At 45.0% G+C, this 72,089-nt stretch overlaps 1 protein-coding gene across 1 annotated transcript; it reads left to right on the top strand.

Annotated features, from left to right (window-relative positions):
- Positions 1–30,372: 30,372 nt before the first annotated feature.
- Positions 30,373–60,871, top strand: slc5a5 (solute carrier family 5 member 5; the record flags this gene model as incomplete). The annotated part of the gene is made up of 23 exons (XM_084436140.1): positions 30,373–30,738; positions 32,990–33,055; positions 34,426–34,477; positions 34,680–34,747; positions 35,032–35,186; positions 38,232–38,372; positions 42,724–42,853; positions 43,262–43,350; positions 43,486–43,598; positions 43,747–43,817; positions 44,141–44,227; positions 44,569–44,771; positions 44,978–45,075; positions 45,246–45,334; positions 57,783–57,866; positions 58,256–58,339; positions 59,385–59,644; positions 59,784–59,856; positions 59,955–60,041; positions 60,147–60,245; positions 60,346–60,432; positions 60,526–60,630; positions 60,734–60,871. 23 exons carry the CDS (start codon positions 30,373–30,375, stop codon positions 60,869–60,871), a joined length of 2,745 nt encoding a protein of 914 aa, XP_084292266.1.
- Positions 60,872–72,089: the final 11,218 nt, after the last annotated feature.

Raw genomic sequence — 72,089 nt, 5'->3', positions numbered from 1 at the left:
TTGACATCTGGTCTGGTTGTGTTTCAGGGCGAGCAGGGCATGCCTGGGCCCAAGGGATATAGAGGAGCTCTTGTAAGATTCAAGATTTGTTTGTTCATTCATTCATCCATCCCACACGTTTGTTTGTTTGCCCATTCATTCATTATTCATTTCTTCATGTTGTTGTGCCTCTCCAGGGCCTGCAGGGTAACATTGGACCATGGGGGGAGACAGGGCTCCAAGGCCCTCTGGGAGACCAGGGGCCCCCCGGACCTGTTGGCCCCAAAGGGGTGATAGGCTACCCAGTAAGTCACCCTGATGTCCACCCACACTATGTACTCCTTTAGACACTAAAAGCAAATGTACCTTAAGTGTTTGAATGTTTCGAAGAGGTATTTCAACTCAGTTTGTGAGCTGTCTAGATGAACTCTGGGACTAACTGACTGATTGACTGATTGACTGACTTGTTGGCTGACTGACTGACTGACTGACTGACTAGTTGTTGATGTCCTCCTTTTCTTCAGGGTAAAGATGGCCCCCTGGGACTAACTGGGACACTGGGAGACAAAGGAGACAAGGTACAACTTCTCTCCGTTACGTCTAGTTTGTCTGTACTGAATGTAATTGTTTGTATTTGTGTAAGGCCTTTTGATAAGATGTCTCGTGTTTGTGTCCCATTCCGCAGGGATTCCAGGGAGCTGAGGGCCAGAAGGGAGTTGCTGGTGTCGATGGTGAGGAGGTAGATTGATTAGACTGTATTGATTATAGATAGATTTAACCACATTGATTACCTAGACATTTTACTGGTCAGAAATGTAATAAGTTCATATTATTGACAAAAGATTAGTTCCAAAGTGCATCGATGATCTCAGAATAAAGAGGTATTGATAACAAGATATTAATAAAGAACTACTGCTATGTTGTGATAATGTATAAGAAGGGACAAGTGTTTCTGTGCTTTAGGGACCTATGGGGCTGAGCGGCCCAGCGGGGCCTGCTGGGATAAAAGGACTGCCTGTGAGTACCCAGATCAGGATCTGCTACTTCATTTGTTAACTTGTCCTTTATTCATTGGACAAGATCGTAAAGCCTCACTATAGCCTTGATGACAATGTCAACTGAAAAAGAAGACTAGTCAGAGAATAATAACCATATTTGTTAGATTGTGGTATAAAAAGATTTTGGTGTAAATATGTAAATGATATATATTGATCATTTCAGGGTGATAAGGGTAATGCGGGACCTGACGGGGAGAGGGGTGAAAAGGGTCCCCAGGGAGACACAGGGAACCAGGGGTTGCAAGGATCCAGGGGACCGCCTGGGAGGCAGGTGGGTGGCTCCCCCAAAATAACCATGTACAGTACATGCCTAGGAATGTCCGAGGGAAGGGAGAAGGCGAGGATAGGCTAACGCTGGTTTCTCCTTCCTCCCGTGTGTCTCTCTTCCTGCTCAACCAGGGGTACGGGGGCTCGCCAGGGGACAGAGGGCAGCAGGGCAGCACAGGACTGAAGGTGAGTCATTCACACACACAAACCAAGACAGAGGATGCCTTTTTCATCAGATCAGGATGAAGGAAATACGCTCTTAGCCCCTGCATAGACACCAGCCTGGTCCCAGATAGTTCTGTACATGCTCCTGCCTACCTCTGTGATCAGTGCCATCATGCCGTCATCTCATGCGTTGACAGGGCCAGCCTGGCGCCAGGGGTTCCTCTGGCCTAGCAGGACGCTACGGACCAGGGGGAAACACAGGACCAGGGGGGGGCAAGGGAGAGAAGGGGCTCCAGGGACACCTTGTGAGTGGCTTTCACTGGATGGGATGCAATAAAAATGGAGTGTATGGAATGGAATGATGTTTCACTGCTGTTTTCTGTGACGTTCCAGGGGCCTCCAGGAAGTCTAGGGCCCCCAGGCTCAGTGGGACCTCAAGGGCCACTAGTAAGGATTCGTCTCACAGTCTGACCAATGCTGTCATGTAAACTTAAGTAGGCCCCACCATACACTGTATATACAAGAGCAACCTTGAGTATATATACTCAAGTTGATGTTTGCAGTCTAGTTGATGTTACATGTTTATCCAGAAAGATGTGTAAGCAGAGAACTACCTCTCGTCATCTCTTCTCAGGGTTTGCCAGGAAAGAGAGGACCTGATGGTAAAGATGGATTCCCTGGACCAAAGGTGTGTTGTAGTCTGATACCGATGAGTGATACATATCAAGCATACCTCTTCAGCTGTAGTTGCAGAGAAGACAGGTGTGTGTGTGATGCTTTCTGTGTTGTCTGACTGCAGGGGGATCCTGGGGAGAGTGGCAGGCTTGGTAGCAGTGGTGCCAGAGGAGCCATGGTGAGTTCATCTGCAGAGTTGCTAACATATACTGTTTGGGTGCGCTTGACTTCTGTTCCCTGAAGAAAAAAGAACCAATAAATGATCTGAAATGCGGGCTGTCCCCCAATCTTTTTTAGGGATCACAAGGACTGAGGGGGGCGAATGGAGGGTCTGGGAAGAGAGGCAAGATGGTCAGAAATTATGTTTTGTTCTTCAAACTGAGCATCACAAAAAAAAAGTCATTCGTTATGAATCACGTCCCTTACAACTGTTCAGGTCTGTCTACATGTGTTTTGTCTGTCCGACCACAGGGGGCCGCAGGGAAGAGGGGGTCCCCTGGGACACCAGGGGCTAAAGGCCGACAAGGACCTTCTGGTCCCCCAGGAGAGGAAGGAGATATAGGACCAGACGGGCCAAGGGTGAGAGGTCATGAACGCAGCCCCTCGTTGGACGAGAGGTACAGTCATCACAGTCCATTTGAAGCCGTCGTTTCTAACTTTTTTTTTCTGATTCTCTCTCTCTCTGGAGGGCTTGGAAACAAGCCCGGGGAAAAAAGGAAGCAAAGGACATCCAGGCAAACCAGTACGTTCTTATTAAGATTCTCTCTCTTCTTTCTCTCTCTCCCTCTTTATCTCCCTACTCTCCCTTCAATCTCACTTTACCAAAGCGGTTCTCTTGATTTGTAGGGGCTCCATGGACCCGTGGGAAAGCCTGGCCCTGCAGGGAGACTTGGAAAGCCAGCAAGTATCCCTCCCAGGCACACCGACCATAGATACAGTACACATTCACATAGACTAGATTGGAAAGCTTCACTGCAGCCCTGACTATAATGTATAGTACAGCCTGATGATGATGATAATGATGATGATGATGGTGGTCTCATTGGTTTGTTTCGTGTGACCTCAGGGTGGAGCCGGTCTGGATGGCTTACTGGGGGTCCAGGGAAACCCGGGAGACCCAGTAAGGATAACCTGCCGTCCAATAATAATCTCACAGTACGTGGTGTTACAGTAATCCCAGAAATACATGGCCTGACATCTCCCTGACTCTATCCTCACCAGGGTGATATTGGCTACAGAGGATCTCCTGGAAGGCCTGGCCTGTATGGCAAGATGGTGAGAGACATACAGACTGCTACAACATGCAGGAGTTACTGCACAATCAGCTACTGGAGACCAGGATGTTGGAAATAATGAAGGAAAGACTGGTGATCTATTAGCTCCTCAGACCTCATGCTGCACACTGACACATGAGGTGTCCCTGTTAACTGTTGCAGGGCCTTCCTGGACAGCCTGGATTGTGGGGTAACCATGGATTAAAAGGGTTCAAGGTAGGGATGACTTTGAAATCCTTATGTGCACCATAATATTCAAAAAAGACCCATGCTTTGGGGGGTACTGTAGGTAGCCCAGTTGGTAGAGTATCAGATCAGTGGTCGTAAGGTCATAAAGTCGTAAAGACGTAAAGTCCCAAGCTGCTAGCAATACTAGCTCATAACGTCCAGGTGCACTGCTCATGTTAGCTGAACCTGTGCTCGAGCCATGGGGGACACCGTAGGGGGATGGTTGACGTGGAAGAGCAGAAGACAATTTTTGGTTATTCACGTGATATATAAAAAAAATTAAAGTCTCCATGCATCATAACCAGGGTTGAAAATAAACACCTGCCACCAGCCAAATGCAGGTGAAATTTCCAATTGGCGACTAGATTTCGGAAGGCTATCTGAAAAATATATATACTGTACTTGGCCGGTAGATTTTTTCATCTTCAGTCCCCTTGGCAGGTGACTCACCGTGAGCCAAAAAGTTAATTTTCACCCCTGATCATAACCCTCTACTGCTCTCCAGGGTAGTCTGGGACTGAAAGGCCAACGAGGACCTGCAGGGCCTGTAGGACCAAAGGTATGTTCAACCTTCACACTGCAAACACGTCAAGGCACAATCTCAAATGTCTCCTCAAATGGGTGATTTAGCTACTTTAGCAACTTCTCCTTCCCCTGTCAGGGTCTTCCTGGGCTGGCAGGAGATCGGGGGGATGTCGGCGTCCTTGGAGCTATGGTACAGACTATATTTATGAGCCGTTTCTTTCTAAGAGTGAGTAAGCATTTATTGCCCATCACTGACATAACTTGTCTCTCTCTACTCAGGGTCAGCCTGGAGACAGAGGACTGCCAGGACTAAGTGGACCTAAGGGAGTCAAAGTAGGTCAAATAGAATGTAGCTGGGAATCATGGACAACAACAGGACAGTGTCAAGTTCATCTTACTTTTACAGATTACTGCTGTTCCTCTTTATTGTATTTTGTGTTGATTGAATGATTGTTTTGATAATTGATTGTATGATGACTCACTGAGCCCCTCCCAACCACACCCTTTAAAATGGCTCTCTGTACCATTGTTCTAGGCTGAGTTTCCCAGAGGCATCGTAGCGCTACGTTCATCGTAAGCTACGGCGGTAAGCTAAGGCTAACGACGGCTACGATGAACGTAGCGCTACGATGCCTCTGGGAAACTCAGCCCTGGTTTGTAACACTGATGAAGGTCATAGTACTGAAACGTCTATTGTGAATAAACCTTATTGCAAGTAGAGGCAGTGTGCGGGAAACTTTTCCTTATTAGTTGATCCACCTCGGTGGATTTTTTTCTCCTACGCACCTGTCCCAGCATTAGATGTGCGAAGTGTTCAAGTTTGTTTTAGCAGGGAGCCATGTTGTCATATGCTCCAACAGAAAGGTGTTGCAATCAAGACATTTTCTATTTTTTTCTCAGGGGAATCATGGATTTTTGGGACCTAAAGGAAGGATGGGTCCTAAAGGCTTAAAGGTTAGTTAGCAGTATCTGTTTCCTGTTACAATGTAAAGGAATCCCATACCTATAGGTGTTGGACAATATGTGTTGCTTTCCAGGGAAACCTCGGTCCTCGTGGTCCACATGGACGGAAAGGTTCCCCTGGACTACCCGTAAGAGAATTCTTCAATTATTAGAAGGCAACTTTTGAAAGCTTGTTTTCAAATATAAAAAACTTGGAGTGTCCCTTTTAATATGTCTGCCAAAGCATTAGATGATGTGTTTGGTAAATCCAGTTCAATCTTCTTTACAGGGTCTTTTTGGAAAGAAGGTGAGTTAATAGCCATTCCAGGTTCTCATGCGTACCGTTGGATGTATTTCTGGAGTTGTCTGGCTCATTCATTCATTCATTCATTCATTCATTCATTCATTCATTCATTCATTCATTCATTCATTCATTCATTCATTCATTCATTCGGTAGTCTGACTGTGTTCTGGTGTGTGCAGGGGATGAAGGGTGTGCCGGGGATGCCTGGCGCCAAAGGAGTGAAAGGCCAAAGGGGACAACCAGTAAGGATGACTTGTGACTTACAATACAACACATCTTCAAAGCCCAAAGTACTGTAGTCAACAGGCTTGAATGATAAGTGGAGAGTAATTGCACACAAGGCATACATTTGGATTAGTGATGGGCAGTCTGACTCTTTTCAAAGATTCGGTTCCTTCGAGTTGATACATCTAATTGTACCGAACCTTTGGAGTTTAGATTTTTTTCCCCCCCGCCAGCACAGTGCACGCACATTTGACAACTGACCCCACAAAACTTCTCTCTGGTGCAAAGAATGCATGCATTACCAGTCAACGTGTATTTACATTAATAAAGATAAAACGTTCATCACTTTACCTCTATTTGCTGTGTGTGCTATTATGTTTATAAGCTAGAAACAATCCAGTTTGACACCGGATATAGTTCAACCGTTTACTCAAACTCTGCCACACTGACAATGCATACACACGCACCACACACTACACAGCAGCTGATCCCAGAGTCTACACTTGTTTGTGTCAATTCTGTCATAGTGCAGCTGGTGTGCACATAGCCTGTATGTCTCAATTGTCAATGGAGGGAGGAAGGGGGTGGGCAGTAGTACTCGTACATTCAACAGAGTGTTCGGTACGCATTGGACACTAAAAAGAATCGTTCAAAAAGATTTGTTCGTTCATTTTCTCCCATCACTAATTTGGACATGGAAACAACATTCATTTTGCAGGGACAACCAGGAGTACCAGGTCCAATAAGATCAGGATTAAGGTCTAAACCACAACCCAAGCTCAAACTCAGGACAAGACCTGGACCTAGACTGGGACCTGGACCTAGACCTGTGCCAAGACCAGGGCCAAAACCAGGGCTCAAACCAGGAATAAGACGAAGGCTAAGACCTGGACCTAGACCTGGGCTAAGACCCAGGACAAGACTCGGACCAAAGTCTAGTCCCCTGGGCCAAAAAAGCGGACGACAAAAAGTTGGTACACGATTCAACATCCTCCTCCTGATCCTAATCTACTCTTTGATAATAACATGACAGACTGATATATTTGGGGGCATAATATTCTGTGTGTGTATGTATGGGTATTTGTGTGTGTGTGTGTGTGTGTGTGTGTGTCTGCGTCTGTGTCTACAGTATGTATGTGTGTATACTGTATGTGTCTGTCCCTTCCTGACTCCCTGGCTGTCCCCCATCTGTATACAGTATGCATGTGTGTGTGTGTGTGTGTGTGTGTGTGTGTGTGTGTGTGTGTGTGGTGGTGTGTGTGTGGTGGTGGTGGTGGTGGTGGTGGTGTGTATGCATGCTTGCCAGTGTGCATGTATGTGCGTGTTCGTGTATTTGAGAGAGAGAGAGAGAGAGAGAGAGTGTGTGTGTGTGTAAGTGTCTGTCCCTTACTGACTCCCTGGCTGTCCTCCATCTGTATACAGTATGCATGCGTGTGTGTGGTGCTGTGTGTGTGTGTGTGTGTGTGTGTGTGTGTGTGTGTGTGTGTGTGTGTGCTACTGTATATGCATGTGGTTGCCTGTGTGCATGTACACGTATGTGTGTGCTTGTGTATTTGAGAGAGAGAGAGAGAGTGTGTGTGTGTGTGTGTGTGTGTGCATATGTGCCTGTCCCTCCCTGACTGTCCCCCATTTGTCCCCAGCCTCGCCCCAGGAACATGTCCAGGAGGAGGCAGAGCTCTCTGGGGGACCAGGCAGGTGACGGCTCCTTCAGCTGGCCCCACGGCACCAAGGACAACCCTGCCACCACCTGCCACGAGCTGGGCCTCAGGCACCCACACTTCCGGGACGGTGAGCAGCCCCTGGCCTTGGCTTCTGAAAATAATTGAATGAATGACAAGCAGATGTCATGCACAAAGCATTATGGGTACTGTAGTCAGTGCTGCAGTCGGAGCCCTAACAGGTGGATCCATAAATATCGCTCCACAGCAGCTATAGCACCCTCTCATTCTCACTCACCAAATCAGTCAGGTCAGTCCCTGTTTGAGCGTTTGTCCTGACCTGGTTCTCAAGAACCCCCGCTCCATTTTGGAATTTCCGAGAGAGATCAACAGGGTTAATGTTCCAAATCAGGGCTCCCTTATGCAAAGAAAATATATTCCCCTATATATATATAATATATTATAGAAGGTAAAATATATGGAGGAAATATACAGAATAATATATGATACATACATAATACAATACATTTACTTATGTATTGAATAATACATAAGGAATTGCTGCTTTTCATATATTGCAGTATATTGGAAAATATAACCACAAGTTACCTACATATGGAAATGTATTGTAATGTTTGATATTATACATTATATTTTCCAATATATTTTGTTTCATAAGGGTTTGGGACTGCTCTTGATTTCTTGTGGATTTACCATAGTAATGTTACCCAGCTCTCTCTCTCTCTCCCCAGGACTGTTCTACATGGATCCTAACCAGGGCTGCCCCTACGACGCCCTGCAGGTCTTCTGTAACTTCACAGCCGGGGGCACTACCTGTGTCCAGCCAGTCAGCGCTCAGGTACACTCATACATACCAGCAGATACACTCATTAAAGGGGAAGGCTCTTTTTTGACAACCTGGACCTTATTCACGGCATATTATAAGACGTTTGACTCACCGAGATCACTTTGGTGTAATTTGGAGGCCTGTAGAAGAAATGTAAAAATCCAGCGCGAGCCAAGTATATCCATGTAATGGCGGCGGACGGGGCACAGAGAATGCAGCTTCTAAAAAAATTTTATTTTCTGCCGCGAAATGGTTGTTTGTGCTCCAGCTCCAGCACGCATGCGCAGAGCAGCACAGCGCACAGACCGGCTTGCTGGAGCAAGTGTGGAAAGAAGTTTCTAAAGATAATATTACAGAGGCAACAGACCAAGGATGTGAAAACCACAACAAGCCCTCGCTCTATGGAAGCACAACTAGCGATTCATAAAAATAGATTGATGAAAACAACCGTTTCGCGGCAGAAAATACATTTTTTACAAGCTGCATTCTCGGTGCCCCGTCCGCCGCCATTACATGGATATCCTTGGCTCGCGCTGGATTTTAAATTTCTTCTACAGGCCTCCGAATTACACCAAAGTTATCTCGGTGAGTCAAACGTCTTATAATATGCCGTAAATAAGGTCCAGGTTGTTGAAAAAGAGCCTTCCCCTTTAACACCTGCCACCTGTCAAATACAGTGATCAGATCCACCAACCACTTTGGCAGGTAGCTATGGGCTCTCTTTTGGGTTCCACTTTTACTTGTGATGAATATCAGCGGGTTTGATGGAGATATTTTCCCTTTAACTTTTGTCATGGAGAGATGCCGTTTATGACACCGTGCTACAGTATGCTGTCTAGTCTGGTCTCTTAGCCTAATTAGGAAATTTTAATATTGACCACATACCTCTGTACCTACCGCTTGCTGGCTATGGGTGTCACCTCACTTAGCTCCGTGGTCTGCTGCATCCTAAACGACAACATACTTTTGCAACTAATTTATCATCGGCCCAACAACTGCAAGCTCTCAAAGCTCTGTTTTTCTCAGTATGCGTGTGTCACATTTGCTTCTTTTCTTTATCAAGTAGCAGCTAATTACCAGTTCTGCCTCATGTGGCCTGTCTTATTACCACATGTGGTGAGTTCAGCCCAGACAAAGCATAGCAAAATGTTTATTGAAAAGGAAATGGTGGCGGGTCAAACATGTTGTCCACCCACTACGTTGGCTGGTACACAAAAAAGTGAATTTCAAACCCTGGAAACACTCATACCCACTCATACTGTACCTGCTCAGGTAAACTCATATAGTATCTACCTGCTTAGTGTATGGGGTACAGTATAATCTGTATCAATTAACACACTGGCTTAAATCTCTTAATTGTAGATTGCAGGAAAGTGGGGACTGGAGAAAAATCAATCGAAAAAGTCTGTTCAGTGGATCAGTCAGCTATATAGCGGCAACAAGGTACGTGTTTCTGCAGTCTACACTAATTTGATTGATGGTTGAGATCTGGTATAATCCATTCCTCTTAAGCTGACCTGAATTGATTTGTCCATCCAACCCAGTTTGAGTATGTTGGCCTAGACGTCGTCCAGCTACGGTTTCTACGGTTACACAGCCACTCTTCCTCCCAGCGTGTCATCATCGGTTGCCCGGCGGATGATGTCAGTGCAGCGGGCAGAAGGAACATGACAGGCAGAACTCTTCACTTCCTTGGAGACTCTAGTGCAGAGATTGCCTCAAAGCATAGCATCATATCAAGAAAGGGTTGTAAGGTAAGATTTAAATACATAACAGCGGAGATAATTATACATCACAATGGCTACTTTATGTAGCCTGTAGTTGTCATTAAAATCTTTTGACTGACCTCACCTCAGCATAAAGTGAATTCCATCAAAGATGTCAAATTAAATATTTATATTGAGCTCCCTGCATAATTTTGTCTGCCTTCTTGCCTGCCTGTCTGTCTGAATGTTCATCTGTCTGTCTATCTGCCTGCCTGTCTGTCTGTCTGTCTGTCTGTCTGTGTATCTGTCTGTTCAGGTGGAGGTGGAGGTGCGGGTGCGGGGGAGCACCGAGCTCCACCGAGGGGACATGGAGCTCCTGCCCGTCAGGGACCTGGGTCTGGAGGAGGGGGAGGACCAGCACGGAGACCCGGAGCTCACAGCCACCCTGGGGCCCCTCTGCTTCTTATAGCGCGCACCACAGTGGAAGACAGGGGGTCACTCTTACTGTGGACTGGCTCTCAAAAGTCTCTCATTGACCTCCATGCATGTTCTCTACTCACTCCATTCTAAAAATAACCACTGGAGGAGAACATCTCCGGGGACAAACCTTGGATATTTTCACCCCAGTACTGTACATCTTGACAAGAGGGTGAGCTGCAGAGAGGACATGAGGAAATGAGGAAAGACCTTTGAGATCCAACCAAAGAATAACTGTTTTGCAGCCTGGTCACCCTTGTATGGTCGCCTGGTCTGTTTGTGTTGTCCTGTTACTACCATGTCATCTGGTCTTGCTAGATGCTAGAGTTGCACAGACATGTATATAAAGTAAGAATCCACCCGTATTCATGTTGGTGTGACCTTAATCTTAGGGTTGTCATTTCCCATCAGGAGCGTGTGTGTGTGTGTGTGTGTGTGTGTGTGTGTGTGTGTGTGTGTGTGTGTGTGTGTGTGTGTGTGTGCGCCTGTGGGTGTGTTGGAGCTGGGCTGGAACTGGGCTGGCGGGAGGGGTCATGTGTGTATGAAATTATAATGATAACAGAAGAATTTATGTATTTTAGAGTTGTTTGATTATACTGTAAATATGTATCTTTCATAATGAAAAAGACATGAAGCTGGTGTTTGAGCTTTGTGCATGACACTGTTAATGTTTGATGGAATGATTTGATGCATTTTGTGTGTCTATATTTAAATGTTTTAGCTTTTATAAGGTCTCCTGCAGATTATAACCTGATATCTTGATATGTTCCAATGTGGACGTTAACTTTGTTGTTTGTCATTTTGTACACTGTTATATTATTGTGTCAATCATGTTCAATTCAGTTGTTTCATGTTATAATACAGCACTACTGCAATAAACAATTCAACTGAAATTTACCTAAATATGCAAGAAGCATTGCATTGCTTTCTGCCAAGGGAGACTGTCCTTTTCAAGTGGGTGGCATAAAAGCAACAATCATTGATAACGTAAAAAGTACTGTTCTAAGTTTTTTTCTCACATACAGTCAGCATAAAGTAGACAGTTTTACAGTCATAGACAGATTTAATTAATTACACTAAAGTGCAAGATGCTCTTAGAGCAGAAGAAGAATTTACATCTGGCCTCAAGACCTTTCTATTCCAAACACCTTAAACCTTTGTTCTCTCTCTCCTTTTGTAATTCACCACCTCCCTCAACCGTTCACATAGACAGGGTGGCCTCCAGGAGGTCCACACACCTAGAAATGTCTACTCCAGAATAACCATCCTTTGTCCCTTTGTCTCCAAGAAATTGCCACCTTTTCTCATGTCACATGTCTGTATTCTCGGCCACGCCTGCCATTTCATATGACGTACAATGGATTAGCCAATCACGTCCTGGAAGCGCCGTACCTGTGTTTTGCTTGAATATAAGGCAGCACAAGATCAGGAGGCTTCACTTCTTTGGATGAACCACTCTTGTTGTGTTGTCCAGGAAGTCCTTGCGCTCGTATTGTTTTCTCAATAAACCAGACTTAACCTTTTGAGCGAATCTTGGTAAATCCTTTTTGACTAGATCAGTTAAAATCCATTACAGCACACATCCACCGCAGTCCGCGGTTGGATGCTATTGGATGAGCACTTTTCACCTGTCTGATAGACTGTGTTTATGGAGCTCTCTTTAAAGACCATGTACAGTCGCTTGAGTGGTTCAATTCAGTTATTTTGGTACTTTGATGCATACCAAAAACATCACGGAAGTATGTGAGTGGAATCACAGCAATATTTTGAGAATTGTCATTCCAAGCATTTCCAACCACTTTGTAACCAAAGTGTCCTGAGTTTGGAGTGAAGCACTCGCCCTAACTCCCAAAGCCTCACCAGAGAGGAAGAGAGAGAGTGAACTACTAGCCCTAACCAGAGAGGGAGAGAGAGACTTCTAGCCCTAACCAGAGAGAGAGAGAGACAGTGAACTACTAGCCCTAACCAGAGAGGGAGAGAGAGACAGTGAACTACTAGTCCTAACCAGAGAGGGAGAGAGAGACAAAGTGAAGCATTAGCACTAACTCCCAAAGCCTAACCAGAGAGGGAGAGAGAGACAGAGGGATGGAGGGAGGGAGAGAGTGAGAAGGGTGTGATAGAGAGAGAGAGGGAAGTAGGAAGAAAGAGTGGTATAATTAGTGTGCTCATAGTCAGATGGTTTCATCGATCTGGTACAACAAACGGCAACCCTGAGGCCCGAAGAAGAAGATGGAAGATCTCGAAGAAGATCATACATCACATCTCACACACAACGCAGCCTCAGGCTTCAGAGAGGTGAGGACAGGAGAATGTATCCTACCTCCTCTTCTCCTTCTACTCTCACTGAGACACTTTTAGCTCGTAACAGTGACAAAATGCCAAATAAGGCTTGTTCACATTTGTGTAGTAGTAGAGGTTCCTGACAGCTGCTTTGATTGAATAGTTCATTCTCATTCAGAGCACTGGCAGGGTTGTTGGGACTGCCATATCCATGGCAACCAGAGATCATAATCTTTCTTGTTGAACTGCAGTGTGAATCAGTTCCGAAAGGATGGTTTAGACTAGGCCTGACCAGAGCAGAGCAGGGTGGTTTAGACTAGGCCTGACCAGAGCAGGGTGGTTTAGACTAGGCCTGACCAGAGCAGGGTGGTTTAGACTAGGCCTGACCAGAGCAGAGCAGGGTGGCTTAGAGTAGGCCTGACCAGAGCAGGGTGGTTTAGACTAGGCCTGACCAGAGCAGAGCAGGGTGGTTTAGACTAGGCCTGACCAGAGCAGGGTGGTTTAGACTAGGCCTGACCAGAGCAGAGCATGGTGGTTTAGACTAGGCCTGACCAGAGCATGGTGGTTTAGACTAGGCCTGACCAGAGCAGAGCATGGTGGTTTAGACTAGGCCTGACCAGAGCAGGGTGGTTTAGACTAGGCCTGACCAGAGCAGGGTGGTTTAGACTAGGCCTGACCAGAGCAGGGTGGTTTAGACTAGGCCTGACCAGAGCAGGGTGGTTTAGACTAGGCCTGACCAGAGCAGGGTGGTTTAGACTAGGTCTGACAAGAGCAGGGTGGTTTAGACTAGGCCTGACCAGAGCAGAGCATGGTGGTTTAGACTAGGCCTGACCAGAGCAGAGCATGGTGGTTTAGACTAGGTCTGACAAGAGCAGGGTGGTTTAGACTAGGCCTGACCAGAGCAGAGCATGGTGGTTTAGACTAGGCCTGACCAGAGCAGAGCATGGTGGTTTAGACTAGGCCTGACCAGAGCAGGGTGGTTTAGACTAGGTCTGACAAGAGCAGGGTGGTTTAGACTAGACTGTGTGTGTGTGTGCGTGCGCGCGTTTCCAGATTAATGTCTACCAGGTACTGTATGTTCAGATGAACAGATGCAGAGCAATAAAAAATGATGTCAAGGGTAAGAAAAGGCTGGCTTGCATTGCCTGGGGAAACCAGTTTGAAATGCAGTGAACATTTGATTAGCATCTGGTTATTAATTGCTTTTTTTAGTTAGCACTAGTACTCCAGCTCCTACACTTCCTACAATGCACTCAAATGAAAGGTGTTTGCATTAAGGTGTGACCAGCAACGACAAGTGCCTCAAATTCCAGCAACAGCTTCTCGACTAAGACTAGCTCATTATTACTCATATACTGCATAAACATGACGTCCTGAAGTGAAAATTGAACACAAAATGGAGGAATGGAGACAGGTTTCGGATGAAAAAATCCCTCCAGTGAGGTGCTAAAGTGGTCATAAAGGAGCTTAACACAGGAAAGACAGAGCAAAATGTGAACAGTATAAAGCCAACTAGTCCAGAAGTTCCATCAAACACTCCCAGACATGTATAAAGTCAATACATTTCAGAGAACCTCACACCTTATTAACGGTGTGTGTGTGTGTGTGTGTGTGTGTGTGTGTGTCCGTGCTTACAGCATGCTTGTGTGTGTTAACAGCACTCCTGAGTGTGATGATTTTAACCATGGTGTTTAGTAATAAACTGACATCAGTAGTAGGTCCCAACCCTAGATATTCCAGAGGGAAGCAAAAAAACAGTATCACCCAGGGGCCAGAAAAGTGAGCTGTAAAAATTATTCCTTGACCCCTCTCAACGAGGCGATCGAGCAAGCTCCTGGAGTATAAGGTATGTGGAGTATTGGTCAGACCTAGTTGTGCCTCCTACCCGCAAGTCTTGCAAGTCTCTGTCAGGATCAAAGACCAGAGCACTCAGAAGTTTGAAAGAGAAAGAGAGAGAGAGAGAGAGAGAGAGAGAGAGAGAGAGAGAGAGATAGAGATGGTGAGCCTGTCTATGCGGTACTGAGGACAAGTGAATGGAGTTTAGACTATATGCTTCATATGAGGGGCTGGCATAGCCTTGTTTTTCACACGATAAGACTATAGCTCTACCTGCAGGTATCATGATGCATTGCACCAGATAGTTGTGTTCTATGCTGATAAAACAATTCTGGATATATGACGTAGTGTATAGATGTTATTGAGATTGCTGGACCCACTTGAAGAGACAACACAGTAAGAGTTCAAACCGAGGATTTATTTGTCAAAAAATTAAAACGCATGCACATGGACCGAAACACAAGGCTCTTAAAACTAAAGAGTAAATAACCCAGACTGCTCGAGAAGCTGTGTGGCATACAGTTTTAATACCAGGTTTTACATATACTGGGAATTAGTTCTGGTCAATTGGTGCGTAACACTGATGGGTAGACAACAGCCATCCCCCCATTGCTCTCCTTAAAGTGCTCTGTGTATGAAATGCTTTATACAAATAAAGTTTGATTTGATTTGAAGGGTGCATGTGACCCACCAGTTGGTCTCAACTCAATACAGTAGGACCCCACTCATCCGAACTTCAGAGATCCGAACCTCCCGGTCTACCGGACAGGCTTAAAAAACGTTTTTTTTTTTTTTTTGCCTGCTATCTGGTTACTGGTGGGATTTTCATTACAGTACTGTACCCTACTGTGAATAAAAACAGAACTGTATGTAGACCTACATGTTGCCTGTAGGCTGTAGCCTACTGTCACGTTTCATTTCTTTGTTACTTTAATGTCGAGCGCAAAACACAAACGAGTCTGCTGCGCGAGAGCTGCATTCTTTGGTAGCCAGAAAGCGCGTCAGCAACCTGAAGCAGCATCGAGTCATTTTTCGGGTCTATAGGCTAGGCTATATGAGTTTAGTTGGCTATTTGATTGCAATTTTGATGCATTTTCACAAGTAATTAAGGGTATTTATTGGTCTATTATGAGTCTATATGAAACAACCACTTATTGAATTTGGTGCATTTTAACATAAGTTTCAGTCATCCGGACATTTCAGAGATACGAACGACCTGCGGTCCCGTTGGGTTCGGATGAGTGGGGTCCTACTGTATTTGGGAACCATTGCTGGATGGTTAACAACCTTAAATGTTACAGCAATTGAAAATAAATGTGTAAATGTGTGCAATTGTGTATTGAGACACGAGAGATGCAATTGAAATTGATTCTTGCATCACAAACAGTTATATTTGTGAAATAAACAGGAATTCATAATACTTATCTTTATTGGTCATTTTCTCAAAATTTTATTTTTTCAGTACCTGACGTCACTCGGTACCTGCTATCTCAACTTCGAGGGCAGGAGCATTCACTAAACTTTACACACTGATTCTCAGATGTATTCTGCAGATATTTACAGAAGGAATTGTGAATATCTTATTGTCCTTTCATTACAGGTTGCATTTCTTAGATGGTAGATACAGAAATATATGGACATGGAAATCATCAAGTTAATTACATTATACATTCAGAAATTAACAACTAGCTTATCAACTCATGCCAATAAGTACAGAGGGTGATGCGCCGTATCGTTATACTGTGATGATGGTGTCACGTTCCACGTTATTTTTGTAGGCCTACTTCTGTTGTGTTGTCTGTGTTTTCTGTTCTCAGTTTTTTTTGTCGTCTCCCCCAGGATTGGTTCCCTGCCCCTGTCAGTCATCGTTTGCGGTCCGGTCCATTATCCACCCACCTGGTTCCCGCGTGTTTCGTCCTCCAATGGCGTCGTCCTGCCTGCTCGTCTCTTGCCCTATCAGAGGGGCGTGCGTGTTACTTAAACCGTCCCGCTCCTCCTCTTCGTTAGGTAGCGGCATTATTTGTTAGTCAGAGCACATTCATTTTGTAATTAGGTGGGCTAGCTTGTAAAAGCTAGCCCAACTTGTGATATTCCCACTATTTCTTTCTTTATTATTCTCCCCCTTTTTTGTCTCCTTTATAACTTCTTCATACTTTGTGCTAGAAACTTCATTCAAACTTTAAAATGTTCACGATGTTTAGCTCTTTAACGGATGTATTCAGATTTTTGATATTTTTTTTATAGTTTTTTAGTAATTTAACTTTTAATAGTCATTTTTGTGCCATTGAAACTGCTGGTGGAATGTTCAGTATCATTATGTTTTTAGAGTGGTGGCAGCTGTTGCTTTGAAAATATTTACACATTTTGTAAACTGCTGGCACTCCTACAGTTTTGAAAGCTCACACACGTAGTATACATAAAAACTTTCACACAACTGTGCTGATTCTTACAATGTAAGTATCTAAGCCGTGTGACTTATAATTTTCGCTGTATGACGATTTGTTTGGCAACTGCGCTCTCCATTGAAACGTATGGGCCCACACTCTACCTTTTGAGCTGCTAATTTTGCATTTTTACCCTTTTTCTAACTCGTCGCCATGCCTACAGTTTTTAAGCTACACGGACATATAATAGCCTAAAATGTTCAGCATTTTCTCAGGATTCATACAGTGTCAAAATCTAGGCTGGCACCTTTATACTTTTTGAGAGAGAGCTGTCTGTAGCCAACATGCCTTTCCATTGAAGTGAATGAGAGGATGCTCAGTGTCAGTTGGGATTTGAATTTGGGGACAAGTGCATGCTCTCTGTACAGGCACCCTTTATTGACTACTGTGGTAGCATTCATATTCCTTCCTTCCTTCCATCCTTCCTTCCTTCCTTCCTTCATTCCATCCATCCTTCCATCCTTCTTTCCTTCCTTCCTTCCTTCCTTCATTCCTTCCTTTCCTTCCATCCTTCCATCCTTCCATCCTTCCTTCCATTCCTTCCTTCCTTCTTGCTTTTTTTCCTTCCTTCCATCCTTCCTTCCCTTCCTTCTTTCTTTCTTTCCTTCCTTCCATCCTTCCTTCCTTCCTTCCTTCCTTCCTTCCTTCCTTCCTTCCTTCCTTCCTTCCTTCCATCCTTCCTTCCTTCCATCCTTCCCTTCCTTCCATCCTTCCTTCTTTCCTTCCATCCTTCCTTCCTTCCTTCCATCCTTCCCTTCCTTCCATCCTTCCTTCCTTCTTTCCTTCCTTCCTTCCATCCATCCTTCCTTCCATCCATCCATCCATCCTTCCTTCCTTCCTTCCCTTCCTTCCTTCCATCCTTCTTTCTTTCCTTCCTTCCTTCCATCCTTCCTTCCTCCTTTCTTTCCTTCCTTCCTCCTTTCTTTCCTTCCTTCCATCCATCCTTCCTTCCTTCCCTTCTTTCTTTCTTCCTTTCCTTCGATCCTTCATTCCTTTCCTTCCTTCCTTCCATCCTTCCTTTCATCCTTCCTTCCTTCCCTTCCTTCCATCCTTCCTTCTTTCTTTCTTTCCTTCCTTCCTTCCATCCTTCCTTCCTTCCTTCCTTCTTTCCTTTCCTTCCTTCCATCCTTCCTTCCTTCCTTCCTTCCTTCCTTCCATCCTTCCTTCCTTCCTTCCATCCTTCCTTCCTTCCCTTCCTTCCTTCTTTCTTTCTTTCCTTCCTTCCTTCCTTCCATCCTTCCTTCCTTCCTTCCTTCCTTCCTTTCCTTTCCTTTCCTTTCCTTCCTTCCCTCCTTCCATCTTTCCTTCCTTTCCTTCCTTCCATCCTTCCTTTCCTTCCTTCCTTCCTTCCTTCCTTTCCTTCCTTCCTTCCTTCCATCCTTCCATCCTTCCATCCTTCCATCCTTCCTTCCTTCCATCCTTCGATCCTTCCTTCCATTCCTTCCTTCTTGCTTTCTTTCTTTCTTTACTTGCTTTCCTTCCATCCTTCCCTTCCTTCTTTCTTTCCTTCCTTCCTCCCCTTCCTTCCTTCCTTCCTTCCATCGTTCCTTCCATCCCTTCCTTCCATCCTTCTTTCCTTCCATCCTTCCTTCCATCCTTCCTTTCATCCTTCCTTCTTTCTTTCCTTCCTTCCTTCCTTCCTTCCTTCCTTCCTTCCTTCCTTCCTTCCTTCCTTCCTTCCTTCCTTCCATCCTTCCTTCCTTCCTTCCTTCCTTCCATCCTTCCTTCCATCCTTCCTTCCTTCCTTCCTTCTTTCTTTCTTTCCTTCCTTCCTTCCTTCCATCCTTCCTTCCTTCCTTCCTTTCCTTTCCTTCCTTCCTTCCATCCTTCCTTCCTTCCATCCTTCCTTCCTTCCTTCCTTCCTTCCCTTCCTTCCTTCTTTCTTTCTTTCCTTCCTTCCTTCCATCCTTCCTTCCTTTCCTTCCTTCCTTCCTTCCATCTTTCCTTCCTTTCCTTCCATCCTTCCTTTCCTTCCTTCCTTCCTTTCCTTCCTTCCTTCCTTCCTTCCTTCCTTCCATCCTTCCTTCCTTCCTTCCTTCCATCCTTCCTTCCATTCCTTCCTTCTTGCTTTCTTTCTTTCTTTACTTGCTTTCCTTCCATCCTTCCCTTCCTTCTTTCTTTCCTTCCTTCCTCCCCTTCCTTCCTTCCTTCCTTCCATCCATCCATCCTTCCTTCCTTCCCTTCCTTCCATCCTTCTTTCTTTCCTTCCTTCCTTCCATCCTTCCTTCCTCCTCTTTCCTTCCTTCCTTCCATCCTTCCTTCCTCCTTTCTTTCCTTCCTTCCATCCTTCCTTCCATCCTTCCTTCCCTTCCTTTTCTTCCTTCCTTTCATCCTTCCTTCCTTTCCTTCCTTCCATCCTTCCTTCCTTTCTTCCTTCCATCCTTCCTTTCCTTTCTTCCTTCCTTCCTTCCATCCTTCCTTTCCTTTCTTCCTTCCTTCCTTCCATCCTCCCTTCCATCCTTCCTTCCCTCCCGTCCTTCCATCCTTCCTTCTTTCTTTCCTTCCATCCTTCCTTCCTTTCCTTCCTTCCTTCCATCTTTCCTTCCTTTCCTTCCTTCCATCCTTCCTTCCATCCATCCTTCCTTCCTTCCCTTACTTCCATCCTTCCTTCTTTCTTTCTTTCCTTCCTTCCTTCCATCCTTCCTTCCTTCCTTCCTTCCTTTCCTTCCTTTCCTTCCTTTCCTTCCTTCCATCCTTCCTTCCATCCTTCCTTCCTTCCTTCCATCCTTCCTTCCCTTCCTTCCTTCCTTCTTTCTTTATTTCCTTCCTTCCTTCCTTCCTTCCATCCTTCCTTCCTTCCTTCCTTCCTTTCCTTCCTTCCTTCCTTCCATCTTTCCTTCCTTTCCTTCCTTCCATCCTTCCTTCCTTTCCTTCCTTCCTTCCTTCCTTCCTTCTTTCCTTCCTTCCTTCCTTCCTTCCTTCCTTCCTTCCATCCTTCCTTCCTTCCTTCCATCCTTCCATCCTTCCTTCCATTCCTTCCTTCCTTCTTGCTTTCTTTCTCTTTCCTTGCTTTCCTTCCTTCCATCCTTCCCTTCCTTCTTTCTTTCTTTCCTTCCTTCCTTCCCTTCCTTCCTTCCTTCCTTCCATCGTTCCTTCCTTCCATCCCTTCCTTCCATCCTTCTTTCCTTCCTTCCTTCCATCCTTCCTTCCTTCCATCCTTCCTTCCTACTTTCTTTCCTTCCTTCCATCCTTCTTTCTTTCCTTCCTTTCTTCCTTCCATCCTTCCTTCCTCCTTTCTTTCCTTCCTTCCATCCTTCCTTCCTCCTTTCTTTCCTTCCTTCCATCCTTCCTTCCTTCCTTCCATCCTTCCTTCCTTCCTTCCTTCCTTCCTTCCTTCCTTCCTTCCTTCCTTCCTTCCTTCCTTCCTTCCCTTCCTTCTTTCTTTCTTTCCTTCGATCCTTCATTCATTTCCTTTCCTTCCTTCCTTCCATCCTTCCTTCCTTCCTTCCTTCCTTCCTTCCTTCATTCCTTCCTTCCTTCCTTCCTTCCTTCCATCCTTCCTTCCTTCCATCCTTCCTTCCTACTTTCTTTCCTTCCTTCCATCCTTCTTTCTTTCCTTCCTTTCTTCCTTCCATCCTTCCTTCCTCCTTTCTTTCCTTCCTTCCATCCTTCCTTCCTCCTTTCTTTCCTTCCTTCCATCCTTCCTTCCTTCCTTCCATCCTTCCTTCCTTCCTTCCTTCCTTCCTTCCTTCCTTCCTTCCTTCCTTCCCTTCCTTCTTTCTTTCTTTCCTTCGATCCTTCATTCATTTCCTTTCCTTCCTTCCTTCCATCCTTCCTTCCTTCCTTCCTTCCTTCCTTCCTTCCTTCCTTCCTTCCTTCCTTCCTTCCTTCCTTCCTACTTTCTTTCCTTCCTTCCATCCTTCTTTCTTTCCTTCCTTTCTTCCTTCCATCCTTCCTTCCTCCTTTCTTTCCTTCCTTCCATCCTTCCTTCCTCCTTTCTTTCCTTCCTTCCATCCTTCCTTCTTTCTTTCCTTCCTTCCATCCTTCCTTCCTTCCTTCCTTCCTTCCTTCCTTCCTTCCTTCCTTCCTTCCTTCCTTCCTTCCTTTCCTTTCCTTCCTTTCCTTCCTTTCCTTCCTTTCCTTCCTTTCCTTCCTTCCATCCTTCCTTCCTTTCCTTTCTTCCTTCCATCCTTCCTTCCTTCCTTTCCTTTCTTCCTTCCTTCCATCCTCCCTTCCATCCTTCCTTCCCTCCCGTCCTTCCATCCTTCCTTCTTTCCTTCCATCCTTCCTTCCTTTCCTTCCTTCCTTCCTTCCTTCCATCTTTCCTTCCTTTCCTTCCTTCCTTCCATCCTTCCTTCCCTTCCTTCCATCCTTCCTTCTTTCTTTCCTTCCTTCCTTCCTTCCATCCTTCCCTTCTTTCTTTCTTTCTTTCTTTCTTCCTTCTATTCAAAGAAATATTCAGAATTCATCCTTCCTTCTTGCTTTCTTTCTCTTTCCTTGCTTTCCTTCCTTCCATCCTTCCCTTCCTTCTTTCTTTCTTTCCTTCCTTCCTTCCTTCCCTTCCTTCCTTCCTTCCTTCCATCGTTCCTTCCTTCCATCCCTTCCTTCCATCCTTCTTTCCTTCCTTCCTTCCATCCTTCCTTCCTTCCATCCTTCCTTCCTACTTTCTTTCCTTCCTTCCATCCTTCTTTCTTTCCTTCCTTTCTTCCTTCCATCCTTCCTTCCTCCTTTCTTTCCTTCCTTCCATCCTTCCTTCCTCCTTTCTTTCCTTCCTTCCATCCTTCCTTCCTTCCTTCCATCCTTCCTTCCTTCCTTCCTTCCTTCCTTCCTTCCTTCCTTCCTTCCTTCCTTCCTTCCTTCCCTTCCTTCTTTCTTTCTTTCCTTCGATCCTTCATTCATTTCCTTTCCTTCCTTCCTTCCATCCTTCCTTCCTTCCTTCCTTCCTTCCTTCCTTCCTTCCTTCCCTTACTTCCATCCTTCCTTCTTTCTTTCCTTCCTTCCATCCTTCCTTCCTTCCTTCCTTCCTTCCTTCCTTCCTTTCCTTTCCTTCCTTTCCTTCCTTTCCTTCCTTTCCTTCCTTTCCTTCCTTCCATCCTTCCTTCCTTTCCTTTCTTCCTTCCATCCTTCCTTCCTTCCTTTCCTTTCTTCCTTCCTTCCATCCTCCCTTCCATCCTTCCTTCCCTCCCGTCCTTCCATCCTTCCTTCTTTCCTTCCATCCTTCCTTCCTTTCCTTCCTTCCTTCCTTCCTTCCTTCCATCTTTCCTTCCTTTCCTTCCTTCCTTCCATCCTTCCTTCCCTTCCTTCCATCCTTCCTTCTTTCTTTCCTTCCTTCCTTCCTTCCATCCTTCCCTTCTTTCTTTCTTTCTTTCTTTCTTTCTTCCTTCTATTCAAAGAAATATTCAGAATTACACTCTTTTTCAGGCTGCAAACTCATATTAATATATTTTCTCCTCTTTCAGCTATTGAACTCAATAAAACTATGAGTTATGATGAGTGGTCTTATCTGTTTTTGAGTGTAGTACTAGCAGTACTTATAACAAACACCTACTGCAACACCTCCACAGCTACTGCTCCGCCCGGGGTGGGCTATAGACACATGGTCTCCAATGAGGGGTGCCTGGGGATGGCCTGGCAATCTCTGACCTGAGGGGGCGGAGTCTCGCCACCACGCCACTATCCACGCCACCGTCCCCACATCTCAGACCCTGAGTTGGCTAAAGACGCAGTTTTCACGGTTGGGTGCATGTGAATGGTCCGGGGAGCAGTACGCTGTCCTAGACCGGCTCTGACCCGAGGGGGCGGAGTCTCGTCACCACGCCACTATCTACGCCACGGGCCCCACAACTCAGCCCCTGATTGGGCTAGAGACACATGGTCTTCAGGGCGGGTAGGTGGCCCGGAGAGGGGTACACTGTCCTCAACCAGCTCTGACCTGAGGGGGCAGAGTCTCACCACCATGCCACTATCCACGCCACAGACCCCACAACTCAGCCCCTGAGTGGGGTAGAGACGCACGGTCTTCGCTGGTGGGTGCATGGAGATTGCCTGGTCCATAGTAGTTCTAGCAGTAGCTGTTACATACAGCTGCAGCAGCTATCCCACCTCACATTTTCTCCAGGAAATGTACTTTCTAGTTTGGTTTACTGTGTCCTGTTTAGCTTGATCACTAGTCCTGCTGTATCGTGTTTGTTTTCATACCTGTTCACAACTCCTAGTATGCCCCCCCCAGGGGAGGGCGAGGTATGTTAAGTCAGATGCCCGCGGGCTTACACTTACACGTAGGTATATCTTTGTCTAAATACATTAGGTTAGTTTCCCAAAGCGGGTGCCACCTTTTGTATTTTTGGGATTAGACTAGGCGGGACCGATGGTAAGCTTAGATAGTAAGGAGGTTGTTCTGATTTATAAGAGTAAGGTAGTGACAGATAAGCGAAAGGGACGTAGATCTTGGGCGGGAATTGTGTTTTGTTTATTATTTTGGTCCCGTCTGTTTTGGCGTCCTCCCCTTAGTTTTTCCGAGGTTTGTTTTGTTTGTCACTGCTCTGTATTACTGTTGTTGTTATTATTATTAGTTGGCTGCAATAAACCCGATTTTTGGTTATTGTATTTTACCACGTTGTCTGTCGTCCCTGCGTTATAGTGGTGTGGTCTGTGCCGCTGCCACCACACTGGCTCTCGGTAGCCTACACACGGGCACCGCTTGTTGCGTGGTCCCCTCCTCTCTATCCCTAGACCTACTATCTGGGAGGGGTGCGTAACAGATGGCTTTCTGTTTGAAGAAGGCTCTAGTTTTGGCTGGTCTTCTCCACTGGTCCTTGGGGTGCAGAGAGAGAGAAGTCCTCATGTCCCTGACCCTGCAGGGCGGGGAAGGCCCAGCTCCCAAACATCAGCTTCTAGCAAGTGCTCAGAAGCTAGTCAAGTCAAGAGCGAGACGGTGGGGTTTTGAGCACACCTTTATACTGTGTCCAGATCAGAGATGCGACCCTGGTTGAGGCCAGAGGTGATTGGTCAATTAGGTTTGGGGTGGGGATGGAATCTCCACCCCTTGGGGTTTTATGTGTGTGGGGGCTCTGAGTGCATGGAGGGTGGGTGTCATGAAATACAGCATTCATAGTCTGAAACCATCAAAGTTCCTATTAGATTAGATAACACATAACATAGCATTTCCTCAACATGTTTAATCAACTGATTCATGATTTTAGCTTTAGATAGATACCAGACCTTGGTTGGATACAGGCTTGTCAACAAGGAAATTAGTTAAAATAAGGTTACAAACAACCAAACACGTTCAGAGAAAATACAGATTATCACACACTTCATTACGATTGTGGTGGCCCACATATAGTTAAAGTGTAAACGTAACTTTATTCACAGAAATGTTCAACCGTGTGGATGTGTGCGTGTGTGTACCCCCCTACCGACTGGGTACCTACCTACTGATTGTTCACCTGAAAGTAAATCATTTAATATGGATTCGAGTCATTTCAATAGGTCACCATACTTACAGATGGTTCATCCTTTCAGCTACATTTTTAAAAGTGCCTGCCCTTTTCTAAACAGTTTCCAATGACGACGTCCCAGGTGGTTCTGTGTAACAAACCATCTGGCTCATCAGGTTCAAGTGGTATAACCACTCGTGGCTTATTTGTACGTCATGATTACATTTAGGTGTCAAGTATTTCATCTGAATGGGGAATGTGATTGTGCCGTGAGGCAAGGCGACGGAAGAACATTTCATCACCTTGCAACGGGGCAAAGAGTAAGGGACAATGTATTGGAGAATGCGCTAGTGCAATATCTTCTGCCAATATCTTTCTCCTGGCTCCAGAAAGACGAGCTGTGGTGGTTTCATTAAAACCTTCAAACCCTTTCCAGTAGTTCAATGACCTTCAAAGCTTCAGACGTCACCAATCACGTGGGAATCGTAATTTGACCCGAGCTCCTACACACAGTTCTGAAACAGTGCGCTTCACATTGGCGACACTAGCACAGGTGCCTCTGTATCGTATGTCCCCGGGCTAACTGACGTTTATCAGATCTCCATTCTTTTTCCATCTATCTTTCCATGTTCTATGACCTGTTTTATATGAGAAATTAAAATACCCTCAGTAGTAGCTTCCTGTGAGAAATTGATCAGTCTTTATGGTACAGGGGCACTGTTATCAACATACTTAATGATATACTGTATAGTGATAAAGGAGCAGTGAATTTCCCCTATAACTGAAGAAGTGAGATCAGAAAAGTGCCCCAGCCTGATCATCTAATATGGAACCATTCTTTCTCCTGTGTTTGGAGAACAGCCTGAGCGTTCCGTGTGTCATGGAGGTGTGCACGTATATATGTATACATGTGTATTACTAGAGATATCTGGACAGCCTGGATGTATTTATGTAGGTACAGTATATATGTGTACTCCTATACTTATATACGTGTACAGTTCATACTGAATGTATGTAGGTACATATATATTTTATTCTATGCTATACTGCACAGTTACTCTATATATGGTTGTATATAGTCCGTTATTCCTATTGTTATGCTACTATCCCCTTATCTAGTGTATTTTTCGTTACTCTGTATCTACTGTCCTTTTCTTTCCAACCTTGCTGTATTTTCAACTTTTGAAACACCAAATTTCCCCTTGGGCGATCAATAAAGTATCTGTCTGTCTGTCTGTCTGTCTGTCTGTCTGTCTGTCTGTCTGTCTGTCTGTCTGTCTGTCTGTCTGTCTGTCTATCTAATGAATCAAGGTCAAGGAGGAGAAAGGGATGGATTTTTAGAGAATTCAGATGGAACTGAGCGGTACTATTAGTTTCCAGGTGACCGAGACTGACATCAAGTAGCTGACAGGTCAAGGGTCCAGCACTTGACAGACTCAAGCAGCACGGTATTTTGAAGGACAACCGATCCGCTCCACTACAGCCACCGGACGTCAGGCATTCCTATGACGGACGTCAGGGGAATGATTCATTTGAAACCGATGAAAGCTGCCTGCATCACCTCGCATCGATGGCAGTGGCCAATGTCAAGAATCGCAGAACTTGAACTTGCGATGGCTCACACGCATGTTCATCCATACAGTGCATTGAGATAATAAGAAATAAAGTTGATATTGGTCTTTTCTGGTGTATTGACTTATGTAAAAATTTTGGCCAGGAAAGGCTCACACATAGCCACCCATTCACTTCCATTATTTTGGACTTGTTTAATCAAGGCAGAGATCAGCTGCTTTGAATTAGCTAGTTATGGTTGTATCTAGCTAGATTACTGCTGTCAGTCTTGTCATATCTAGCTGACCAGCTAGGTAGCTGAGATACATCAGCGAGAGCAGAGCTGAAGAGCACCTGTTCGGCTAACCCCAGCTGTGTCAAACCCAGCTGCTCACTGCAACGGTGATGCACCACCACCAGTATATTTTTGATATTTGTCTTCTCTAAGTATCGGTGCCCTAATGTCATTGTACATGCGGATGACATGCATTCATGGGCTGAGGTATGCACTTCTGAGCATCCCTTCTAGTGGTTCTTGGTTTTAATATGTAACAAAAACATTTGTTGGTGCAATTGACCCAATATAGGGTAAAGTGTTGCTACCAGCTGTGCTTTGTACTCTTTTGGGTTGTGCCACACATGGTGCTTTGTGAACGGACCAATTGTGTAAGGCAGAAGCACTGTATGTTTCCTGTAGCAATATGCAGGTCTTTATGTTTTATATTCATTTTATATTCCCATTAGCTGTGGCAGAATGACAGCTAATCTTCCTGGGGTCCACTAGATAAAAAAAAAAAAAACATAAATTACAAGACATGATACACATAAAGCATAACAACATGACTAACATCATGTAAGACATGGACATAACATGACTGACATGACATCACATACACAACATGACTAACATCTGACCAATGGGGCCTTAAACCATACATCACAAGCTTCTAAGGTACAAGTCAACAACATATCACATGATTTCCAGTTAAGATTACTTCATGTCATGACCCCTTATTCATTACCATGTTAATAGCTCTGATCAATCTCGTGCTCTAAGGTTAATTCTGGCAGAATTAACCCTTCGTACCCAAGCACCTCAGCCCAACTGAATGAGCCTGATGCTGGGTCTGGCTCTGCTAAGGCCGCGATCGCTGTGGCCGTCTCGGGGTAAGGGTCAGAGAGGCTGGCCTCTCTTCCTGACTGAGACGGCCCTTCGGCGGGGGACTGCTCCTCCGCAACCTCCACCTTGCTCACTTCCTCGGCCCAAGTCTTCCTGTCCCCATCCCGCCTCGGTTTTACTGACTTGTTATTTGACGGTTATACCGATTTCTTATTTGACGGTTATACCGATTTCTTATTTGACGGTTTTACTGACTTATTGATTGACAGTCATGCTGATTCGATACTGTTGACTATGGAAAGCCTACTGATTTATTACTTAGGTTTTGCCCCTGACTAATCACATCACATAAGACATGCACGTTCTACACATAAGGACATTAACAACATGACTAACATCACATAAGACATGCACGTTCTACACATAAGGACATTAACAACATGACCGACATGATATCACATACACAAAATGACTGATGACTGACACCGCATGACATGAACATTTACACAACGAGATAACATCAAGCAAATAGACATGTATGTACATAACACTAAATAGCAGGCAATGACAACAGAACATGTTTACACCAGTGTAAGACTCAACTCTGACAGAGCAATCAAGGGAGTCCCATTATATGGTCATTTACATGGGGTATCGTTTCAGACGCTTTTTAAAGATACATTTATTTTGTGTGCTTGTGATTAAAGAGGGTAATTTGTTCCAGCTTATAATTGCTCTGTAGGTGACAAGAAGTCTGTTCTTGGCCTGGGGGAGTAACAGGTGACGCAGACTGACACTCCTTGTATGGTGATTGTATTTGTGGTTTGTGCAAACTGTTCAATTTTGTAAGTTTTCTGGTTAATATGTTCTTGAGAAACATCAGTAGACTTACATGAAGTTTCTGTTTAACGTTGACCCATGCTAGGCGTGAATACATGTAATCCGTATTTGTGCACTTTGAACAGAGCCATTCTAGTTGCCCTATTTTGTGCTAGCTGGAGTTTACTTATTTCCTTTTTTTGCAGATGACCATATTACTGGGCAGTACTGTATGTGGGACAGGACAGGTGATTGGACAACCTGATTGAGTGTGGATGGTGTTAAATAAGAAGAACATTTCTGTATCAATCCAATCCCCTTCCCCATCTTGCTGACAATGTTTGCAATGTGATCTGACCAAGTCAGTGAGTTACCCCCAGAAGTTCAAATGGTGCTGCTGACATGGTCAGATTCTGCTGTGGGTCACGGGCCAGAGTGGACCCTTGAACCAAGAACAATACATTTTGTTTTGGAGATGTTTAAAACCAACCTATTGCTTTCCACCCATGCAGATACTCTCCACAATTCCCTACTCAGCACATTGGTCATCATATGTTGAGGCAGCACTATACTGTCAGTGTGGAGTCATCAGCATACATCACTACACTTGCTTCTTTTATTGCAGGCGGCAAATCATTGGTGAATATTGAAAATAAAAGTGGACCTAAGCAGCTTCCCTGCGGAACACCGCAGTATGTTTTTGCTGTCAGAAAAATGTTCATTGAAAAAGAAATTTTGTGATCTGTTAGATAGATAGCCTTAGAGCCTGGCAGTAGCATTGAGCCAGCTAGAGCCCGGAGCAGAGAGGAGATGCTATCTCAGAAGTCATACAATGTGCTCAGGTTTTCTGCTCTTATCTGGGCATGTGTAGCTGTGTTCAGCGCTAGCCTTGCGTCACCAGTCTCTCCTCGGGGAGAAGAGCCTGATATCTATTTACTTCACTGCCTTAAGCGTGCCCCATCATCCGGCTCGAGCCTGTAGAGCCCGCCTCCAACATCCGCTTGCTTTATGCTTTCTCCTCGCATCTTCTTTTACAATTTTGGTCGGTGTTATGCCTGGTGATGCCATCGCGAATGTTATCTAGGCTACTCGAAACTTCACCATGTGCAGCCTTGGGTAAAAACATTACAACAACTGTTTGTCTTCCGGTTCCAGACCGGCTGATTATGTGATGCGTATAATAAATAATACCACAGTTAATCCTGGAGTCTGTCGTGGGAAGGAGGATGAGGGACAAACTGAAGTCCATTCTAGAAAACTCCTCCCATCCCCTCTATGACAAGCTGTGGCAGATGGGAGCACTTTCAGCCAAAGGCTCATCCCACCCAGGTGCAATACAGGGCGGTTAAGATGTTCCTTTGAGCCAGCGGCCATCAGACTGTATAACAGTGCCTGAGTGTTCCGAGTGCTGTGAAGGTGTGCATGTGTGTATGTATATAATGTGTATTACTAGATATAGCTACACAGCCTGTATGTATGTACTGTATGTATGTATGTATGTATGTATGTATGTATGTATGTATGTATGTATGTTTTTGTTCTTTTTTATGCTGCTATTCTGTATCTAGTGTCTTTTTTCCAACCTTGCTGTAAGTCCACTGCTGAAACCCAAAATTTCCCCATAGGGGGATCAATCAATAACGTATATCTTATCTCTGTATGAATATGTAAATCAAGTCATATTTACTGTTACAGTATATACAATATCCCCAGTGTCCATTTTGAGTCATTCTGATTAATTTTTGTCAGCAGCATACAGTAAAAACAAAGAACAATCATTTGAGGAATTTCAATATTAAATCTGTCTTACAGTCCTCCTGTCCTTTATTGCTCTCATGCTCCTCCTCCCCTCCTCCCTCCCGCCAGGGAAGTGAGGAACTCCACACCTCCCAATACATCCACACCTCCTCCCTTCCTCTCTTTCTTCAGGGAAGGAAGGAGCTCCATATGGTGATACAGCATGACTCACTTCACACGCGCATCTATGCTTATATAGCCACTGGAAACTTTTAATCTGCAATTTTGTATCTCCCAAAAGATTTTAGAAGATTCATGTTTACTTTCAATGTCCAGGAATTTCCATTTGTGAGGTGAAGACACGGTAAGGTCATATTTCTACCTATTATCTATTATATAATATTTTGTTCTTTTTTTGTTGGTATTTTTCAGTTTTGACATATTCAATTGATTTATTTTCCATTTGATCATGTGATGCTAAGATATTGTGATCTTGAGACCAAGACACTTTGGGTTATCGACCGGCCAACTACTGTACACTTAGGATAGTATTCAAAAGGTTGTCTTGTGCCATCGTAAAGTTGAGTTGTTAAAGCACTCTCATGACACTGACACCTTTTGACACTGTTTCTATAAAAGGGGTCCGCTTAACCCCCTGTTGTCCAGTTGGGAGTGCTAGCCTATGGCATGTTACAATTAGATCAGGGCCTACCAACAAACCCTGCTAACAAGGGGTCCAATAATCAGTCTACTCATATTGTTCAAATGTTTCAAACTATTAGACTCATAAGAATTTCATTTTCTGATAGACTTCCCTGACGCTTCAAGAAAGACCCAAACCAGTTGAATGTGAAGGACTGCTATTTCAATTAAGCAATGGAGGAAGCGCCTGCCACTCACTCATCATCACAACCAGGCTTTGTCCTTGCAGACTACGCCGTCTTCGCAGCCATGCTGCTTGTTTCCATCGGGATTGGCTTGTACCAGGCTGTGAAGAAAAAAAAAATGAAGGACGTGGACGACTTTTTCACCGGTGGCCGTGACATGCCGGCGGTGCCCGTGGGCTTGTCCCTTTGTGCTAGCTTCATGTCTGCTGTTCAGGTTCTGGGCGTGCCAACAGAGGCCTCCACATATGGTTTCAAATTCCTCTACATGATCCTGGGCCAGTCTATCAACTCCGGCCTGACCGCGTACCTGTTTATGCCACTGTTCTACAGGCTAGGCATCACCAGCACCAACCAGGTCTTCACACTCTCTTACCTACCCAATACACATGCTGCATTCCATTCGTATCGGAGCTCGGGATATGGTGCCCGACATCAAATCCCAGTTGAATGCGTATCCAGAAACAAAATGTGAAAACCCCACTTTCTTTGTAGTTCTAGGCAAGTTAGCTATTGTTAGCCAATGTTAGCAATACTAGCTGATAACAACAAACTATGCTATTTTGCGCACACAAACTTCATAGCAACATTGTTCACTAATAGACATTGGACAATATTGTGTGTACGACCGATTTAATGAGACACAAATAATACAGAAACGCTGATAAACAGTCTTATTACAGCTTTCACTTATTGTTGTTGCGCAGAGTAGCCATCTTGATTGATGTCAGCAGATGACGTTGATGAAGTCAGGGTACATTTTTTATCCCAAGTAAAATTACGGAAAATACTCTGAGTTCAGATGACGTATTTGATGACGAGTTTGATGTCGAACCCGCGAATCCCGAGGTTTACGATACAAATGGAACACAGCAACAGTGCAGCCACAAACACTTTGGTCATATAAAATAAAATAAAAACCTTCACCCTGTCATTTTGTAATGCAACAAATGGTTTGAAGGTTTTGTTTTTTATGACCAAAGTGGCTGTGCACAAATGATTGAAGTAAAACAAAGTATGCCTACTCTTTTAAAGCTGCATCCTTATGCTGACCTTGCAGACAGTATTTTTGGCTGATGGGCACAGCCCGCAGTCCAATATTAGTGAATGTTGTTTTGTCACATCCTCCGTCCCTCCATCTACCCTGACACTCTGACGTAATGCGGCAATGTGGTGCGTTTATGCAGAGCCAGTGCAAGGTGTTCAAAGTGTCAAGTTGGTCCGGGGGCGGGGGGTGGGGGGGGCGGGCGGGTGTCGGCAATCCCTAGGAATTTGAAGTGGCTCACCCTCTCCACTTCCTCCCTGTTGATGATGATGGGGGCGGGGGGTGTGTCTTTTTCCTCTCCTGAAGTCCACAATCATCTCCTTTGTCTTGCTAGTGTTCAGGGTCAGGTTATTGTCAAACCATGTTACTAGGTCTGACACCTCCTGGAGGAAGGCCGATTCAGATGAGTCATTGGGGGAGATCAGGCCTATCACAGTGGTGTCATCTGAAAACTTGATGACCCAATTGCTGTTGTGCTTGGCTGAGCAGTCATGGGTGTACAGTGAGTACAGCCTGGGGCTCAGGCAGCATTCTTGCTTAATCAACACACAATTATAATAGGATAACCCACCTTTTTTGTAATCTGATCAAATCCATTACAAATGCAACAAGGGCCACCGACAATTTAAATCCTTTTGAGTACTCGATAGCGTTCAAAATGTTAAATCCATAGATAGACTATCTTACTGGCATTCTTCCGTTTCAATACAAAATGTGAGTCTTGTGTCCACTATTTGTTCTTTGTAAGCCTTGCATTCAGTATTGCCTGTATAGTTTACAAAAAAGTCACCCATAGCTGACCCTATAAACAAAGTTAAAAGAAATCCCACTAATTCCCCTCTATCTCCGTTTTTGCCAATCATTTAGGCATGTAACAATGCGAGATACAAACGTGACGATTCAAATCGCTGAAATGAAAAATGAATCGCAGTACTTTTTTAACAGCAGAGGGCATGATCTACTTTTGACCTCGCTTGTTCGACGAGCCACGTCATGTTCAACGTCCTACGTCACCTGTACAGAGACTAGAGACCCACTAGAGACAGCTCGGCAACGAAAGACGAAGCCATGGCCTCGGCTGCAGGTCATGTTGAAATCGGAAATATGAATTAATTGCATAGTTTGTGAAACCCTACCTCAGAAATAAAAATGAATTCTTTAATTTTATATAGAGAAGATAAGAGAAAATGCTATATTTTCTAGTTTTTGTATAAGAAAAGTACAAACATATTTTTCAGTCATAATTTGCTTGCAATCTCTTGTCTGCAACCAGGTTGAATTGCTTAACACATCGGAGATAGGGCAGGAAATTATGTTTGTCCAGAACTATGAAAAGAACAGCTGTATGTACTCCCAACAGCCAATCCATAAGCCGGGCTGGACTTGGCCTGTTTCAGGGACGTTTAGAAGGATGAGTATGAGATGGCATAATGCATGCTCATGATCGAGTCTTGCTGAACCTGAAAAAATAGAAGTTCAACTGTTGAGCCTGAAACAGGACTCTGGGCTTTGAGAGTTGGACAGGAGTGAAGGAATGCTGTGGCCCTTCTTTTCCCTGTTCCAGTACCTACAGATGAGGTTTGGCAGAGGAATGCAGCTGCTGGGTGGTATCCAGTTCATACTGGCGACGGTAAGAAAACAAACCTTCTTCTCACATTGATAATGTTGAGAGTAGCGTGTCTTGGCACTAATGCCAAGTCAGTATCAGGGTATAGCCTAATTGTTGACAAAGCCAAATACAAGTACTGTAAATGAGGGAAACCTCAGTCCTTCATGAGTATAAAGAAAAGTTTGAAATTCAATTAAATGAAGTGCAGATAACATGCATTCAGTATTGGAAATGGGCTGGAAGCACTGGTTAATAACCAATAGAAATACTGGCGAAAAGTGATTCTGAATCAAAGATTTGTGACGATACCCTGCAAGTTTTCTCTTGTTCCAAATCATTGATCTGAACTGGGCTCAGGCCTAGGCCTAGGCTCAAGATTCAGAGCAAGGTCTAAAATTCCCGGCTTGCACCAATGGCTTGCATGCATCAACTTGTGTGCATCCTCAGGAAATACATGTTTATTCTGTCTTAGATATGAACAGTAAAATAATGTGATCGTGTTTCAAATATTTAAAAATACTCACATTTTCACCTAATCTACCAATAGATGAAGCTGAAAATAATTGTTTGTGTAAGCCTCTGTGGAATGCGTGTACACATTTAGAGAATTGCAAGAGGGCCACGTCATATTTTAATGTAGCTTAAACCTGGGTCAAATATTTAATACGGTAATATTAATTAATATTACTAGCTTGCAAAAATTAGTGAAAATTAGTCAATGTGTTTAAAGATTCTGCAGGAGAATGTCCTTCTGACAGTGCAGCAAAACACCTTTTCAGGTGTACTGTTGGCTGCACCAGGTCAAACTGCGGATTCCCCCATTACTTTTCATTAAGCCCGACCTGTGCTCTATCTGTTATATATGTTGACTTGGCCTCAATTGACAGGCAGCATGTTTCCATTCATCAAAAAAAGTTTAAGGCCTTACAGTAGCTACTGCTTTCAATGTTAGATTGGTCTAGACATGATCTCATTCAGCACCAGACTTGGCCTGCTCAATAGTAGTGCAGGGCTGGACATCGGCCACTCACAATTATATGCGGCCTATTCCACTGATTATGTCTGAGCACTGCAAAATTGCCCACTCAAAAATATCATCCTAGTTCTGGCACCTAGTGTTACTGATCATTAGAAACTAAGACACGTACAAGTCATACTGCAACTGCAATTCGTTAGTCATTATGGGTGAATGAATCATTCTAGATTAGGTTATGCACCAGAATACAGAATTTAGCTATTGAGAGTGCATACCCTGGTTTCATCTAGTACGCTTGGGATCTCGGTCACCTCTGTATCTACTAGTTAGTTAAATGAATGAATCAATTCAGTTTGCTGTCAAACCAAGTCAGTCTCACCCCAATAATTGTTTCCTGTTTTCCCTTGTCTTTCAGCTGCTGTACACAGGGGTTGTGATCTATGCCCCTGCCTTGATAATTCACCAAGGTACAAGCTCTGGATACCACATGCTAATGACTTTCACTAATGACTGTTCAATAGTGACAGGAAACACAATCTGTTTCATGCACTGTATTTATCAAGTCTTACCATGCTTACTGAGGTGATATCAAACACTGGATATTGTACTGCAGGTGATTCACATAAACTGTTACCAAACTAGTTCATGATTATCATGAATGTATTTCAGCTGCTGGGATCAATATGTGGGCAGCCCTCTTTTCCACTGGCCTCATTTGTACTTTTTACACCACACTGGTAAGAAAAAACATCTGAAAATGTTTATAATAATTTAAATTGAATGAACGTTTGGCACATTTTCTGTCTTGAATCACTAACATTTTGCATCAAAATATATTTGTTCTTTACATTTGACCTTTATTTCAACACATCCTGAATTCACAGCAGGGTATTCCCTTTGGACATTTCCATTGGTTTAGTTCTGTGAGGGAAGCTCAATCAAACACAGCTAAGATATTTGCTTCGATTTCAAATACCTGTCCAGGTGTGATGGACCTTTCCCTTTGTCCTCCCCACTGTAGGGTGGCGTGAAAGCAGTTGTCTGGACAGATGTGTTCCAGATCCTGGTCATGCTGGCCGGCTTCATAGCCATCTTTGTCCGCGGCACTATTCTGGTTGGTGGACCGGCACGGGTTCTGGAGATTGCCAACAATGGATCACGGATTAATTTTAAGGAGTAAAAACTTTTTCTTCTTCTTTTTCCCCCCACACATGCTTTGGTAACACTTTCAGGTTTCCATTAAATATGTTTTATACAAGATTCAAGAAATAAGTTAATTTTGGGGAGTATGAGGTTTAAACCAAATGCCATGTGGGATTGTCATAGCTTAGGTGTAGCACGACTGTTATCAATACTTTATTAACAAAATTTGATTATGAATACAGATATTTAAGATAAAGGTAAAAAAAAAGAGACTTGTATGTAATTTGTTTCCACTTTTCCCCTAAATAACAATATTGTTTCTTAATTTGATCTGCCTCACAGGTGTCACACAGTGTAAATGATAACGTACAGGTGACCCATACTTCCAGATAGAATTAGCTCATCTAATAATATCAAGCCTTTGCCCTTGAACTACTCTGGGCAGACCAACAGGCACTTGCATCACTTGTTTTAGGAGATAGTATAAATGTTTGAGGAAAGAAATAAAATGAAATATATAATGTAACATTCTCTATTTGTATATGGCTTCTTCTTCGTGTGGGTACATTGTTGCATCCTCTCCCCCCCAGGCTTGGGGCCGAAGGGCTATCCTTTTACCACCCCGAGGCTGGTTGAGTGGTCACCTGGGCTATATATCTAGGCACACCTCCAGGAGCCATGACACCGTTTCGTCATCCACAACCGTCAGACCATGCATTCTGTTGGGTGTCCGATATATCGGACAGTCCAGGATGACATGGTCTGTGGTTTGTTCCTCAGCGCCACACTCGCGCACCACGCAAGATACCAAGCCCCATCTGTGCATCGATGAGCGGAAGCATCCAATGCCGGTCCGGAGGCGGTTAAGCCTCACCCACGCCGGCCTGGGTAGGTCCAGCCCGGGAGGGGAAGGACCGGCGGCCGGGATGAAATCACGGAGTCTAGAGGTGTTTGTCTCCCACTCCGCATGCCAGATATAGTCCGCCCATCCTGCCTCGCTGATGTTAAGATCTCTGCATTGCTGCAGGAGATTCTGTGTGGCAGGCACAAAACGGTGTCTCAACTTGAGACGCCGGGGAGGCCTGTTGTGGAGCAAGTGGTTAAGCTCCACGGCCCGGCAGGCGAGACGTGTTGTGGTTCCTGTGTGGCGGAGGCCAGCGGGCTGGATGCCTGCAAGGATCGGAAGATTGTCCACAGGAGTGGGACGCAGGCATCCTGTCACGATGCGCAAGGCTTCGTTGATAGGCGGGTCGATGAGGCGGGTGTGATCACTGCGACACCAAACCGGTGCGCAATATTTACTGGTCGAGTAGACCAGGGCTAGGGCTGCCGTACGCAGTGTTTTTGCGCCGGCGCCCCAGCCTGATCAGACGCCACACAAGCTGTTAACTTGTTGCGCAGTGACTCGAGGTGTCGGCGGAACGTGAGCGACCTGTCCAATGTCACGCCGAGATAGGCTTCCTTGTTGTTAAGGTGGAAGGCCACAGACACTGTCTTTGCCTCGCTGAGCTTCAATCTCCATTTCCGGAGGTATGCCGCTAGTGTCTGCATGTCCTGGCTCAAGATCTCCTCCACAGCCTGCCAGTCTCCAGCTGAGTACACCAGCGCAAGGTTGTCTGCGTAGGCATACTTCCTGGAAACTGTGATTGGCAGGTCGTAGGTGTAGATGTTATAGAGGAGGGGGGCCAGGACAGATCCCTGGGGGACACCGTTCTTAAGGCGTTGCAACCTGCTTTGCTGTCCACTACCGGTGGTGAGGGTGAAGCTGCAGTTTCGTTCAAGCTCCATGATCATGCTGACCATGTACCTGTCCGGCAGTGGGTGGAGCAGCTTGCAGGCGAGGCCGTGGTGCCATACGGTGTCGTAGGCAGCCGTCAGGTCTATAAAGATGGCTCCAGCCTTCTTTTTAGTCGAAAAGCTGTCCTCGATGTCTTGAGTCATCAAAGTAACTTGATCTACGGCCGATCTCCCACATCGGAACCCGGCCTGCTCCTGTGGGAGCAGCGGGTCGATGATTGGTTCGATGCGGGCGAAGATGAGATGCTCTAGGATCTTGAAGGGGATACATAACAGAGAGATGGGGCGGTAACTCTTGGGGTCCGATTTTGGGAATCTTGAGTTGGCGTAAGCAGGAAGAGAGGAACGCTCTTAACCAGAACGTCAAGGCAGGTGCGGCATGGACTATAAGCTCCAGGCAGATAGAATCAGGCCCCTGAGCTTTCCCTGGCTTAACATGCTGGAGGGCAGCAGCGAACTCCTCCGGTCTAAATTCACCGGAGATGTTACCGTCGTTAGGAGTTGTGGCCTTCCAGAAGTCAGAGACTTCTTTTGCCACGAGATGTGAAGATTCGCCCATCGTCTTTGCCCTCGTATGTCCCACTTTTCACAAATTGTGATGCGATTTTGTTTGCAGAGATGTGGCAGTGACTGGGGGAGGGTCTAGACCTACCAATGAGGTTCTTAAGGATGCGCCATGCCTTGCTGCTGAAGTGGGAGAAGTCGATGGAGTTAATGGCCTCCTCCCAGCGCTCTTGTGTCCTTCGGCTGAGTCTAGACAGACGGGCTGAGGCAAGTCTGTCTGACTCAGCTCCTGGGGGGGCCTCGAGGAATGCACAGTAGAGACTCTCCACTCTGCATCCCAACACGGGTTGTAGCTATTGCGACGTCCGCGTGGGATGGATTTTTTGGCCGCTTTCACCAGTATGCCGCAGAGTTTCTGGTACACCTCGTCCACATTGTTGGTGTTAGGTGGTGGGAGGCACCTCGTGGATCTATGGGTAAGGATGAGGTAGCGTTTCCAGTTGGCCTTTCGGAAGTTCCATCACTTCACCGGCTCGCTCGGGACAAGGTCCACGAGTATAGGCATGGTTATCAGCGATGGTCGATGTTGGGACCGCAGGAACTTTCCTAGCATGCGTCTATCAGGCAGCCTGTTATCAATGCCGACACTCGCGAATGCCAAGTCAGGATTCGTCCCAGTTTTCCAGTGACCCAATTAATTGCATACTCTTGATTTGCAGTTGAATTCACAATGCCAACACACAGGTGTGTTGAACCGTTTCCTTTCTTTAATCTTAGTTTTGAACTGGACCCCAGGAAGCGGTACACATTCTGGAGCTTTACAGTGGGGGGTTCTCTGCTGTGGTTATCCATGTATGGAGTGAACCAGGCCCAGGTCCAGCGCTACGTCTCCTGCAGAACCGAACGACAGGCCCAGTGGTGAGTGATAAACTCAGGAACTCCTGACCTCAGGTCTGGTCCTTCATCAAATATTATTAGGGGTTTACACTCTCAAGCTGCTTGAACACAGTCCAACAAACACCAACATCCCAAAATTGGCAGTTGTAACAGTATTTTTAGTGAGGCCATACTGATATGAAAACAACTCATTGATGTCTGCAAACCTTTTTAGGTGCAGGATTGATTGTGAAATATGGCCTATACGGCACTTCATGAAAATATCTGCCAACAACCGCTAGTAAACACCGATAACCACGGTACACCTATCCGATGTTGGCATTGTGGTCAGTGTTGGGGCCATGTGCAAGCAGCTTTAGACACAAAGGGGCTTCCTACAAAAGGGTTCCTCGGTTGTTCCTCGGGTACTCAAATACAAATCTTAGAGGTCCACTTTTTTTCAATATGACAAAGGTTTATTATAATAGAAATCAACCAGCCATTCCCCCCACCCCAACCGTATCACCCACCCACCCAACAAAGTTGAATCAAACAATTTCAAGAATTAAAGTCCAAAGTTCTGTCTCCTCTCCTCTCCTCCTTTTTTCTCTCGTCTCATTCTTCTCTTGTCTCCTCCTCACCTCCTGTATCCTCTCCTGACCTCCTGTCTCCTCTTGTCACCTGCTGTCTTATCTCCTCTCCTGTCTCCTCTTGTCACCTCCTGTATTATCTCCACTCCTGTCTCCTCTTCTTATCTCCTCTCCTGTCTCCTCTCCACCTGTCTTATCTCCCCTCCTCTCTCCTCTTCCCCCCTCCTGTCTCCTCTCCTCTCTTCTTGTCTCCTCTAGTAGGCTTCATTGTGTCAAACACTGTTGCCTAATGAGAGAAGGCAGTTTTTCTGGTTGCTGTGGAATCTGAGAGGGTGATTTACTTGATTTTAACTGTAATTTCCTTTGCCTTCAAACATGGTCTCCATCACTTCAGTCATACATTATTTTATTATTTCTGCATCAGAGAATGGCTTCTTGTATTTACCCAACACCCACACCACTCTCGGAGTGAGGACTTTTCTCGCTGCAACATAGATGTAACAAGAATTATGCTTGCGGGTTGATATAACAATTTCATCCCATAAATGTTTGCTGAAGGTTGCTTCAAAATTACTATATTGTGTTATAGTGGTGTTTCAAATTAAATGAGCAACTAAGCTAGAAATGTCATAACAATTGTGCATTTTGTGATAAAAGCATATCATACACAGTATAAGAAAAAACTGGATATTGGGGCATCATGAATTTTCAACATGTCACCCATGGCAACCATTTTTCAAAACGTCCGCCAGTGGCAACAGTTTTCTGATCAATTTTCTTATCAGGGATGGATATAATATGATATTGAGGACATCATTTTTTTAAATCTACCATACATAGTTCTTGTGAATTGACATTTGGATAATAGTACATTTTTCAATGGCGGCCATGACTGGTATGAACATTTTAATTGCAAAAAAGTATTATGGATTAGTCTGATATGGGATAATCATGGTGTCAAATCATATTTTTTTATGATTCAGAATTTGAATTAGGAAATTCAGAATTGTTCAGAAACTACAATTCAAGACATAATGAGTGATAACTGCTCAAACCTAAGGTCTATCATGGGAAATTCTATTCAGCACTCCCCTTCACAGAAACAGGGGGTTGTGTAGTCTAATGCAGCTTTTTTGCACTTGCACTGCTGAACACAACCCTTCTTACATTTGCAGCACATAAGTTCATAGCTGGACTGGTCTGCATCTGGTAGACATATCCAGAAGGGTTCATAGCACTCTTCAGATGTCTTTGCCCAGGCACATCTACAAGGTGAAGGTAGTTCTGGTGTGGACACCAGTATCTGACCCCACACATTACCTCCTTGGTACACTGCTCTCTTAACATGCTCCTCTAAGGCAGCTGTTGTTGGAGGACTACAGAGTATGCACAATGAACATGTTCCTGGCACGAACTGTACTGTTTTGCACTGTCATATCATTGCACTGCCCTGTCCTGCACCCTGTCCTGTGTCATCTACAACAGTGTATGCCTTAACCCTAGTCAAATTCCTAGTATGTGTGAATCATATACATGGCAATAAACAGATCTTGAGTCTTGAAAGATCACTCTTCGGCCCCAGGTGGAGACCCCCCCGCCATCAGACAGTGCTGGGGAACATGGTTAGTTGAAAGAACTCATGAAGGTTTCCATCTCTGGTCTGGCAAGCAATGTGTACATCCTTGAAAACAGCTCCATGTCTTGTTTGAGAGAAACAAACTGCTGCTTGTTTTTTTTTTTTTTTCCTCACAGTTGAAGTACATGAATTGAAAAGAAATGGTGTCTGTAATCGTGAGATAGAAAGAAGCATCTCTGCAATTCTAAAGTTCCAAATTCCAAATTCTCCATCATATATTTTTTTATGATTTGATACAGATCATCCATATCATATTATTCTACAAAACCTTATTGCAATACAATTTTCATACTAGTCATGGCTGCTATCTTGAAAAATGTACTATTATCCAAATGTCAATTTCCAGAATTTAGGTTATTTATGGTAGATAAATTCAACAAATAATTTACTCAATATCATATTATATCCATCCCTGATAAGAAAATTGATCAGAAAACTCATGGCCATTTGCCATGGGCGACATGTAAAATTCATGAAGCCCAAATATCCTTTTTTATTTTATTTTTCTGAATGCCCTTGGCTATAACTGTACCAAATGTCATGCTTTAATCAGAAAATGCAGTATTGTTCTGCTTATCTGCTCCACTAAGGCATTTAGCACATTGGTTTGGTACTCGTTGGAGAGGATCAAGGCATACCTTTCGAGACATTTATCTTTGAATTGCTTATTTTCACTGTCAACTTTTTTTGGGCCACCTTTGAACGTGCCATTTTAGCTAAATAACTGAAGCTAAAACTAATGTTGGTAGTAATGCTAGTAGCTACTAGCTAGCTAACTGCAAACGAAACAAACGTTACCTGCGCTGTCACCTCAGTGACCCCAGTGTTACCAACTCCTCTGTAAGCTGTTGGCTCTCCCAAAAGTAGCTAGAAGTAGCTAGATGACATAATCAACCAATTATCATAATATGCAATTCTGAAAGAGGCAAAATGAATAGAAAAGGCTGACCAGGTAGTTTATAAACTAATTATTTACGTATTTACAAACTTAATTTCTGCTACCATATAACTATAACATTAGCTTTTTTTCTTTTCATATTTACATATATGCAAACTATTGACATATTTATTATTTTTATATATGTGTGAGTGGTGAGGAGGAGACGGCAACCCTCGCTGTAATCAGCTCTCTCTGTAATTGGTTGTAATGTGAACTGCAGAACAGGATATGTTAGATGCTTTTGCAGAGGATATGTAGATGCTTTGTCAACACAATAACTCCCAGAAAGACCAGAAAAACTCGCTTGATTTTCCACTGGTTGCTTTTGACTAAATAAGTCGCCATGGGGGTCTGGAAAGTCACCAGATAAAGTTGCAAAGTTTGCAAATTTGGCAACACTGCACATGACCCCAGTTTTACCAGATCGGATTGACAATTTCCCAACCACCCAAGGTCATCAACGATAGCCCACATGGGTGGAAAACCTCCCAATCTGGCATCACTGCCAACGCCAACCCCTCAAAGCAGAGAATTTTGACTTGCTGCATCATGGCAATGTCTCAGAAATAATACTATGAAAAGTATAATTTGTTCAGAGTCCAGAGACAGTTGTGGTTCGGTCCGGATCCGGAACGGAGTCCGCACTTTGAGGATGGATGCTTTAGGAGAACTCTCTTTCTTGCTGACGCTAAACCCATTTAATCCATAAAAGTTTCCAGCAAGAATCAAAAAGAACACTTTTCTAACAGGATGTCTCGTGCTCACATTGGGCCTCATTCACCAACAAAGTTAAGAATTTCTTTAAGAAGCATTTCTTCTTAAACTCCATTTACACCATTTCCAAGAAGATTCTGGCATTCACCAATGTTCTCACATGGGAACGAAGAACAGAATCTACGAACACTAGTCTTAAGTAGGCTACGGACTATTCGTGCGAAAGACATGTTCATTTAAAATGATCTGTGATTGCGTTTGCCAACGCACCTGACACAACCCCACCTAAACCATTATGCTATCGAAAAGTTGGTGAGTCGAGGGCACGGATGACCACTATTCATTGAGAAGTGACATCTGTCAGTAACATTTGAGAAAGGAACTTCGGATGATATTGGTGAATGAGGCTCAATCTCCCAAGACATAACTGTTTTTTCCAATGCTACTGAATCAACTTGATGTTTTGTTGAAATTTCAAGAGTAAACTGTTCTAATTGGCCTGTTTGTCTGCAGGGCCTTGTTTGTGAACCAAGTGGGGTTGCTTCTCATTGTGGGCAGCGCAGCCACCTGTGGCATCGTCATGTATGCACTGTATTCAACTTGTGATCCTCTAAAGACTGGGAAGATTTCATCTCCTGACCAGGTAAATTGATTATTCAAACCACCAGCACAGTGAAAGACAGGGAAAACAGGGAAGCTGTTATTGTTGAGCTTTCATTTAATGGTGCCCATATTCAAAGCATCTGAAATAATCTTTCCATTGCACAGTAGGCTACGATGTCCCGTACTCATTAGTGACACCTGACATAAAATTTCACAAATATCTTGGTAACACTTCACATGCAGGGTTTCAGTATATATGTTTTATAAAGAATTAAAACATTGAGTTAATCCTTCCCATTTTAGGAGATACTGTAAATGCTTGAGGAAACAAAGAAAATGAAGATAATATCATTCTTCTGTTGGTATAGCACACTTTTAATTGCATACTCTTGAACTAATGATTTACAGTTCAACACAGCAGTCTTATTTTCACTCTCATCTGTTAAAGTATATGCCCTACATGGTCCTGGAAATCTTCCAAGACTGCCCAGGCTTGCCAGGTCTTTTCCTAGCATGTGCATACAGCGGGACTCTCAGGTATTTAAGAACCCCTTGAATATACCTCAAACCTTTTTTTTTTCTTTTTTTTTTGTTCAAGTATATGACAACAAATAATTCAACTAGTTTACGACAGATCACAGCACCAGTGCTAATTCATTTGATTGTCTAAAGCACTGCCTCCACAAGCATCAACGCCATGGCAGCAGTTACTATGAAGGATCTGCTGAAGCCACGCCTGGTCAATGTGTCCGAGAGGAAGCTGATATTGATCTCTAAAGGACTGTGTAGGTTAACTGAATCATAATTTTCATCAACAAATTTGATTGGAAAACAATAATGTACTAGCTTAATTTCACACAAACTCAAGGTGTGAAACATTGGGGTCTTGTTGGGCTGTAGGCTACAAATAACCCATGTTTGAATTATTTTCAGCTTTCATGTACGGTATTGGGTGTGTCACTGTGGCTGCTCTTGCCTCTCTTGTGAACACGGGTGTTCTTCAGGTTGGTGCCTCCTCATTGTTTAGTATTTATTTATTCTTTCAAGATAGGATATTCACAACCACAATGTACTATTTATCCAGATATCTCCCCCCGCTGAATTGTAGTTTATTAATGTAGTAATTCTAGTGGGATATACTGTAGATAATGACTTTGCTTTCCGCTGCAGTTAAAACAACAGACTATTTTGTTACTTTAACTCACATTTATGTACACCGATGTATTGCCGGTACACCAAAGTTCATCCCCACTCTAATCCACCGGTTTTGAATGACGCCATGTTACGTTTGACTGGTCACACTCCTCTCTTCTCCTCCCCTCCTCAGGGCTCCTTCACAGTCATGGGGATAGTCAGCGGTCCACTTCTGGGAGCTTTCATTCTGGGGATGTTTGTTCCTGCAACCAACAAGCCGGTAAGCCTGAAGAACAGCTGAGCACTCTTGGACACACTGACCAAAGCCAGTACCGTGTCAACTCCTAGGAGTGACAGGTGTCCTTATTGGTCTGCCATTTTCTACCCTGACGTTGACAGACAGGAGTTGCCTTTGGCGCAATGTCATAAATAAACATAGAACTGAGCTAGAGGCCATTCCTTTTCATTTCACCACTCTATTTTTCTATTTCTCACGGAAATAATTATAATGAACACTCATCCTACTTAATAATATGAATAATCAAATACTCTATTAACTCATAACTTTGTACCAGTTGTTATAAATATAATGTACTGTATATTCTTCTTGGACTTTGTCAGGGGGTGTTTTCTGGAGCACTGGTGGGTTTTTGCATCTCCTTATGGCTTGCCATAGGGTCAACTCTCTACCCCCCCAGCCTGGAGTCAATGGGAGCCCTGCCCTCAATGGGAGAACAGTGCTTATCCAGCAACAACACACTGAAGAGCAGACTGGACATGGACACAACTTATTCTTCAACTCATCTCTTCCCAGATCGACTTGGGTGAGGAAGTAGATGAATGAGTGATGTTTTCATATCTACAAAATCAATACCAACTTTTTGCATTTCATACCATGTGAAATGATAGCATAGTTTAATTGAAGTAGTAGATAGATAGATAGATAGATAGATAGATAGATAGATAGATAAGTGAATAAATGAAAAAAATAATAAACAAATAAATAAATACACACACTATACACTTACAGGGGCCTACAGGACTTTTACTCTGTGTCCTACCTCTACTTTGGAGCTGTGGGGACCAGTTCAGTGGTGCTGGTGGGAATCGTGGTGAGCTATGCCACAGGTAAGGACAATGAGTTGTTACTGCACTGTAGGATGTCAGATATTTAACAAGTTTCCTAATCTGTAATTAAAATGTGTATCTCCTCCTCTATGGACATAAACCTAACTACTGACAACCATGCCAGCAAGTGACTACAAACTCTAGCTTCTCTCATCTTCATAAAAAAACAGGAGCAACCAAAAGGAGCAGCATTGCCCCTGGCTTACTGTGGTGGGACCTTCCTGTGAATAAAGTGGACAGCCATAGTGCACAGTGCTCAGTAAGTACAGCAAACTTAATAATTCATATGAAGTTAATTTATATAAAGTTAAAGCAGCCCAAAGTAGGATGTGGTATTTTTGAGATTTGGCGCCCCCTACAGGTTCACCTTTGCACAACTATCGTAAAAAGGTAAATATAAAGCTTGTTCAGTACAGCTGCAACATTATCTATATGTATTTGTTTTGTTTCATTATCTAGCTGCACTGAGCTGTGAGCAGTAAAGTAGGCTATATCCCTCATATTTTTCTATTTGCGCATGCAGGGCATGCAGGGCCTAAATTACACTAGCAAGCAACCGTCTGCCTAACACATGCGATGTAGTCACTAGCATTCCTCCTCAGACATGAATGAATGAATGAATGAATGAATGAATGAAAGTTTATTTCGAACATAATAAAAACAGATTAAAACAAACAAAAAACAATAGTGTTCAAAAAGGAGTAGGAAGAAGACATTCACAGCTAACACAGCCAAACATCATGCAATTCTAACATAACAGATAGCTAGCCAGCTAACATTAGGCTAGCAACATTACAAAAGAGGCCAGGTCGGCATCAGACTCATAGCCTTTCATTACACTTTGTCAGCTCGCTAACTCGCTAGCAATCAGTCCACAAAGTTACCACACTAGTTAGCAGTTTAGCTAGGGAACATAGTGTCCCAAGCTAGCTAGATTACATGCATCCTCATACATTCACAGCTAGCACAGCCAAACATCAAGCAATTTCAACATAAGACATAGCAACCCAGCTAATATTAGGCTAGCTAACACTTACAGTACAAGTACAAGTTCAACATCAATGAGGTCAGCTCTGTGTCATTCTTGCAGCCTTTCACTGTGAAGCTCCCACCAGCAAGTAAAAGCCAATCCAATATTAACTTGGTTTGGCTTCTGGCTTGGTCCCTTTCTCTTTTTTTGGTCTTATATTTTAATGTGATGTTCCTCTTTGGTCTTTTCACCTCCACCACGATGTGTATAGTACTGGGATTTGAAAATATGCGCTATTATTATAGCAATAGCCAGCGGAAGTTGGTGTGAAGAATTTTTTTTGCGAAAATAGTGGCCCGCACACCAAACTTATTATTTCAAGAAGAAGCATTCGGGGGGAGGGGTGGGAACGAAAGAGGCAACAGTCTGCCTATTACAAGGCAGTGTACCATCAAAATAATTTTGAAGCTGTTATTTTAAAGTTAAAAAAAAACGACTGAACCACTTTAATAATCAAATGTATAACAAATGACACTAGATAGACTCAGGTATTTCAATTGTTTCAGTCCAGTCTTTTATCTCTATACTAATATTTAAGGAATGACTGTGAAGACAGCAGGAGGACAGAGCTTTGTGATGATAAGGAAGACATTGTTGTTGATGTTCAATAGGCCAAAAGGAAGCATACAGTTTAGCAACATCATGGTCTCCTATGAAACAGAACTAAACCCTCTGTTCTGCTGTTCCCAGGTTGAGCAGGAGATGGAACCTCCAGAGACGGCACCTTTTAACAATGTCCACCGCGTTGAAATTAATGGGAAGGAAAACACTCAAATATTGGACATGAGGGAATATTCCAGCGCCAACCATGAGGAATCTTGCTGAAGTTGATTTATTAAAGAAATGGAGTGCACTTATATAGGTTTTTTCTACCTTAAGGGACAAAGCACTTTACAATGGCCTCTCATTCACCCATTCACACACACATTCACACACACCGATGGTGACAAGCTAGCCTGCTCATTGGGAGCAGTTTGGAGTCCCGTTTCTTGCCCAAGGAAGTCAAACTGCCAATCCTGCGATCGTTGGACAACCCACTCTACCTCCTGAGCCACAGCTGCCCTGTGTCAACTGAGATTCTCCATTGAGGGAGCTGAGACATTCCTCCATCATTGATCAAAGAACCTTTCACAAAGGAATTCTTTGTTGATATTCTCCCATGTTGGTCCTTACTGCACACCTGCAATTCTATCGGATGGTGATGATGACATTTAACCCATGCCATGAGTAACTAAAGCTTTTGTGGTCAATGCCCGTTTCCCAACTATTGACATTATGTGCTGTCTTCTTCCCTAATTTTGTATTTATGTAAGCCAAAATGATTTAAGGAAGCTACTGTACTGGAATTTCTGTCATGATTGCGTGTTACTTGTCCTGTCATGTATTCAATTTAATACTAATTATAGGCCTATAGCAAAATCCCATTTTCAAAACCATGTTTTAGGCTTACACATAGTGAAGGATATCAACCCTGTCTTCATTTCGATGTTTTGTTCCAAAAATTATATTTGTGGTCTTGTAAATCTGTCTGTTTTTACCCCTAGTGATTCAAAGCTACAGAGGAAATTCATGACCTAGTCTTGTCAGGGGAGCAGCTCTAGTAGGCTGTCTTCTAGATGTGGGCGGTATAGGGAGCCAAAGTGTAAAACTACGCCCTCTACTGGTTTGGTTCGCACCTGCTCTATCTTTTGCATGGGAGAAAATGTTGAAATAATTATAGATCGATATCAACACAGCACTTAACGACAACACATAACATTTTGGATAGATAAAGCATTAGTCTACTAACTATCAAGTTCCATCGCAATAACGTGCAGTTTCTCAAAGGTACTTTTTATTTATTTGACATTTTAGTTATTTTACAGCGAACTACACATCCGGGGACTGCCGCATTTTGAGCACCTCACTGGAGAGTGCAGCTGACAAGAGCGCTATGTTGGTGTGCCTCGTAAACATGAATCAGTTGCTCTTGAATTAGAGCACATTGCTAGATTCAGTAGGCCAAGAGGAATCCAGTGAATTTGGTCAGTAAAACCATTCTGATCGCTAATGTTGTTAGCATAAGTGAATGGAGTAGAACATGGTGAAAATTAGCATCACGGCTAGTGGACATTAAAGCATTATGGAACGAGAAGCAGTGGGATGTCACGGATATCGCCATGGCTAGCGGGAGTGGTTAGGCACGACGCGCAGCGGAGACATTTATCTGTCAATATTTCAAAAAGAAAGACAATACGAACTTTAAAATGTATTTTTAATGGAACTATTTGTTAAAGCAATACATCGCGATATTTGGACCTTTACAAACATGTCTGATGCTAATTCTCCAATTAGATTTACTAAAAGTAAGCTGAATCGTCCAAACAGTCCAATCAGAAAGATAATACATTGACATTTATTACCTTTTAAATCTTGCGCCCCCGGGACGCAGCATTCAGTCGAAGTGTACATGCGCAACATTGTGCTTAAACAACACAGTAGTAGCTAACTATTCCGGCGTCTATGGATATCATGTGTAGTATATTTTTATACTGTACCATACTGTATTACATCAATACATCTGTATGACTCTCATGTAGTAATCATTTTAAGAATAAGGAATAAACCAAACTAGGAACTGTTATCTTAAAGTAGTTTAACATGTGAGCAAAGCAGATGTCCTGAGTCAGCATTCCTTTGTCCTGTCTCTGGGTCAGCGTGACCTAAAGTTCAGCTCTGAAGTCAGTAGCCTATAGGTTGAAACGCGATCCTAGGAGGACACAGGAAGAACCCAAAAATAGCCCCATGTCCGAGGGGGACAGAACATCAGTTGACCGTTTGTGACCATGTTTATATCCCTTGTATGTAAATGTGTTTGTCATGTGACATCCTGGCCTGAAGCCAGGATATAAGTTCACCACCTCGTAAGAGAAACTTTAGTATTGCCGAAGATTTGACCCATGTAAAGGCTTGCTCAATAAATTGTTGATTCGACCGCATTTGTCTCCTGAAGTACTTTTTGACTCAAGTTGTGCATTTGAAATAAACGACACAGGCGTTTTTTATCTCAAGCGAAACATCACAGAGGTTAATAAGAGGTGGATTGACATTAAAAGATGTGCGCACATTCCATTTTAGTGTGGGGATATCGGCTGGAATGCAAACTGACCAATAGAGACAATGGACCGGATCTATACCATTGTATAATTTCCGTTTGGCCAAATCTGAGTTTGGTTTAACAAACATTAGCAAGCTAGCTATTTACTATTGTTTTCAATGGTAGGGTGGACAATAGAACACGCGTGTGTGATTTTCTCCCACAGGTATCTGAAGTGGACCCTCTAGCACCTGGCTGCTCTGCTATGGACGGTTCTACATCTCAGACTGTCCTCTCCAGGGTTCTACTGTTCTCTACAGGGCTGTAGACTGTTCTCCAGGGTTCTACTGTTCTCTACAGGGCTGTAGACTGTTCTCCAGGGTTGTAGACTGTCCTCTCCAGGGTTCTAGACTCTTGAGCTATTTGATTAATACACATGTCAGATTTTCTGTTGCAATATGTGTGAGATTCACTCCTTTTCTCTTCACCAAATGCCAATAGAATTAAAAATATATTTCTGTATATGCACTGTGATGCATCCTATATAGTTTCTGGTTGATTGGGGACAGTGCTGTGTGGAAATCAGACAAGAAAACATGCATAAACCTTTTTCTTTTACATAGGCGAAAATTGGAAATTGGTATATTTGTCACATACCTTCCATCTGCATTTTTCATTACTTTCCACCACTGGAATTTTGGGGGACTTTTGATATGTTATAAAGAACATATGTATGACACTAACACAGTTGAAATAATTTCTGTTGCAATTTTTTCCATATTGACCCCTTTTGTCTCATAAAATGCCTGGACTATTGGGCTAGTGTAGGCCATTGCTAGCCTCTACCCACAAGCCTCCATTACATTGATCATAAGCCTACTAAGAGAATACCAAGCGGAGTCTTGGTAAGGCTTTTATCATCATGATTTATTAAGTCTTTCAAGCTACATGATTTGCATTAAAAATATAATCTCTCTCACACACAGTCATGTAATCCAGTCAATCTAACTCCATAACAAATTGCATTAGGCCTACGTAACTAGCAAGCTAACTAGCAAACGAAGTCAATGTAGATAGCTAGCTACGTTATAATTAGCTTAGCTAGCTACGTAACTAGCAAACGAAGTCAATGTAAATAGCTAGAGAACTAGCAAACGAAGTCAATGTAAATAGCTAGAGAACTAGCTATAGCGTCATTTCCACCACGCCCTTAGAGAAAGGCGATTCGCCAAATAAAAAGTGATTGACAACTGTTTCAGGCGAAATTAGTTTTTGATTGACAAGACGATTGTCAGCCTCTGATTGGTCAAAGTAAAAATAGATTGACAGTTGACCCGCCCCCTCGAAGTCTCCGGCCTGCAGAGATGCACACAACTGAATGAACTGAATACCACCCACTTCGTTTTCATTGGCTGCCGCGTTCCTCCGACGCAGAGGCTGCTCTGACGCTCCCTTCAGCTCTGCAAATTGACCGATTGACGTGTTTTAATTTAATAATAATTAAAAAATTAGGTTGGGGGGGATATGTTTGCAGCATGTGGATTTCAAGATAAATGTTGTGTTATCTGCAAATGTCATCATTTATGTGTGATGCACTCGGATCATGACTCGGATGCACTCAAGCACTGTGTCACATGAGACGCGGTGGGCTGTGGGTATTTTCTGCTCCTAAGTCCGTGAAATTGCGGACTTTCGGTAAGTGCGGTTAAAGTGCGCAAAATGGCGGCGTGGCGCACTTGTGGATCTAGCAATTCCGTTTTGGAACTACCCTGAGCCCTTGTGGACTTAGCGGGAACGCGCATGTAAGGCCACAAGGCCGCGAGTGCTCTGCACTTTCGCCTAAGTGCGCGATTTGGGATTCAGCTACAGAGTCCCAGGCCCAGTCCCAATGTCCACCCTTGCAGACTCACAGACTTAAGGGCGCGCTCCCGCGAAGTCCGCGAGGGCTTAGGGGTGTCCCAATGTCAAATCGGCAAGTGCATGAGGGCTCTCTGGCAGACATTTTGAGCCCTTTATGGCCCCTTACCGTAAGTCTGCACTTCTGCAGACTTTGCCTAAGGGAATTACCCACAGTTCATATCGTTGTGACAAACACGGGGTTACCTGAAGAACAGCCAAAAACAAGCACGGACAGATCAACCAACCCTAATGTTCACGTTACAAAACAAAATATGTTTTCATTTTTTCAGCTGGACTTGATTATCTGCACAAGTAGCCTTATAATTATTTTGGTTTCATTATTTTTAAGTATTGGTTATTAACCCCATGGGTTTGTATAATGTGATGTGTACAAATATGTAAAGTAGATACTTTTGGATTCATCACAAACAAGAATCACAGGCAGTAATGTAGTTCGCATATCACCACAAAATGAAATGATTTCAATAAGTTGAACAGACATGTTTTGAGGGTAACACAGAGTTCGGATAAAGGGGATTTGACTCAGCCCAAAATTAATTTACATGAAGGCCTACAAGAAAAACATGTAAAATTGAAAATTTGATAAAAAGCCCCACACCCACAATAGTAAGAAATGTGTTTTCACGTCAATGTAATGTGATGTCGCAAGTGCTGTCCCATTCCTTTTTATACCAATTCGAGCCCTTGCAGCCTCTCGCACTCAACCACTTTACCAGGTGACGTCAATAAGTCTGTGAGGGCTCAGGGCTTGAGGGTTTAGGGGGGACATTGGGAATGGGCCCAGGTTTATTTGAATGTATTCTGTTATAATGGCCTCCGCGCCTGGCAACCGCTGGGGTGGAGGTATATATTTTCAGTCGCGTCTGTTCATTTGTTCATTCTTTAGCAGGATTACACAAAAACTACCAGAGCGATTTTCTCAAAACTCGGTGGAGGGATGTAGCATGGACCAACTTAGAACCCATTACATTTTGGAGCGGATCCATATCAATGAGTGGATACACAAATTCAAAGAAAACTATTTCTTACAAAGTGTGAAATAGCAGCCACGAACTCAGCGGGTTATCCGAGATGCGGTAGCCGCGGCCAAAGCTCCTGCTGGCGGGGAGTGAAGCTCTTCAACTCGCCGGTCACTGGCTCCCTGGAGGAATTTAGCCTGGCTGCAATAAAGTTATCGCGAACGGAATGAATACCATCTACTAGCAAACAAAACATGTTCAGTTATATTTAACCTGTTAAAACTAAGATGCCTGGATGAAAAAATAATTTCTCCAATGGATATATTTGACAAAAGCAGGTTAATATGCAAGCCGGTTTTCATTGCTAAATCAAAGCGGGGAGAGCCGGGAACGTGCGTCTACATTTCACATAAAGGTGAACTTTTTCGTGGACGCGCGTCGGACAGAAAAGCTCAACTGCGCAAGTACAAAAGTCACCGGAAATAGTCAAATGACTACAAATTTGCCAAGATGGCGCGGTTCAATAGGGCTTCATTGTTGATAGCGGTCAGTGAATGGAGTGACTGTATCCAGTTCTATTAATACATCCATGAACTGGACAACCACGAGAAAGGAAGAAAGGTCCACATTCTGTCCAGTGTTAATTTCGTTGACGAGAACTATAACGAAAACTATTCGTCAACGACATTTTTTGGGTTATCGTCACGAGACGATAACTAAATAAAAATGAATGTATGATGACAAAAACTATGACTATATCTATTCACATTTTCGTCAACAAATAAAAACTAGACTAAAATGGTTATGGAGGGACGTATGGGAAAAGTTCAAATCAGAATGTCGAGGTTCGGGATGTGCGCAGTTGGATCATGGATGTATTAATAGAACGAGTTGGATGCAACCTACAGGTAGCCTGTGTGTATTTAGCCTACATTTGAATAGTACCGTTGCTACACCGGCCGGCGGGAAGTCAACTAACAGCATACGACTGCTGCGCCTGAACTGTTCAGTAAATTACCACAGTTCAGAAATGTCTGTCAACGTTCGCACACACCGGGAGAAAGAGGAGAGCAGACATCTGGATAAACTTCATATTTGATGCAAAGGAAAACAAAACCATTTGTAAACCGTGTGGGGTGAAAATGACTGGCAAAAATACAACAAACTTAAAGCGACATTTGGAGAACAGTCATCCCGAAATTCACGAGAAGGTAAGCACCCCCCCACCCCCGGCTAACGTTACTGTATTAGCTAAACCCAAGCTGGTGTGTTTCTGAAATACTTCAAATACAATACAAGCTAAAAGAAACCAGTGTTTCACGTAGGTTTGTGGCGGGGGAGAACTGAAGTGTCTGATTATTGCAACGCTAACGTTAGTGGCTAGCTAATGTTAGGCACAGGTTAGCTAACGTTACACTGTGTAGCAACAAGTGGGGCTATGCTTGTGGCGGCTGGCGGGGGTATCTAGCGTTAGCTAGTCTGGGTAAGCTAACTAAGCAACTACTGCTGCTGTCTAATGTTATACTGTAGCTAGATGGATGAGACACGAACAGTTAGCTACCTGGCTATCATAGCCCCTCTCCTCCGGTGTGACGTTAGCTAGCCTGTGCCTGATGTTAGCTAGCCTGACTAGCCAACTAGTGCTGACATGATAATGTTATAGCTTGTTATATCAAGCACAAACACAGCATCAGACTGGGGGAGAGGAATGCTTCATTATGAAACTGTCTGACAGAAGCAGCCACGCTTCTGTCAGTCTGCCCCAGGGCAGCTGTGGCTACAGATGTATCTTACCACCACCGGTATGACTGTCTGAATGAATACTGGACTCTGGGCGCTCTGGGTTTCATGAAGGGCGCTATATAAATCCAACTTGATTGATTGATTGAACCAAGCCTGTTAAATTTGAGTTGTCTAAATCTATGGTAGATTTTGTCGACTATAATCGTAATGATATTTAGTCAACTAAAACTAGAATAGAACTAAAACAAGTCAGATGACTAAAATATGACTAAAACTAAATGGCATTTTAGTCAAAAGACTGACTAAAACAAAATCATAATTTGTTGTCAAAATTAACACTGGTATCAGCTCACACACATAATATTTTTGCACACACACATAATGTATCACCTCACACACACAGTATTTTTGCTCGCACACAATGTATCACCTCACACACATCACTGCCATCCGCACACATACACAAGAAATATTTCATTATTAGTGAATATGAAAATGGTTTATGTGTGTGTGTGAACATTTATGTTATGTGAAAGAAAGGTTTATGTGCGTGTGAGCATTTACATAGAATGTAAGAGCTTTTATATATGTATGTAAGAGGCAACTGTGTGTGTGTGTGAGGGGCAACTGTGTATGTGAGAGCCAATATATGTGTGTGTGAGAGGCAATTGTGTGTATGTGAGAGGCAACTTTGTGTATGTGAGAGGCAACTGTGTGTGTGTGAGAGGCAATTGTTTGTGTGTGAGAGGCAACTTTGTGTATTTGAGAGCCAATATATGTGTGTGTGAGGCAACTTTGTGTATGTAAGAGCCAATATATGTGTGTGTGAGAGTCAACTGTGTGTGTGTGAGAGTCAACTGTGTGTGTGTGAGAGGCAATTGTGTGTGTTTGAGAGGCAACTTTGTGTATGTGAGAGGCAATTGTTTGTGTGTGAGAGGCAACTTTGTGTATTTGAGAGCCAATATATGTGTGTGTGAGGCAACTTTGTGTATGTAAGAGCCAATATATGTGTGTGTGAGAGTCAACTGTGTGTGTGAGAGGCAATTGTGTGTGTGTGAGAGGCAACTTTGTGTATGTGAGAGCCAATATATATGTGTGTGCGAGGTAAGTATGAATTATGGCCTATACGGCCCCTCATACACCAGCGCTAGAGGGCAGTAAAGATTGCTCATAAACCTGCACTGCTTACCTCACCACTTGGGTGTGACTTTTTGTTTGGGTCCAAGAGGCCTCTCCATAGATTATGACATCATAAAGGGGGAAACCATGGAATTTAGAATTTGGAGTTGGAATTTGGAATTAGGTTCAATTATGACACCCATGAACATGTTTTTGTTTAACTAAACATTCAGATTAATTTGGGCATTGCGCATGTGGATAGCTTTGGAGAAAGACACAGTTATTGCAGATTAGTTATTATAGTGAAATTATGTTCAGCAACTTGCTACTCAAGTGTGGGCGCAACACAGTGCACCCGTTGGTGTGGACGGCCGGCGCAGTGTTGACAGCAGCTGGGGCCGTCTACATTTACAAGAGGTTCTGGGGATCCTCATCCTCATCTGAGGAAGGTGAGCAGCAAACTAGCCTTCATATGCTAATGTGTTTTGTCCAAGGTAACTATGCAGCTCATATGGCCAATTAAATAATGCATAACCCTATGCATTAGTTTGCTCTAAATATGTACTACCGTAAAACTTCAATTAATAGCCCGGGCTTTTATTTCCTTCAATCGCTGAACTCAACCGGCCTATATTTGGGACAGCGTCATATGGAACAGGCCTTTAATACCTTTCCCACAAAACTCAGCAAAGATGGGAAATACTCTCAAACTCTTTATTTAAACCTGTATGAATATTAGCCTACCTGTGTAAAAATTATCTATCGAATAACATATCAATTATGAATCCTTAATTTGATCTGGCATTGAGACAGCGCATCTACAATAGAACAACCTCATGCAGGAGAGAGAGGACTAGAGGAAGGCCTAGCAAATACCGGCCTAGAAAGGATGAAATACGAAAAAAGTTATTTCAAGCCTGTTTATTTGTAGGCTACTGGCCTACTTCGTCTGAAAAATATTTTAACAAACCAGCTACCGGTATATTTCTTTGGCCTTAATCCTGATCATCCTGTGGTAGACCGAGATTTTGTGCCCGCGTGCGATGGATCCACTTGCACATTTTAATCTCTAGCTCATCGCTGGCCTGGTTCCTTCCCCCACCTACGCAGTCTGGCCCATACTTTTTTCTCTGTTTTGCCATGGTGGGCAAATGTTTTACTAACCTTACATACACATTAAATTAAATAAAAAGATTTGCAGCGTCGCATGGCAACCAGATAAACAATAAGGCTAATGTAGACCCTGCTTCTAATTGAGGCCGGCCTTTATCAAAACGTGTAGCCAGACCTGGCGAATAAAAGGGACAGGCGTCTATTTGGGACTCGGCTTTTAATTGAAGTTTTGCGGTAATTCATTCAGTAGAAGTTGGTACTGTAGACCTCTCTTGGTTTATTGTTGTGGTCAAATATATAAGACCTATCAATTTACTTTGGCTGTTGCCATGGTAGCTAGTTGCCAAACCAATAGAAATACTTCTACCATCCTTACATAAAAATCGACCAATCATAGGGTAGGCCTATGTGGGGGGTAGGGCTTCATGTGGCTGATCTAGGGCGAGTTCAGCCCAGACAAAACGTAGCGAAGCGTTTATTGAAACGGAAACGGTGGTGCGTTGGAACATTCTGCTGATTGGGTAACACAGAGAAAATGTTTTGTTCAACCTGGAAACCATAGCAAAACGGAGCAAATGGTTTTCAGATTGAACTCACCGCTGATTGTGGAATGGCTCAATGAACTGGATCAGCCTGATCAGCCAATAGTAAAACAATCTTTTTTTCCCATAATGCTCATGAAACCAATAACAGGAGGGGCTTATATATTTGGGGTGTGGTCAAGGCATTTAGCCAACTGCCAAAAGGGTAAAGGCTAGTTCCCATAAACGCCGAGGCCGTTCAGGGTTAAGGTTACTGTAGGGTTAAAGTCAGGGTTAATCTCTCGGCCCGAATCAGATTAATTTGCGTCGCCAGTCTCGCCACTGATTGAGCAGTGTGACAATGACAGTGACAAGGTTTATTGCCAAAACCTACATCCGTTGAGTCAGACTAGGGTTTGACCAGTCGCTGTGTTTATGGGAACTAGCCACTACCCCTACCGAAAGGTCAAAACCTGCGACGGATCATCAGCCAATGGAAAAATAGCTTGACACTGAAAAGAGCAAACCAGAATCTGAACAGATACGCTGCGTTCCGAATCGCATACTTCTATTTTTTACTACCAGTACGTACTACAGCTGCCCCTAGAAAGTACGTACTTTGCACACAGTATGCATCCAATTGGGACATACTACCTTGTCATAACATTGCGCTTTCAAATTTGACCGCATCTGTCGCTGTCCATGAAGCGAGATTCGTCCACGGCTGGGATTTATGAAAACGCCTCCAGTGTAACTTGCACATGTGACAATTTCTGCTGAACACAGGATTGTGGGTCAAAATAGCCAGAAAAGTGTGCTGGCTTGCATACTGCAAAATACGACCGGATGTAGTAGGACATCCTGGTATTTTTGCGATACTGCATTTGGCATACTATGTACAGTATTAAGACATACTACATCAGTTTCTGGCATACTATTTAGTATGGAAGAACGCAATTCAGAACGCAACCATGGATTTTCATGTGAACTCCAACTGCAGTAGTTGGTTGGTTTCTGGTTCGTTGAGTAACCAGCTAATTGTCTTTTCTCAAGGCACGAATCATCAGTCTCCAGATGATCTCCCCATCGCTCCTGACGCCCCAACAGCTGAACCATCCCAAGTAAAGTTTCACTTCTCATTGTTTCCCACAAGTCATTCATCAAATAAATGTAGACCTTATAAAGGCATCATTTGGACAGGCTCTGTACTGTGTGTCTTTTGGCAGGATGTTGGCGGGGAGACTGGCCAGTGCCTGCTTCTACCGTGGAAGTACAGTCCAATGCGATGTGGCCCGGTCACCATCTACAGAGTGAGAGCCCAGAAAGACCCATGAGCATAGTGGGTACATTTATCAATGAACTGAAAACTCTTTAAAGCTCTTCTGAGGGTTTTTGTTTTGTTGTTTTTTCTTTTAAGGAGGTCAATCAGGAGAGCGGCCGGCACCTTGCTAACAACACCTGCTGTGGTCCGGTTGTCCCATTCCAGGTCAATGTTACATCCTCTATTATATGTCAAGCATTAACTCAAATCTCTTTGATTGACATGACATGGTTTATCGTAAATACTTCAATGTGTTCCTATTACTGCTTAATTGCTTTTGCAAATTGTTAAAGTTGAAATATTAAATCAAGTGCACTGCTGTGTGAGAGGAACAATAGTTGTAAGGTGTGGGGATGTGTATGTGCTGGTTGTGTGCAGGCCCCTCCAGAGTCAAGGCTGGCAACCACACAGTCACACTGTAACCAGTTGAAGTCTGAGTACTCCTTCTGCACTGATTCTGAGGTCAGTGTGAAATTCTGTAATGTCATTCCTACATAATAATTATAGTAGTAATAATAACAACAATAACAATAATAACAATTATGGTTAATATTAATAATAACAAAAGCAATAATAATTGTTATCATTATTATTATTGGAATAGAATGCCTTTATTGTCATTGTGCCAACAAAATTAAAAAGAGAGAGCCATGAGCTGCTGCGACCGTGCGCGCCGCTATAGAACAGTCCATTTTATTAATTTTATTTAGAATCTCAAAGGGTTGAAATTATCTGTGCACCATCAGTATCCTGAATGTTAGAAATCCTTCCATTGAAAAAAAAAAAAATGACATGAGGTTAAAGAAATCTTGAGGATTTACAGTAGAACCCCCCCCCCTCACACAAACACACACACACTAATTTAAAAAAAATTTTTTAATAAGAATGCAGAGTTATGATCATCAGACGCCTGACTGTGCTAATGTTTGGGTTGTGTAGCAATTCTCAGTCACGACTCAATACATGTGGCTGACCAGTGGACGTATGACCCAACTGTGGAGGAGCGATCTACAGACTAGAGTCAACCTGCAGGTAACGTGTTGGTTTTTTATTGACTTTATAGTGTGCCCCAGTAACAAATACTAATTTATTTTCCTTTGCTAAAGAGTGTGTGTCTGACCTGAACCTAAACATTTTAACTTTATGGTTACCTCTCTCTTGATGCTGAAGGGTGCACCGATCCTTCACTCCGCCACAAACCACGTCATGGGAGTTAAAGTACATTTCTTCATTTATTTTTAATATATATAAAAAACAAAACAAAAAAAAACAAACGTGAGGTGAAAATACCTATCATCCTTGTTTGGTCTGCTTATATTTCTTTAGCTAGTGGGAGGTGCTCTAGAGGAGTATATCTCCTGCAGCTACAAGCAGAACACCTGCCTCACCCTTTTTGATGGCTTTGGCGTGAGTGGTCATTAAACCTTCAGCACTAACCAGGTGTTGTTTTTTGATACACCCCTACATGAATCAGTTACTGATCGGGTGCTTTTGCATTCTAAAACAGCAGCGAGACGTGACGGTGGAGTTCTCGGGGTTCTACGTGGATCCTAGCGGCCAGGTCCACCCCTCCCACTGGACAGCTGCTCGGACGTTCCACGAATATTCCCAGAACCAAACCGACGGCCCCGGCTGTGCCCATAGCCCCGGGAACGCTGATGGGGAGCCACAGGATGCTCCGTCCACCGAGAAGGAGAAGAAGAAGCGGAGGAAGAGAAAGAGGCAGAAGCAGAAGGAAGAGGGGGACAGGAATGCTTCCCGCCTCACGTTAGTCCTGTTAGACTGGCAGTCTGACACTTTATTGTGTAGTTTGATACATATACTTTTAAGGTTTTCTTCTAAGGAGCCAGTGAGCAATATCCAGCCATAGCCAGGACAGCGCTGACATGTTTGCTCTTCTGCTCAGGCTACATCTGCAGAAAAAAGGAATCATCCAGGGGTTAAGTGCCAAAATGTCCACCCTTCGCACGGCATACGACGTGAGTTCACATTATGTACAAGCGTGCCTCTTCCTTTGTATTCTGTCCATGTACATGAGTCTAGATGTGCGATTTGAGCTCACATTGTTTTTCCGCAGTCCCTCCTGACTCAGGACACCACCAAAAACTACCTGACCGTGGCAGGGAAGATGGTCCTGTGTGGGCTGGTCACCCTCAACCAGACGGTCAGTAGACCTAACCAGGCATCTCAGGCTGAGAGCCACAGGGAATGTGAATACATGCCCATTCACAAATCAACTCAATGATTATCTCGGTCTCTGATTGGTCAGGATCCCAGGTTCATCAGTGCTGCATTTGACCGCCTGGTGAGCTACATTGAAGCCCCAGGCCACAAGGCCGGTATAGAGAGGGAGTTGGCCTCTGTCCAAGTAAGTTTCTGTCTACTGTATATGGGACCTTCTGCTCTGATATTGTCTGATTTTCCACTAAGCAGCACATTTCTGCGTTGTTTTGTCTTTTGTTATTGAGGTGTACCACGCCAACTTCATGGACATTGTTTATGAGTACATCCTCATGGGAAAGATGAGGAACGGTGTCCCCCCACCGGCACAGAGAGTAAGCTGTAATTAGCGTGTTGATGGAAGGTATTTCAAACTTCATTAAGGAAATCTCACTCTGACTTAGTTAATGTGTTCTTTCCCCAAAAAGGAGGAGCAAGGATTCCTTGACCACCTCTGCCAGGTCCTGGACCACGTTTTTAAACCCCCCACTGGGTGGCAGCCGCAGGCTAAAAGGTTCCTGGAGGTCCTCCAGGTACACACTTCCATTTTCTTTGTCAATTTTGCTTTTGTTAACATCACGCTCTGGATCTTTGTATGGGGTAATAACATGTGTCTATGTGTCTCCCTGCTTTCAGGTCCAGCTGATGAAACTTCTGGAGAGCATGGTGGAGATGGATGAGTCCATATTCAGCCAGCCAGATGAGCTGTCAGCTGTCCTCTTTAGCAGGCTGGAGGAAATTGTTCAGTACCTCTTGGAGGAACTTGATGGCTGATACATTTTTAAATGTCTATTTTCATAAAGAAATCTGTTTGGCAACATAGCTACACCATTTTTTTCTCATGTATTTTGGAATGTGGTCCTCAGAATTTTTTAAACAATCAAAAGTGGGCCTTAAGTTCACAGGTCGAGAACCCCTGTGTTAGTTATTGAGTTATTAATGATGTGTTAAATGCTTGTTAAGATAAACAGATGCACAGTTACATAATAACCCCATCATTGCTTCCTCAAGCAGGATTACAATTTCAAAGGAAAACAAAATAATTACCTATTAGGTTACTTCATGTATGAACCTAACATCCATACAGGTACGCCCTACAGTACATAGCATAGCTTCACATGTGTCACTTAGAACATTCTTACAGAAAACCTGCGGGCACTGGACCTCTCATCTCCAGTCTGGTTTGGTTGGTTGCCCTGCAACCAACCAAACAGATCTGTGAAAAGGGACACCTCGCCGATGTGTAGCGAATTAGTAATGGCTCTGATCTGTTCAATCTGATTCTGCAACGGGAGTTGATTATCCGCAATGGTGAGACAGCATGTCCGCTTTAACCTCTTTGAGCGAATCTTGGCAAATCCTTTTTGACTTTAGATCAGTTAAAAATCTTCTACACCCTTATCAGTATGTAGTCTAGCTGTCTAATCATACCGGTAGCCCGGTCCTGGAAGGTCCATCTCTTTCCTCTTCTTTTCTGGAACAGGGTGTTAGCAGCCAGTAGCTCATGTTCCATCAGAAGGGTCGCAAGTTCACCATTTCGGTTTGTTGCATCGTGGTACATTAAGTGTGCATCCTCTGGTCCCAGAATTCTCCCAGAATTGAAAAGAAGTTGTGTGCTGGAACAGCAGAGATTGGTACTCTAAGGTCCTCGTAGAACCTCTCTACTTCCTAGAGTGGAGCCACGTTGGTGGGGAGGTACACATGATGGTAGTGACCGGGTTGCTGTCAAACTCTGTTATAAGGAACCTTTTGGAGTGCTTTTGAACCCGAAGGAGAGCCTTACGCACCCAGGCGCTCAACATTCATCTCACACCACCTGTCGCTGCCTGGGCCTCAATGCACCATGCAGCCCTCACCCTAACCCGGGTCCAGTGGATGCCCCACTGTCACCAGCAGACCACCCTGAGTCCGATAGATACCCCTGTGTCTGCTGTGGATGTCGTAGCAATTAGTTAACACACACACACGTACACACAGACATACACCAGTCCACTTCCGGCTTTAGGCCTGGGCCCAGTACCCCCTTCCCTCACCCTAACCCGGGTCCGTATCCTTTTCCTACCCCCACCCTACCCCTGACCCCTGCCTCTACCTGGACCCAGGCACACTCACACACACACAGACATACACCAGTCCTGGGCTCAGATCCCCTTTCCCTCACCCTAACCCGGGTCCGTATCCTTTTCCTACCCCCACCCTACCCCTGACCCCTGCCTCTATCTGGGCCCAGGCACATTCACGCACACAAAGACATACACCAGTGTTTGCCATGTCTCTCCTATGATGTTATTAGCCTCTCTTACTCTGAAAATGTAATTTAATGTTATTTATTGCTTTATAAATGTTCTTAGCTAGTAGACAAACATACTCCAGGAGCTTGCTCGATCGCCTTGTTGAGAGGGGTCAGGGAAGAATTTTTTACAGCTCACTTATCTGGCCCCCGGGTGATACTATTTTTTTTGCCTCCCTCTGGAATATGTAGGGGTGGGACGTCTGCCTACCTCCCTTGTTCTCTGTAAAGCGCATTGTGTTGCCTCTGGGTATGAAATGTGCTACACAAATAAAGTTTTGATTGATTGATTGATTGATGAACAAGCTCCTTCCCACTCTGCTGTACATGATTGGGTCTGAGTTCTGGTGTACTCTCCAGTGCTGCTGGACACCCAGAATCTCCAGTCCACACTCCTTGCACAGTGTGCAAGTTCCACCAACCTTGCATCCTCCCTCATTGTGCAAGCATTAAAGGTTCTCAATGATATTTTGACTGCATGATTCTTGCTTGAGGATGTAGTACTTTGTGTGCTATATTTATGGATTGATGCTAAGTTTCTCTTCGACCCAACAGATAGTAACACAATATGCCATTTTAGCACTACTGAGCTTTTGTGAGGGGAAAACAGTTATTGTTATATCTGCTTTGCTAATCAGATAAATTGTAGATCTATATTGATTCAAACCATCACCAATGCAGAATTACTCATGCATTCAGTTGGATGTGTTGAGATTGAGCATTCTCTCTCAATCACTTCTTATTTAGCAACTTGCCAGTTGCAGATAAGCAGAAAGTAACACGAACATGACCTTCCCTTGGTGGCTGGTTGTGAGTTCAAGCCCCGGGTAATGCAGAATAAACATGGTGATGCAGAATAAACATGCTAATGCCTACTCAGGCATTGTACTGTTTGAATTCCAGACACATGCTTTTTATTTAAGAAGTTTTAAAGAGGCCCTCATGTATTTGTCAATTGTCTCCTTCCTCTTCCTTCTCAAAACGCCCGGCCCAGATCCAGTGCTGCAGCAGCTGTAATTGTTTTAGAAATGTTGTTTCTCTTCTGGTTTGGCTGGGAGATACGGCGGTTTTCCTCCTGCAGGATGGGATGGATTCTGATGCGTAACAATAACTGGACCATGTAGGCCTAAATGAGCACCTCTTGGCACTTCTTCCTGTCACACGCCACTGTGTTGCATTCACTAAGAACCTTCATACTAATTGGTAAACTAGAAAGTACATTTCCTGGAGAAAATGTGAGGTGGGCTAGCTGCTGCAGTTGTATGTAACAGCTACTGCTAGAACTACTACGGACAAGGCAATCTCCATGCACCCACCGGCGAAGACTGTGCGTCTCTAGCCCAATCAGGGGCTGAGTTGTGGGGTCTGTGGTGTGGACAGTGGCATGGTGGTGAGACTCCGCCCCCTCAGGTCAGAGCTGGTCGAGGACAGTGTACCCCTCTCCGGGCCACCTACCCGCCCGCACCGGTGAAGACCATGTGTCTCTAGCCTACTCAGGGGCTGAGTTGTGGGGCCATGGCGTGGATAGTGGCGTGGGGGTGAGACTCCGCCCCCTCAGGTCAGAGCCAGTCAGGGACAGTGTAGCCCTCTCCGGGCCACCTACCTGACTCAACCGGTGAAAACCGTGTCTCTAGCCCACTCAGGGGCTGAGTTGTGGGGCCCGTGGCGTGGATAGTGGCGTGCTGGTTAGGCCCCACCCCCTTGGGTCACAGCTAGTCGGGGACAGTACAGTGACCTCTGGGCAATTTCAATGCATCCACCAATGATGGCATGGATAGTGGCGTGGTGATGAGACTCCACCCCCTCAGGTCAGAGCCAGTCAGGGACAGTGTACCCCTCTCCGGGCCACCTACCTGACTCCACCATGAAGACGTCCGGGCAGTCTCCTTGCACCCACTGGTGAAGACTGTGTGTCTCTAGCTCAATCAGGGGCTGAGTTGTGGGGACTGTGGCGTGGTGGCGAGACCACCACGCCACCACGAAGAGAAAGAAAGAAAGAAAGAAAGAAAGAAAGAAGGATGGAAGGAAGGATGGAAGGATGGATGGAAGGAAGGATGAAAGGAAGGAAGGAAGGAAGGAAGGAAGGAAGGAAGGAAGGAAGGAAGGAAGGAAGGAAGGAAGGAAGGAAGGAAGGATGGAAGGAAGGAAGGAAGGAAGGAAGGATGGATGGAAGGATGGAAGGAAGCAAGGAAGGAAGGAAGGATGGAAGGATGGATTGAAGGAAGGATGCAAGGAAGGAAGGAAGGATGCAAGGAAGGAAGGAAGGAATGAAAGAAAGCAGGATGGATGGAAGAAAGAAAGAAAGAAGGATGGATGGATGAAAGAAAGAAAGAAAGTAAGAAAGAAGGATGGATGGATGAAAGAAAGAAAGAAAGAAAGAAGGATGGATGGATGGATGAAAGAAAGAAAGAAAGAAAGAAAGAAAGAAAGAAAGAAAGAAAGAAAGAAAGAAAGAAAGAGAAAGAAGGAAGGAAGGAAGGAAGGAAGGAAAGAAGGATGGAAGGAAGGATGGAAGGAAGGAAGGATGGAAGGAAGGATGGAAGGAAGGAAGGAAGGAAGGAAGGAAAGATGGAAGGATGGATGGAAGGAAAGGAAGGAAGGAAAGAAGGATGGATGGAAGGAAGGAAGGATGGAAGGAAGGAAGGAAGGAAGGAAGGAAGGAAGGAAAGAAGGAAGGAAGGAAGGAAAGGAAGGAAAGGAAGGAAAGGAAGAAAGGAAGGAAAGAAGGAAGGAAGGATGGATGGAAGGAAGGATGGAAGGATGGATGGAAGGAAGGAAGGGAAGAAAGGATGGATGGAAGGAAGGAATGAATGAATATGAATGCTACCACAATAGTCATAAAAGGGTGCCTGTACAGAGAGCATGCACGTGTCCCCAAATTCAAATCCCAACTGACACTGTGAGCATCCTCTCATTCACTTTAATGGAAAGGCATGTTGGCTTCAGACAGCTCTCTCTCAAAAAGTATAAATGTCACAGCCTAGATATTGACACTGTAGGAATCCTGAGAAAATGCTGAACATTTTAGGATATGATATGTCCATGTAGCTTAAAAACTGTAGGCATGGCGACGTGTTAGAAAAAGGGTAAAAATGCAAAATTAGCAGCTCAAAAGGTAGAGTGTGGGCCCATACGTTTCAATGGGGAGCGCAGTTGCCGAACAAATCGTCATACAGCGAAAACTACAAGTCACACGGCTTAGATACTTATATTGTACGAATCAGCACAGTTATGGGAACGTTTCGATATATAATATGTGTATGAGCTGTTAAAACTGTAGGCATAGCGACAAGTTAGAAAAAGAGTAAAAATGCAAAATTAGCAGCTCAAAAGCTAGAGTGTGTTGCCATACGTTTCAATGAGGAGCGCAGTTGCCGAACAAATCGTCATACAGCGAAAACTATAAGTCACACTGCTTAGATACTTACATTGTACGAATCAGCACAGTTGTGTGAATGTTTTGATGTATAATATGTGTGTGAGCTTTCAAAACTGTAGGAGTGCCAGCAGTTTACAAAATGTGTGAATATTTTCAAAGCAACTGCTGCCACCACTCTAAAAACATAAAATTTCTGAACATTCCAAAAGCATTTCAAGCAGTTTCAATAGGACAAAAAATAGTTTTAAAAGTTAAATTTCTAAAAAACTATAACAAATATCAAAAATCTGAATGGATCCGTTCAAGAGCTGAACGTCATGAACATTTTAAAGTTTGAATGAAGTTTCTAGCACAAAGTATGAAGAACTAGTTAACGTCCAAAAAAGCGGGGAGAATAATAAAGAAAGAAAGAAAGAAATAGTGGGAATATCACAAGTTGGGCTAGCTTCTGCAAGCTAGCCCACCTAATAACCCCCCCCCTTCTCCAAGCCATCTGTGTGTATAACCAAGGTTTTGAAAGGGATTTTCCAGGGCTGTGACTAGATCAACCTGTGCCAGGCTGGCCACTTTAAGGCCCTTTTCTATGTTGAGATCAGTGTACTGTGCGTAACTCAAATGTGTACTGTGGATCGTCAGGGATATCTATTACACTCTTCACAGTGACTATTCTTCTCTACATCTTTACTACCTATATACTAAGCTATGTAAACTAGTACATTGCCATCATGGTCAATTCTGTTCACAGGCACTGGTATTGGTGGCGTCATCACACTCAGCAGGTCCAGCACACGCTGTGGAAGGACACCCTCAGTGGGATTAACATAAGACATCATCTGTTATGCCTCCCCGTCGGGCACGCCCCCGTCAGCCTCGTTCCGGCGCCTCATCCCTGCCGGATTGAGCGGGCCGGGTCTCTGCTCTGCTAGCTGCTCAGGTGTTGGCGATTATCATCAGCCCAGCTGCTTCCAATCACCATCAGGACAGCCACCTATATAACGCTGCTGCCGACAGAGACCCGACGCTTGAACGTAATAAGCTGTACAGTTAGTTCTGGCTCCCGTATTTTCTCCTCGTATACATCTCCTTGCATTCTCCTCGAGTTACCGTGTTTTTGTGTTCTTCCTGGCTGAGTTTTTCCCCGTCATTTTGTGTCACCCTCCAGCTCCCTCCGACCCCCTGTGCCTCCTGGACCCGTTCCCTCTCCTGTGTCTCCTGGACCCGTTCCCTCTCCTGTGCCTCCTGGACCCGTTCCCTCTCCTGTGTCTCCTGGACCCGTTCCCTCTCCTGTGTCTCCTGGACCCGCTCCCTCCTGTGTCTCCTGAACCCGTTCCCACCCGGACCTCGTATTTTTTGCCCCCTTGTTTTTTTTCCCTTCTTGGACTGATCTCCCTGGCTTGACCTCTGGACTACCCTCGATTACCCCCTTGGATCACGGACGTTGCTCTTTAGCTATAGGCTACTTTATTATTAAATCCTTGTTATATCATCTCCTGGCCTCTGTCTCTGTTCTCTGGGTTCCACCACATTTGGCCTCTCCTATTAGGGGTGTGCGTAACAGTACGTTCAAGCCAACATGAGCCAAGGTGGTTCCCCGGGAACAGGGGCAGGGGTCCTCCCTCTGGTAGTCGATTTACGCAGAGAGATAACTAGCCATGCGGCGCAGCTCACCAGTCTGCAGGCCGAGCTCCAGAAAGCCTTCCCCACGGTCCAAAGCCAGATAGCCGTTCTGGAGGACACCACCCGAGCCACCGTCGGGTCTGTAAACAGCCTCGAGGCAAAGGTGGACGCCTTGTCCGGGGCTCTTGCCTCCATCCAGCGTTCTCTGGACGTCATCGCCGCTGGCAGCAGACCATTCATACCAGGGCAGATGGCTAATCCCTCGGTCGATCCTGCAAACCCCGTTTTGCCCATTCCTCCAGTCGCTCGCTCGGAGCCCAGTTTAGTGAGTCCCGCTCCGTTTCATGGGGATTTTAACCAGTGTCGGGGTTTCCTAACCCAGTGTGGATTAATGTTTACGCACCAGCCGTCCAAATACTCCTCCGATGGGGCCAAGATAGCGTTTATAATGTCACTACTAGCCGACAAGGCTCTCAATTGGGCCATAGCCGCGGTCGGGAGCAGTATAGCCTACTCCACGGACTACTCCCTTTTTTTGACTGAGTTCCGGTTCGTGTTCGACCACCCCCAGGACGGGCAGGACGTAGCCAGCCGCTTGCTGGCCATATCCCAGGGTTCGCGCTCAGTAGCTGAGTATATGGTCGAGTTTCGTACTCTAGCCACGGAGACTGCCTGGAATGACGGAGCTCTCCTCAATATTTTCCATAAGGGATTAAATGACTCCATCAAAGACCTTTTGGTGCGCGATGATCCCGGAACCCTAAACGAACTAATCACACTGGCCCTTAGGATGGATGCACGCCTCCAGGTACGACGAACCGACCGGGCTCAGCGAGCTGTCACGCGCCCCGCTCCTCGTCACGCAGGAACAACCCCGCCCCCATCTCAGTCCACGCTGCCTCCTCTCGCGGCTACATCCGGGTCTGGAGAACCGATGGAGATCGGCCGCTCTCGGCTCTCGCGGGAGGAGCGAGACCGGAGGCTTAACAACCAACAATGCCTGTACTGCGGTAAAGAGGGGCACTTCATCCGTGCGTGTCCCATCCGGCCAAAAGATTCAGCTCACTAGTAGGGGGCATACTGGTGAGCAAAGCCTCTTTTTCTCAGCTCCAGGTCACTCCTAGCCGCCTTTTCCCTGCTACCCTCACCTGGGGCAAGGACACCCTTTCTGTCAGCGCTCTAATAGACTCAGGGGCAGATGGTTGTCTTATAGATGAAAACTTAGCCCGCCAGGCGGGCATCCCTTTAGTTCCCCTAGACCGACCCATCATGCCCAGGGCCATAGATGGTCATTCCCTAGGAACCATATCTCACACCACTGATCTGATCTCACTCACCCTCTCGGGGAATCACACTGAAGATATTCGTTTTTTTGTTCTTCAGGCCCCCACAACGCCCCTGGTGCTGGGAAGACCCTGGCTTGAGAAGCATGAACCCCACATCTCCTGGGCTTCAGGCCAGATCCTAGGCTGGAGGGCTACATGCTACGCCTCCTGTCTTCGCTCCGCCCTGTCTCCCTCTAGCGACCCCAAGCCTAGACTAACCCCTCCAGACCTCACTGGAATTCCCTCCACCTACCACGACCTGGCCCAGGTGTTCAGTAAAGACGAGGCGCTCTCTCTGCCACCCCATCGCCCGTATGACTGCCCTATAGACCTCCTTCCTGGGGCCACCCTGCCTAAAGGACGGTTATACAACCTCTCACTCCCGGAGAAAGAGGCAATGAGGAATTACATCACGGAGTCCCTAAACTCGGGTATAATCAAGCCCTCCTCCTCTCCTCTCGCGGCAGGGTTTTTCTTTGTGTCTAAAAAGGACGGCGGGCTTAGGCCCTGCATTGATTTCCGGGCTCTCAATGACATTTCTGTTAAGAACAGATACCCCCTTCCACTCATTAGCTCCACCTTCGAACCCCTCACCCATGCCAAGGTGTTCACTAAGCTGGACCTCCGCAATGCCTACCATCTCGTCCGTATCAGGGAGGGGGACGAGTGGAAGACCGCTTTTAATACTCACCTTGGCCATTTCGAATACCTGGTAATGCCTTTTGGCCTATCCAATGCTCCTGCCATATTCCAGGCCCTGGTTAATGATGTCCTACGAGATATGTTAAACATTTTTGTTGTGGTATATTTAGATGATATCCTTATTTTTTCGCGGTCCATGGAGGAGCACCACCAGCACGTCCGTCTTGTCCTGCAAAGACTCCTAGAGAACAGGCTGTACGTGAAGGGAGAGAAGTGTGTGTTCCACACCAGCTCTGTCACCTACCTGGGCAATGTGGTGGAGGACGGACAGATGCGCGCAGACCCAGCCAAGGTCAAAGCCGTCGTGGAATGGCCACAACCCACGGACCGGACCCAACTGAGGCGCTTCTTGGGGTTCGCGGGCTTTGTGAGGCGGTTCATCAAGGGGTTCAGCCAGGTCGCAGCGCCACTCACCGCGCTTACTTCCACCTCGCGGCCTTTCTGCTGGAACCCTGCTGCTGAGGCTGCCTTCGCCCAACTCAAACATCTGTTCTCTACCGCTCCAGTGCTGATCCACCCCGACCCTGAGAGACAGTTCATTGTGGAGGTAGACGCCTCGGACACTGGTATCGGGGGTGTCCTCTCTCAGCGGTCTGAGGAGGACCAGAGAATACACCCGTGCGCCTACTTCTCCCGGCGCTACGAACCTGCGGCTAAGAACTACGACGTGGGCAATAAGGAGCTTCTGGCGGTTCACGAGGCCCTGAGGGAGTGGAGACACTGGCTTGAGGGAGCCAAACTGCCGTTTTTGGTGTGGTCGGACCACAAGAACCTAGCCTACCTTGGGTCAGCCAAAAGGCTCAACTCCCGACAAGCCCGCTGGGCTCTCTTTTTTAGCCGTTTTAACTTCACGCTAACCTACCGTCCAGGCTCCAAAAACATCAGAGCTGATGCTCTCTCCCGCCAGTTTCCCAGGGAGGATTCGGATGTCTCGGAGGGTGGGGATACCATCCTGTCCCCTTCCCAGGTGGTGGGTGTCGTAACCTGGGGCATCGAGGCAGTCGTGAAACAGGCGCAGCGGGCTGAACCGGACCCGGGAACCGGACCACGTAACCGTCTGTTTGTTCCCACAGCTGTCCGGGCAAGGGTGTTGGAGTGGGGTCACTCCAGTCGTTTCGCGTGCCACCCCGGCGAGCGGCGGACTGCAGAATTCGTCGGTAGGAGGTTCTGGTGGCCTACTCTCAGGGGCGACACCAAGGAGTTTGTTGCCGCCTGCACCATTTGCGCCCGGAGTAAGGCCTCCCATCGGCCTCCTGCAGGTCTCCTGCAGCCTCTCCCGGTACCCAGTCGACCGTGGTCCCATATAGCTCTGGACTTTGTCACTGGGCTCCCAGTCTCCCAGGGGTGCGACACTATTCTGACCATCGTGGACCGTTTCTCCAAGGCGGTCCACTTTGTTCCCCTCCCTAAGCTGCCCACAGCGGCCGAAACTGCAGACCTCCTGACCCTCCACGTCGTCCGCCTCCACGGGATCCCCTCGGATGTGGTTTCAGATCGGGGCCCCCAGTTTGTCTCTAAAGTCTGGCAGGCTTTCTGCAGGGGCATTGGGGCTACCGCCAGCCTCACCTCCGGATACCACCCGCAGTCTAACGGGCAGGCTGAGCGTGCCAACCAGGCTCTGGAAGCCGCCCTCCGCTGTGTCACCGCCAACAACCCATCCTCCTGGGCGAAGTACCTGCCGTGGGTGGAGTACTCCCTGAACTCCATGGAGAGCGCCGCCACCGGTATGTCCCCGTTTCAGTGTTCACTTGGATACCAACCCCCTCTGTTTCCCCAACAGGAGCTGGAGGTGGCGGTCCCAACCACCAGGGCCCATCTCCGCCGGTGCCGGAACGTCTGGAGGACCGCCAGGGCTGCGTTGCTCCGTGCCACCGAGCGCGCCCGGCGGAGCGCTAACCGGCGGAGGGTGCCGGCCCCTGACTACCAGCCTGGTCAGAGGGTTTGGCTGTTGGCCCGGGACCTGCCCCTCCAGACCTCCCGAACCTCCACCCGGAAACTAAACCCCCGTTACGTCGGTCCCTATCCGGTGGACCGCATCATCAACCCCACGGCGGTACGTTTGGTTCTTCCTCCCTCTCTCAAGATCCACCCCGTGTTCCATGTCTCCCAGCTGAAACCTGTGGCCGCCAGCTCTTTGTCTCCCCCCAGCCCGGCTCCGCCGCCGCCTCGTATCCTGGCTGATGGGGACCCTGTGTGGCCAGTTCGCAGGCTGCTTGAGGTCCGCCGCCGGGGTCGCGGATTTCAGTACCTCGTGGACTGGGTGGGCTACGGGCCCGAGGACCGGAGTTGGGTGCCGGCGTCCTACCTCGCCGACCCGTCCTTGTTGGACGATTTCTACCGGGCCAACCCTGGGGCCCCGGGTCCGTCGTCCGGTGCCTCCCCTGAGGGGAGGGGTACTGTTATGCCTCCCCGTCGGGCACGCCCCCGTCAGCCTCGTTCCGGCGCCTCATCCCTGCCGGATTGAGCGGGCCGGGTCTCTGCTCTGCTAGCTGCTCAGGTGTTGGCGATTATCATCAGCCCAGCTGCTTCCAATCACCATCAGGACAGCCACCTATATAACGCTGCTGCCGACAGAGACCCGACGCTTGAACGTAATAAGCTGTACGGTTAGTTCTGGCTCCCGTATTTTCTCCTCGTATACATCTCCTTGCATTCTCCTCGAGTTACCGTGTTTTTGTG

Source organism: Borostomias antarcticus, assembly GCF_949987555.1.
Source record: "Borostomias antarcticus genome assembly, chromosome: 3".
In the NCBI taxonomy this organism is placed as follows: domain Eukaryota; kingdom Metazoa; phylum Chordata; class Actinopteri; order Stomiiformes; family Stomiidae; genus Borostomias; species Borostomias antarcticus.
This window is presented reverse-complemented; position numbering and strand designations above follow the sequence as displayed.